Here is a 72,089-nt window from a genome sequence, read left to right as displayed (position 1 = left end):
ACTCTCTCATTATATAAGTTTATAATCAATCATTGTGCTGTGTTTAAACATTTAATGATTTCTCTGGAGCTCAGTTAAACAGGCACCTTCTCTTGCCAAGATTTGAATGAAAGGCAGTTTAGAATCCTATGCGAGATTCCAAACTACCTCATAATACCTGCTCAGCAAATACGCTCTTGAGAGCATCACCTCCATCTTGGACTGGGAACCCACCTGCATCCGGATGAATACTTGGTTAAGGAAAAAAGAAATGCAAGACTCAAGCCCAGAAACAATAGTTACATCCTGTCTTTGTACCTAGCACCCCTCCTAGTTCTCATACTGGACCTGTGTATCCAAAGTCATCTTTTAGCTTGAAAACTGAGGGGAGACCTGACATTATGCTTTCTCCAACTCTTACTGTGTGTATTTTAAAATGAACCCTCTTAACACTGCAATTATTGTGTGTGAGCCCTCCGTTGATACATTGTTAATGACTGACCAGAGTGCAGCTAAATGAAATTAAGCTCAGGGGGAGTCCAATCTGCTCCCTACCTGAAGGCATACAGTCAAATCCTCCAATTCACTATCAGGATTACATGTGCATGGTAATGTCAATGTCATCTTAACACCCCCCTGCTGTTCTCCCAAAAGGTAGACAGCCTCAGACTGCCATCAGCAACGTTGCACTCAAACTGAGACGAGGTCAGCTGCGAAAAAAGATCTCCCAGCATCTCGGATCAATAATAGTATCAGTTTGTGTTTGCTGTCGCTATCAGGATCAGACTCAGAGTTGAGTTCAAGGGAACCCTACACCCCAGCACGGGCCGCTTGTGAGGTCAAAGGTGGTGTGGCAAGTTGAGATCCATAGTTGTGGTGATCCAAAGACTGCTCTGAAGTATCCAATGAAGGAGCAGTGGGAGACACAGCAGCAGGCCCTAGAGCAATCTGCTGGAAGGTGGCAAACGGGTTACCTGAAAGTCTCCAGGTCAACTAGGGAAGAAATCCTGGAAAGCAAGGGTACCTCCAGCAGCATCTTTTTGGGAGTGGAACAGTTCCTCTTCAACTTATGGGCAGACATGAAGTCTGGTGGTGTCAGGTGAAAAGTAGCATCAGAAACAGGTAGATTCAATTCTGGACATAGAGATCTTGTGCTTTTCTCTGGGTTATTTTGTCCAGCCCTGAAAAGAAAGGCTATATATAGGCCATTGTATTGGAGGGGACAACTAGCAGTGTAACAAAGGAAACAGAGCAGCTCACCCCGACCATACAATGCATGAACCACAGGCATCTTTGTAGGGATCCACTCCCACTTACCAAACAGTGACATGCAAAGAATTCCAATGCATAGCTCCTGGAGTAGCATCTATAGCATATAGCAACTAAGATATGGTGAATGTGCAGTTCTCATTTACATCACATCTAACCTAAGCAGTGCCCAGAACACCCTGATGAAGCCTATGATGGACTTACTCCTACACCCCCTGTTGGATGTTTGAAGGAGAACAATCTATGAGCGGAAAATGTTGTAACAAGTTATATGCATCTGCAATTTAGAAAAATGTTCTCCCAATCTGAATCCTTTTCTTGTTTCCATCTCATTCATCCTCTTGGACATTGAACATGATAAAGCAAACAGTAATCCAAAAATAGCTGCTCATTGGGCAAAAATAGAATATATTTTATTTACAAATACAACAATTTCTACAAAACAATCTGCGGTTTTATACATGCAAAGAACTAGCCAAAATGTGTGGTAGGCACTGTGTCTTTCAGTTTGAGTACACTAAATCCAATTTTGCATGCACATATACAGTACAAGATTTGCACCATTGTCTATTATCCTGGTAATTCAGACCTCCAGACAGACTCCTGGCATATCCATATCGATCATACCAAGAATCCTGCATTTCTTGCATAGCAGAAGAAAATATTAAAAATTCGGTGCGTAGAACTGGTTCAGCCCACGTGAAGGCACAGCCTCGCCTCAGCACACACCCACTTCAAAACTTCAGTCAAGCGCTCTCTGAACGCCTCGACAACAGAATGATGGGTGGATGGATAGGCCATCTGGTGAAAAGGGGGCATGGACTAGCAATAAAAGATTCACTACAGTAAGAAACATGTACTTAACAGTATGTTCAGTACCTGTTCTAAATACTTGGGTCAGATCAAAAAGCATTCAAAAGTTAGCCTTGGGGTAGGGGAGGGAGGGTTGGCAGCAACACTATACTATTATGCCAATAAAGTCCTCGAGTAATGCCCGATCAGAAAAAACATCACACCTGGAACAGGAATTGAGACAGTAATGCTCACATAAAGTATATGGCATACCCCAAGTCGCAGCTTTGCGGGTGGCCCTTAGAGGGATGCCTTGTTGGAAACCATTGCCATTGTCTTAGCCATTATAGTATTTTCATGAATGCCTGCTCGATAAGGGCTCTTCTAAATGTGTGAATTCAGGATACAAGAGACTACCCCGCAGGTCAGCTTGCTTCCTTATGGCACAAGTTATGTCCTAAAACTCTGATGCCTTTGGTTGGGTCAGGATTGAAATTCAGAGCCCTCCCCATATTAAGGCACAACAAAATCCTCTTTGCCTCCTAGAATAATTTAAGAAAAAGAAGATGGATGAAAGATTACTCGATTAATGTGGAAATCAGACTAATTTGGTCAGGAAGGACGGTGGGTCTAAGGAGCCACCTCGTTGTTGATAAAGACTATGGGCTTCATTACAAGTGTGCCGGTCCGGTAAGCTTACCGGCACCGTTGTGACCGGACCGGCACACTACAAGTATGCGGGCGGGTGCCGTCCCGCCCGCCAGGCTCAGACCTGGCACGTGGAACGGCACCCGCCAGCAGACTTTCACAGAAGCACCGGCACTGTTGCACACAGTGCCGTTGATTCCGTGCTCCCCATTCCCATTGAGTCCTAAGGGACTCAAATGGGAATGGGGATTTCCATTTTGCGGCGCCTGACTACACGGACCGCCGGGGCTGTAATGCCTCAGGGTTTCCGTGAATTCAGGCGCCGGACAAATGTGCAAGTCCGGCAGCAACCTGCCGGTTTTACCGGCACGGTTACTGCCAGACTTGTAATGAGGCCCTATGTGTCGCTCTACCTCAGGGGGCCTCAACCCGCTCATGGGCCTTGTCAATATGAACCAGTAATACTGTTTTTCAAGTGAGGAGGTTGACATTGCAGTTGGCCACAGGACTGTGCAATAATGCTAACAAGATATTAAAATCCCACAAAGCATGAGGTTTTTTTTTTCACCAGAGGGAATAGTTTCAGCAAAACATTGAAATGTTGCTTGGCCATCAAGTTCTTTAAGTGGAAACATCCCATAGTGAAATTCATTCTGGTGTCAACGGCAACCACATATAATCTAAAGAACTTCAATACCCTTTTGTTGCCGAAGAGAGAGAGAGAAAACCTCAACTATCTGCTCCTGTAATGAAGTGTTGATGACTCATGAGAAATCTTCGTTATTTGAGGTTGTCATACAATCTCCAATGTCCATAAACCAATTGTCCTGGAAGCAGACTAGCAAGCAGATATACCGGGGATGGAGGGCCAGGTGTAGAAATTGGCCTAGTTGTTGTGATACAAGTGCCAGTCTCTGCCATAGCAGAAATTAGTGTTCTATGGACAGGCCATAACCAAATTACCAGCTCTTGTTCAGCCAGATACGTGCTACAAAAAACATCACGTTCTTGGCTTGAATTTGCATGAGGGGGGGAAGAGGAGGACATTGCATTGGTGAACAGTTCAATTGAAAGCCATCTCCCATCACAAGAAGGTCCATGGCCATCCATGAGGAGTGGAGAATCTTTTTGGTATTGTAGTATGTCATAAGCAGACCTGAAGAGGAGACTCTTGACAACTGCATCCATAAACTGGCTGTGGGGTTGCTGGCCTGATCCTGATAGTTGGGTGTGGGCCAGTCCACTCAAGCCATCTGCTATGTAGTTTGCCACACCTGCTAGGTCAATCGCAGAGATGACTATCCCCTGTCATGCAGCCCAATTCCGGAGCACAAGCGCACAGTTGTGGGGAATGTGTCCTCCCTGCTTATGGACATGAAATATCAATGATGTTATCTATGAATATCAGCAATCTTTGCCCTGAAAAAGACATTTAGGCCAAATAATTGCTGTCAGTTTGAGAGTGTGTTTATATGGAGCAACCTGCCCTGATGGGACCACGAGTCATCAATCTCTGTGTGTATCGGGTATCATCTACAGTGCACTCCATTAAGCCCGTGGTTACAAGCGGAGTCAAGGGGCCACAGCATGGACACAGAATTACATGGTGCCCAAAGCGCACCTGGACTGTTCCTTGACTGATCCTTGGACTAACTAGAGGTAGAAAATTATTTTGAAGGCACCTTTGAAAAGAAGCACTGGGATCCTTCGTGGTGACATCAGTCTCACTTGCCAACCTTGCTGTCGAACTGCACATCTAGGACTTTTTTGTGAGCCTCTTGAAAGAGCCAGGTGGACTTCAGTCGTCGCACGTCCACATTTCAAGCATCATGCCCTTCAGCATATGTCCATATAGTCCAGGGCAATCGCCACAATGCAATCTGGTCACCACTAACTGAATTCTGGCACAATAGTCTTCAGATTCTACCTGGGATGGCCAGCTGCAAAGTGTATGAGGCACTTTCACATTCAGGTCTTATATCCCACTAGCAGTGTGTTCGTATTTGCCTGCTGCAAATAGAGCAAGAAGTTATTTATTGACCAATTTTGAACATCTGCTTGCATTTCCTTTACATGGACTCAGTACATTCACAACAGCCAAGCTCCTTCCCATTGGGGAAGGCTTTTAGTGAAGAGTGCAGAAACTGCATCTTCCAGCATATTTCATTAGTCACAATCTACACATCTTGTTGAATACGGGGATTGCCACCATTTTCAATTAGATGCAGAATCAGCCAGAATAAATGTTGTGACCAAAGGGTGCTCCGGATTTAGGGCCAATCAGACCATTGTGTTGTCCATTAAGGTGTGGAAAAAATGTTTCGTTCGACAAGTCCTCCTAATAATTCCCCCTCTGACAGAGGGTAGGAATTAGTATGTGGCTCAGATGCCACCCATGGAAGATGAGGGCTAGCAGAGGCTGAGCCCTAAGCTAAGAAACAATGTTGTGCCAAATGTCACACCAGTCTCATCAGTATTGGAGATGTATTGGTGATACCCTCAGATGGGGGCCTTCAAGTAGTCTTTCCTTCTGTCCAAAGTCAATAGCTTCAACAAGGTGCCTTCCAAAATGTTCTCTTATGAGGCAGAAGTTAACAACATGGCATGGAGGGGTTAAAGGCATTTGTGTACCCAACTGGTCTGTGGCAGCAAGTACAGACAGTGCATTAGGCTACAGAGGAGTGAGCCCACCAGGGAGAACATCAGGACTCCACCCAGTGACTCAGTAAACCAAGCCTGGTAAGGACTGTGGAAAGACCTCTGGTCCTAGTGAGGTTGTCTGTTTGACCAGCATTACCAGAGGAACCACACAGGGTTAGGTACAAGCAATAAAAGGGCCTTCCCAAAGGATGGATTGAAGATCTAGGGAATTGTGGAAAGGGAATATGTGTCCTGTAGATTCCATTCCAGAGAATCCAGCTCGGATGCCATTTACTCAAAATGGCAAATTCCAGAAGGAAGTAGCTGGGTGCCAAAAACCCAGAGTCCATTAATATCGGGAATATGGCTGGTTCCTACCACTGCACACCTAAAGATGGAACTGTGCTTTTGAATGCTCCTCCCACTGAAGAGTAGACAAAATCAGTAAGTGGCCTTGAAGCAGATTTATTTTTTGGAAGCTGTACTATATTCTTGAAGTCTGGGTGTTTTTCTTCACATTGATGCAGCGAGGAGACAACATCCCAGAATCCGACATGCGTTAAGTATAGGCTTACTGGTGCTTGTTGGGAGTAGTTACAGGACTTACGCCTCATGTCCTTCCCCTGCTTCTGCACCATCATTTTCTCTCTTGGAGAGCCAACGGTACCCCTTGGCATTGGAGCTGGAACTGCGATAAGAAGGTGGTTTATTCTGCACATGACTGGATCTAAACAGTGTTTTCTGATGACAACTGGTTGGTGTGCCGGGAGGAGAAAGAAGGTCTCTTGGCCTCAGGTTAACATGTGGATGAGGAGTCTTTCCTGACCTTAGTACCAGGGCTGGTAAACATAGCACCAGAGTACACTATGGTGGAGACTTAGGTTATGTGTTTGGACACCTGAACATTTGCGGCCTTTAAGAATCCTGGTACGAACACCAACAAAGACATTGGGGCAAGTCCCAGTAATTGGCCCAAACTGGGTGCTTGAAGATAACTCTGCAAGAATAAAGCCAGCCTAGGATCCAAAGGAACCTCCTGAGCAAGGCAGCATGTGTACCCAGAAGCAAACTCTGGAGCAGGAGGTGTCTGGGCTAGTGGCCATCGTAACTGACCTTAATGTTCTGTCTGAAAAGTACTGGGAGCCAAAAGAGTAGAAAATATAGGTAATTCACTTTTAGTTAACTTACCACCAGTCCAAAGTTAGAGGAGCTAAGCTTCATTGTTAAACATGTCCAAATAAGGGTGACCCCTGTTCTTGAAGGTCTAAACAAAAAAAAGAATCCCAGAGGGACATGACAAATGATTGCAAAGTATCAAACACTGGAAACGAAAGTTGTGTTGATCCACCTCAGAAAAGTGAGCAGGACTGTAACATGTATTTTCATCACTGGGCAGACTGTGTGAAGTCTTTGTAAATTTATCAGTGAGTATTATCTTTTAGAATGGGGAGAGGCAGTCTTTCCCCATAACTTCCCTATACCTTTTGCCATTTCTCTGAGCCCATATTCCTCCATTTGATTTATGCACCTTTTTCATACATATAGTTTTTCACCAATGCAAAGATATACCAACATTTTGGAACCAACGTAAACACATTTGACCAATGAGGGGAACCCTTACATTCTTAATAGAAGATGTGGCAGGCATATTATGACCACAAAAAGAACAATTAGGAAGCCAATGGCATGGAGGCAAAATAGACAATGCCGCTAGCTCACCCAAAACAACTATCAAAAAAATGTAACTAGAGACATGGAAAGCATATTACAGCCCTGCAAGATGTGTATGGTACATCTAAGTGGAGAGAAAAGACTACTTTATGAAAGCTGGAGCGTCCACAAGGGAGAAGAAAAGCTTGCACCTGGAGCAAGCTATCCCATCACACATTGTTCTGAATCTGTACTTATGCTTTACAAGAAAGACTTTGTTTGAAGTACTGGATGTACTGCTATCCCAGGAGCCAAAGAACAAGTTTGGGAGGGTGTGGTGGGGGAGGAGGGAGAGTAGATGTACGAGTAAATATTGTTCACTGTAAAAAATGATGGGTGTTCTGGGGAACAGTTCTCGGCAGATAATTGCACACGTCGAAGAGACCATCGCGAATGATGACAGTCTTCATGATCTCTGTTGGTATCTAGCTGCAGCTCTCATCACCAGCTTATGCAAACACTAACCAAGGTATTCAACCAGCTGTTCTAGCGCCTCACACCCAGTCACCACTTCTGGGATCGACAAGAGAGCCTGAGTAAAAATCAAGAAAAGAAAAACATTACTTTGCATTTCTGAAGGCACCACAGGAACTTAAAAGTACATGCTACTTAGTATAGAGGCTATTCAGCCCATAGCCGTCCTTCCTCAATTCTAATATACCTCTTAGCTTGGGAGGTCGGGTTACGTTTACAGTTGCAAAGCACAAATCTAACCCTAGAAAATGTGAAAACCGGGAGCACCTGCAGCTAGAAGCCATCTCCAAGTCCACCTGGCTCCGAGAGTGGCAATCCTTTCCTGTATTGCTGATTAATACTAAAAGGTTTAGAGCGTGAGGAAGATAGGAGAGTCCCTGAAGGAAGGCGTTCATGGACTACGAGTACAACAGCAGCTAAAGGGAGTAAAGAACAAATTACTTACCCCTTGTAATGTACTTTCAACTGGATGTGCCGCCCACGTAGCCCTCATATTTGAGATATTCCATCCAGGGTCAGCTGCTGTGGAGGGTTTTGACCCATGTGGAATCATTAGACGGGGTAAATGTGGGGCTTAAGCTGTCGCTGCCCATCATTTTACCCCAGAACAAAAATAAATCATTGGAGTGGGTAAAGATGGGGATGCGCTGTCGCCGCCCATCATTTCATCCCAGAATCCAGGAGAGCTGCGCAGTTGTGCGCACACCAAAATGGGTTGCCAAAGGAAAAACAGTAGCGCCGGTTAGCTCAAAACAGCGCTTCAAAAACCACCCTGGTTTCCCTGAATGCAAGCTTCAAATGCCCATTTTAAACATTGCACATATGCAAAATGCTCACTGAACACCAGCAGACATTTGGCAGAAGGACATTTTGTGTGCATACTAAATCTGGGAAGATGAAGAGCCCAAAACAATGTTTATAACAAGACTGGCTGAGCTGTGGATTTCAGCAGTTTAAGTAAATGTGGACTGAAAGACACTAAAAATCTAAATGTTTAAAAGAAATGAGTGACCTATTTCTGAGTGTCACATAGGTTGCAATTGTTTAAATGTCATAGTTTTAAACTTAGAATCAGCATTCTAGCTGCATATGTAAAATTGTTAGTTGTATTTGAATGCAGAAAACTGGGGAACAGAAATGACATGTAGCTAAAAACTGGCTTAAAGAGATTCCAATTTTGCCTGGCAACTACCCCCCATCAGGAGTGAAACTTGAGTCACAGCTGTATTCCCAGGCCTATCTGCCTTTTGCTGGCCACACGAAGGATATGCCATCTCTCTGATAATTGAATTAAGGGGAGCCCCCACAGAATACAGGAGCTCTGAACAAAGCCCTGTCCTGACTCAGGCAAATGTTTTATTGGCGGGAGTCGTAAATGGAGCTTCCTCCTGGAAGGAAAGGGGAGGGGCACTGCCTGTGAGAGCAAGCTGGCTTGGCAGAACTGGAAAAACCAGAAATTCAACCTTGTGCTGGGGGAAACCATACCCCTTTGGGGCCAGAACATAACTCTAAAAAGATGGATCATTCATAGAGCGAACATGTGAAAATTTTTATAAATGATACCATAATTCTTGTGATTTTTCTGCCCACATTTTAAGAGGTTTTTAGAACCGGTGGTATGTTCAGGGGGGTTTTAGCGGAAAAGAGGATATTACTCTAAATGTATGCATGTTAAAAATCTGACACTTCATCAATTAATGTCCATACTCCTTGCGCACATGTGTCTAAATTTGGGTTAATGTCCGATATTGCAAAATCAGTTAAAAAGTGAAATATGCGCCATTTCTGAATGCAAGCCCCCAGGAAGAGCAGAGTTTGAACAGGGGATACCTCCTGTGATATGTGAGGGGTGCATGTAATTTTAAACAAATGTGTACCTGTACAAATATGTTTTTTTTTTATCAAATATAGATTGTGTGCAATTTGACAGGGGAGTGTCCTCTCTGCAAGCCATAAAATGACATCGCTCTGACTCACAGTTCTCTCCCCAATCATGGGAGAGGGGAGAATTGGGCCAATGGCAAGTGTAGAGGGGTAGGGTCTAGTGATGCTGCACACACACCCATTTTAAAAACAGATAAAAGCAGACAGACAGGACAGATAGGGACCTTCTTTTCCATTTGCTGCGGGACGCTCTGCCGGAAAAATCCATACTTTACCTCCATCAAACCTCCAGAGAGCCAACATAGAGACTTCAATCTATCCACCTTCAGGGACCCAGAACCGACCAGCAGAGTAGAGCTGACCCAGACCGCTCTTAGCAGAACCAGAGAGCTGAACCGGAGTCCAGTCCAAAACCTGACCAGATCCGTGGCGAGGCCCATTCTATTTCTAAATATATTGTGAGTACATAGCAGAACTGTGTAGAACCAATCTCTTAGTTAAAATAATATAATTCAATCTATTTTAATCTAAGTAGAACTGCCTCCTAACTGTCACCTGTCATTTTCTAGTTGCTAGCTGTCACTTGTCTTTTTGAACTTTAAAATTTCAAATCTGAAAAACAACCTTTGTTTAATCGCTCATATCTCCGTGACCGTTTGTCCTAGAGTAACTTTCCTCTGAAAGCTGGGAATCGTGGCTTTTCTACGAACCTAGAACCGCATTTCTACCCCCTATAGTTTTGCAGCAATCGCGAAAAACGCGCTTGCGAATTTTGCCGCGATTTGCAAATTTCTCCACGTGTGAAAATAGAAGTTTTCTTGCTTTCAGTTGCCAAAAATTCGTTTAACCTGCTAGCTACTCCTAGATCCTTGCTAAAGTGAGCCTGGACTAATATTAACTAGATACCACTCACCCTGAACCTCTAGAGGGAATTAAAAGCATTTTAGCATATTTTTCACTTCATTGCCAGCACATATAAAAGCATTTTGGGCCTGTGTTTCAAACTTCTGTAGTGTGAGCTTGCTGGGGTGAACTGAATCACATTTGATTGCATTTCTGAGAACTGTGTGCCTTCCTTCCATTTCCTTGCATTGCATAAAAGGGGGGGGGGGGGGTGAATTGTCCAAGAAAGTGATTACATTGTCTTTTGCTGAAATCCTATCAAGTTATTTTCTGTACTGCATTTCATTCCACATTGCATCCATTTGAAACCATAAAAGTATTGTTGCTATCTTATCCATCCTATAACCACTCATCATTGATTATAAAGAAGTGTGCTAGTGCCAGACTATCCATTATTGATTACTGATCAGATTAAGTGTGATATTCAATTATTAATTTATTATAAAGCGTGATATATATATATACATTGTTTAAATTCTCAAATAAACCTTTAACTTGCAAAACAGAACTACTTCTTGGCTCAGTGGGGTCAGGAGGATTCCAAGAGAGGGGTGTTATATAGGGGTAGTCATCCAGAACGCATGAACTGGACATAAAGATATATCAATAAGGGTTTTCATTCAGTATTATAGACTAGGCGTTGACTTAGCTGTAGTGTTGAATTGAATCCTCTTACAAATTGGGGGCTCGTGCCGGACGTTTGGGTTAGATCTATCACTTGTGTAGCTTAATACAGTGTGCTAACTGACGGGATACACATATCCGGTCGGATCACCACGCTGTGTTACGCTGTAAAGCACTCCTCAAAGGAACGCTCTTAGGAAAAGGTCTGTTTTGCAAAAATAAAATACAAACTTCTGTAAGTCAGGACAGAGACCAATCTCTAGAATGACGACCTTAGTAGACATGAAAATAGCCAGAGAGCACTTCTTACATAAGTTATTTGTGAGAGGTGAGTGGACTCACCAGGACCAAACAGTCTGGTTGCAGGCCATCACGCAACAGGTCACGGAAACAGGGTCAGATATATGGAGAGATCAGGGTCCCTTACATGTGGCCCTGAGTGAACTATGCATGGCCTCTAAGGCCAAAGATGAACACGACAAGATTGTTAGGATAGCGGCATACCTGTACCTATATATGGGAGACATGCAGGATAGATGTGCTGAAAGCCAAAATCTGGCAAATAGGCAACAGATGGCGTTAGAGAAGGTCAAATCTGACCTGGTCTCTTCTGAGCAGAGGCTGCAGAGGAGCCAGGAGTCAGAAGATGATAGTAGGCAGTACATCATTAAAATAAAAGAGGATATGGACATCCTGCAACAGGAAAAGGCAGAACAGGATACCAGATTTCTGGCCTTGCAGAAGGAATATCAAGAAGGTTTGGACTCCCTACTGCAAAACCAGAAAAAGCTGGAGCAACAACTGGACTTCAACAGGGTATGTGCTGAGCAGGTAGTCACCCTGCAAGGCCACCTAGATAGAGTGAAGGCAGAGAGCAACAAACTAATTCTGAAAGACCTGGATACCCAGGCAGAGTTTGATCAGGAGCGCCAGAAAGCTGGTGCCTTCCAACGGCAGAGGGACGACCTGGCAGCACAGATGCAGGCTCTCAGTCAGGAAAGAGACACTTTAGGCCAGGAAGTCTGCCACTTAAAAAAGGAAATTGAAGAAAATCACCTGGCCCTCCAGGGGCTGGGTGACCTCCAAAAAGAAAACCAGAACTTGGTAGAGCACACCAGAAGGGTGGAAGAGGCTCTGGCAAGAAAGGAGCAGGCCAGTAGGGATGGGACTCAGGAGGTAAACCTCCTGCAGCAAAGACTGGCCCAGTTCTCCAGGACCAACCAGGAAGCACAAAGGGAAAATGAGGCCCTCTGTCAACACAATGATAGGCTCCAACAACAGGTAGCGATGCAGGAGAGACTGATAGAGTCTAGTAAGGCTTTAACTGAGGAACTGAAGGCACAAATGCATGCTCTTGCATTGCAACAGGGAGCAGGGGTGGATGGAGACCAGGTTCGCTGGGAAAGGGAAACTCCTGAGCATAACCTCAGGAGCCCTAGTACCAGAGGCCTTTATCTCTCTCTGTCCCTGGACTCTGCCACCCCCATGTCCCCTGGCGCACATGAGCACAGGGCCACAGGGATGGCAGATTACTATCCAGCCAGAAGCATGGGGCTCATAGGCCAGTACCACCCAGGAATGGAGGGGCGGGCATCCGGGTATGGGCACCCAAGCACAGTGCAATTTGATGGGGAACCCCAGGTGAGTAGGCCCATTAAGGGCATCCTGAAAACCTCTGCCCAGTTAGGTCAGTGGGAGGGGTACCCATCAAATCCTGGCAGCAAGGAGGGATCTGAAGACTCCTCTGAGCACCACAGGAAACAGGAGACCAGGTCCCCACATTCTGCCAGCCATTCCCAGGCTCGCAGAATCTGGGAAAACCCGGAAGATCTGACGGGAATCTCTGGGAGCAGTGCCTCTGAGTCAGAAGATGAATGGACCAGGGTTACCCGAACCAAAAGGGCCAGTAAGGCAAAAAGGGCCTTGCTTAAGGACCCCTTAAAGCAGATTAAGGCGATCAGGAGCGTCATCACGCCTTACCATAAGAACGCTAAGTATTCTGTTTGGGAGCACTTAGAGTTGTTTGAGCAAATGATGGAGACTTTCCATTTGAAGGACAGCCAAAGCTGTATTCAATATGTAAAGTGGACCTTCTCCCCGGAATACTCCAGTTTCTTTGCGGGGCTGGAGGACCAAAATCATTTAAGATGGTCCACCTATAAGGCGGCCATCTTGAAACATTTTTATGTTCACAGAAATCCTCCAGAGGCTCGCAAGGCAGCCTACAATTTGCAATGTGGGGAGGATCAGGCCCCACAAGAATTTGTGCAAGAACTGAAACGTGCTTTTGCGCAGACCACCAGAAGGGTGCGCACAGACAGTAGAGAATTCATTAATACATTTTTTCATGCCTTGCCCAAATACATAATGACCCAGCTCGTGAGGGATTTTCACGAGAAAAGATCTTTAGACTGGGTCATTGAACAGGCTACCCGGATCTATGAGGTGCAGAAACCGGTAGATAGCAAAAGTAATGCCCAGAAAAACCCCAAAGCCAACAGCACCCCTGCTGCTGCCAAGGTGGCAGAGGTAAAGGTCACCCCCGTTTTAGATTTGGAGATGGGGGGGCCTAAAAACCTACCTGCACCTAATAATGCTAGGCCCAGAAGGTCCTCGGGCCAGTCACAGACAGGGAGCCAGGGAGGCAGCCCCACAAATGGGGTCCCTCGCTCTCCTGATTATGTAAGTCCCCGTTACAAGGGAAATCGACCCATCCTGGGTTATGTGTGGACTCCTCCAGCCCAAGGGGGGGATCCAGCCAAGCACCTAACCCAGGGAACTTCCCTCCTAACTTCCCACAGGAGGGCAGAAATTCTCCAAATCCTGGGCAGAACTTTTTCCCCAGGTATCCACCCAACTTTCAGCCCCAAAACCATCCATCCTTCTTTCCCCAATTCCCTGAGCCCAGACCACTGAATCCGGGAGAGGGGAGGCCAAGGGTGGAGGGGTACCCAAATCTTCCCAACCCGGGGTATTACCAGAGGAGGGACAGCTACCCTTCCCGGGATCAGCCCAGGGGAGAAAACAGGGCCCCGTATCAGCCTGAGCGGGTTTCCCAGTTAGAGCGCCAGGTTCAAAACATGGCGCGGGATCTGGGTCACATACTGAGGGCTCAGCAGAACCCTCAGATCGGCATGCCGGCGCAGAACGCACCCAACTCTGGACCTGGTGCTCCAGAACAATGACGGGGGCAGCACCCCGATAACACACCGGTTCCCAGGGAGGAGGCACAAAGGGAAGGGGGGTGTAAAGCCTTGGAGGAAGCTTCCTTCCTCACTTGTAAACAGCCCCTGGAAACCCAGGAACCGGAAACAAAATCTCTTGCCCCTGAAAGTCTGCCTCCTAAGGAGCAGAGGGGGGGTAGGAGAAACAAAAGACCCAAACAGACTCAGTTTGAGGAGGAGGTACAGGTCTTCCAATTTGAGGGAGAGGGATCCTCAGAGGATCCTGGGAAAAGGATCTTCTCCTTCAGAGAGGGGGGAACTCCTCCCAAAGAAAAATGGGTCCCTAGGGATGCAAATCCAGACTGGGAAGATGGGGAGACTGAGCTACCGCCGCCCACCATCTCATCCCAGAACCAACAGCAAGAAAATCCCCTGGTTCAAACCCATCCTGGTGACTGCCTCCAAAAAGGGGGGGGGCGGCCCGGAACCGGAGCCAGGGGAACCCACAATGGCTCTGATCTCCAGTTGCCAACTTTTTCTTTCAGTCACCCAAGGCTCTCCACAGAATTCTGCCCAAATCTCTTTGCTAGCGATGTCCAAAACCAGAAAGTTAGCCCACCAGTTGTCCAAAAATGTACATTATCTGTGCCCCCTTGAGGAGAAGGAGGGAAGATATTATGCCCCGGTACAAGTACAGGGGCAGGGTACAATCTCAGCGCTGGTGGACACTGGATCTCAAGCTACCCTTCTGTCCAGAAGGGCCTTTGATGAACTGAATGCAGGAAGGGGAGAGAATTACCAAATTCCTCTCACCTCTCTTCCTGGACAACTGCAGAATTTTGACGGGAAGGAAATTCCCGTCGAGGGGACGGCCGATTTGGACATTAAGATCGGGCGACACAAGTTGAAACACCCGGTCATAGTAGTGACTCCAGAGGGCACCCCTTGTTTACTAGGGAATGACCTCCTGAGAAGGTTGTCACCCCTAATAGATTGTGTAAACAAGGTCCTCTGGACCCAGACTAGCCGACCAATAAAATTAAAACAGAGTGTCAACCATGTTAGTTTAAACGGCACCTGCCACATGGTTGAACAAAAATCTGACCAAGTAGAATTCCACTTCTAGAATAACCAAATTCCAGAGTGACAGTAATAGCAGTAGGACAACAGACTGGTGATGGGGGGTCCTCTCTATTTCTGAAAATCAACCTTCCTTCAGGTTTAAGGTGGTATTCCACGCTGGAAGGAAACACTCTGAAATTCTTTACTAATCCACAATCAGAAACTCCCACTCCTATAGTCCAGAAAGATGTGAAATCAGCTCAGAGCCTGGCTGATATTCAGCAAATTGGAGAGCAGTTGTTCATCCCTGTTCAGTTAAATGATGGGAAGGACTCTGTTCTCGCTCGAGTGTGCGTGAACAACGGTAAGAGCTTCATCAGCGAAGCCATGTTCCGCCAACTCCCAAAAGATCCAGCCATTCCCACATTCAAACTGATAGACAAATGGGAAATGGACCTGGAAGCACCCAATTCCAAACATCTCCTGCCAAGCAGGTGTATGCTCAAAATCTCCATTGGCAACAAGAGCATAGTCCATAATTGTTGGGGCGGGCGAGACGTCACTGCCGCCTTTTACTTAGGCAGTGACATTCTCAATCGCTTTGCCATTAGTTTGGACCTAATAAACTTCAAAGCTTGGTCCCGATTAGCGGATAATCCCATGGGCTTTGATGATCCAGAAAAAGCATTTAGGTCAGCTCAATTGCTACCTTATGCAGTTGAAATTCAGATCAAAGAGGAAGTCACCATCCCAGAAAGGACCCGACAATTCTCCCTGGAAGTGAAAGCTAAAAGAGGACAATATTTGCAAAACCCTGATGCTTACATACATCTAAATGCTTCTCTCCAACTGCAAGGGTTAGGGGTAAACCCAACTCCATTAGTCAACATAGAACATGACACCATTCCAATAGAGGTGGATAACAGCGACTTAAAGAGTATTACTCTAGCCGCAGGCACCATTATTGGAATGGCGGTTGATGACCGACATTTTTCCATTGATTTAGGAAATTAACTGTTAGGACCAATCCCCAAGGACTGTTTTGACAGTGACAGTGATGACTATGCAACACCAGACAGGATCTTTACCCGGCATGGGGGGAACTTCCTGGTGTACACTTCCTGCCCCTATGGTAAGGAAGATGTGACTTGTGACTTCAGGAGGGATGAGGTGATTTTCCAGGTCCATGAGGGCTGCCCTTCCCACCTGAAGCCTCCAGTCCAAATTAGCACTCTGACCAGGGACTTCTCCACCCAGCTGGAGGAGGCCGCGGAGATAGCCAAACCAGAAGTCTTTCCAGGCTTCAGGCAGATGGTGGAAGAGAGAGTCAACCTAGCTGATGCCTGTGTGACTCTGGAACAAAAGCAAAAGTTGAAACAAGTTTTCTTGGATTTCCAAGATCTCTTTGCGGTAGACTCATATGACTGTGGTCGCACCGACATCCACACAACAACAATCCCCACGGACCCTGGCATGACTTCAGTGTTTGTGAAGCAATATCGTTTGCCCCTCGTATCCATGGAGTCCCTTACTGAAATAATTAAGAACCTTAAGTCCCGGGGAATAATCCGTCCAGTCCACAGCACCTTCAATAATCCGGTGCTGGGAATATTGAAGCAAAACGGCCAGTGGAGACTCTGTGCCGACCTCAGGGAGCTCAACAAACGGGTCCATACTTCCCGATGGCCTCTTCCCTACATTGACCAAGGGCTGGCCCAGATTCAGGGGTCACAGGTATTCACTGCAATAGACCTGACCAATGGATACTGGACAGTGCCGGTCAGTAGGGAGGACCAATACAAACTGGCTTTTACCTTTGGGGGCCAGCAGTACACATGGACCCGGACTCCCTTCGGATACCTCAACTCCGGCAATGAATTCAACATTTTTCTACACAAGGCCATGCCCGACTTGGGTGCGAGGGGTAACCTGGCTTATGTAGATGATGTCCTCATCAAAAGCTCAACTGTGGAGGAACACATAGCGGAGATCCGTTATGTTCCGACACAGTTGAGGGCCGCCGGAGCAAAACTTTCCTTTCAGAAAGCACAGTGGTGTAGAACCCGTGTTAATTTCTTGGGGCATGAGATTACTCCTCAGGGTCTCTGTCCCCAGGAAAAGAAAGTGGAAGCACTTCAGAAACTTAAAGACCCCACAACTCTGCGAGAACTAAGGAGCCTCCTTGGACTGACTAATTACAGCAGATAGTTCATTGAGGGCTACGCAGAGATCACCAGACCCCTGATTCATCTCCTGAAGGGGGGGGGGGTCCAGTGGGAATGGGGTCCAGAACAAGCCGAGGCAGTAAGACAACTCAAGAGAAGCCTCTCACAAGCGCCTTGCCTAGCTTACCCTGTCAGAAACAAGGAGTTCTTCCTGGAGACGGGGTTCTCTAATACGTGCTTGACGGCAGTATTATACCAAAAGCATGACAAGGTCAATAAAGTAATCTCCTATGCGAGCAAAACTTTATCCTCTGTGGAGGAAAAATTCAACGATTGTGAGAAGGCACTCCTGGCAACGGTGTGGGCATTGAAGAATTACCGCCCGTTTATCCAGGGGGGAACACATCATAGTGGAGACTCGACACCAGCCTCTGCAATATCTCCAAAGTGACAGAATCCGGGCCGGAAATGTGAGTAATTCCCGAATTACTTCCTGGATTCTGTCAATGCAAGGCTTTCCTGTGGAGGTCAGATATGGCCAAAACAAGAAGAGTCCCCTCGCGCAAGGTCTGGCTGACTTGCATGATTGTGCCAGAGAAAACTGTCTCGAGGACGAAAGTCTAAAAATCAAGGACAACACGGAGGCATACCTTAATTCCCCACACAAAGTCTTTGAAGAGGACAAGTGTGAGGGAATGCCCACTGTCTATGTGGATGGATGCTCGTACCATGTTGACAACAATGGGGAGAAAGAACTGGTGGCTGGCGTAGGGAATGCATGGGTGAATGAGTCCCCAGAACCCTCCGCTGGATACAAAATTGGTCCCCGAAGTAGTCAGGTGGCAGAATTGAGGGCTGTGCATCAGGCCATCCTCACTGCTGTCCAGCATCAACTCCACAAACTGGTCATAATCACAGATTCGGATTATGTACGGAACGGGTTCGTGGAGCACCTGGTTAATTGGAAAACCAGAGGCATGTTATGTGCTAACAACAAACCCTTGAAACATGGGAAGTTGATCCAAAACATTGATGATCTGGTCACCTCGAATGGGATGACCATCTATTGGAAAAAGATCAAGGGTCATTCCAAAGTAGAGGGACCAGACAAAACTGGAAACGACTTAGCTGATCAGCTGGCCAAAACCGGGGCCATCCAAGGGGATCTAATTGAGATTGAGTCCCTGTTGGGGGAAATCCAGGTCACTGCTATCACTAGGTCCCAGACAAATGCTCACAACGACCTTCAAATTGCACAATGGAGTAAGGAGACCCCTGATGCTGATTTGATTACAGCTCAGAAGGGGGATCCAATTATTGGTAAGTTTTACCAACACCTTGAGGACCCTGAGAACTTTCCCCTGACGGATACCGATTACACTGGGAAAGAGGATCTAAGAGTGTTGATGAAATGTCCAAAAATGTTCCGGATCCAAGACGGTTTGTTGGTAAGGAAATCCAAAGCTGGCCACGATCAGTGGGTGGTTCCTACCTCATTATGAAGCCTGATGTTAAGTCACGCCCATGATGCGGCCACCGCCGGTCATAGGGGGTTTCACACAACATTGGAAATCTTAAGAGAGGTTGCATACTGGCCACACATGGGGCAGGACCTTGACCAATACTTGAAGGGGTGTCTTGTGTGTGCACAATTTCAGCCATCATCCCTCACGCACCGTGCGCCTCTCCAAAAGCGGGGGATGACACTGCCATGGTCAGATTTGCAAATCGACTTTGTAGGCCCTGTGATTCGCTCATCTAGGGGGAATAAGTACATGTTGACTGTGACATGCTTGTTTACCAAGTGGGTGGAATGTCTCCCAGCCCCAAATTGCAAGGCAGAAACTGCAGCTGCCCTGATGATTAACCACATCTTTTCCCGTTTCGGCCTACCTCAAAGGATTGAGTCAGACAGGGGTAGCCACTTCACCAGTGAAGTAATGACAAAGATGTGGGAGATACTGGGGGTCAAAAGGAAGTTGCATATTGCTTACCGGCCAGCTTCTTCTGGGGCAGTAGAGAGATATAACCGAACCATTGTGAGCATATTAAAGAAGTTTGTGGCAGATTCTGGGCCAAGTTGGGATATCCGATTACCTCTGGTCCTAATGGCCATCAGATCTACCCCTTCATCTGCAACCAAAATGTCACCATTTGAGTTGATGACTGGGCGCAAGATGGTGCTTCCTCAGCATTTGCTCTACAGGACCCAAGAGCAGACACTGATAAATGCCTCCACAACTCATGAGTATGTGGAGAATTTAAGGAAACACCTTCAACATGCTTTTGCTTATGCTCAGCGGAATCTAGAAAGATCAGCTGATAGCATGAAGACCCACTATGACCTGAAAACTTCCAGGAAGGAATATCAGGTGGGGGACCGGGTCTATCTATACAACTTCCAAAGAAACCAGGCAAAACAGCGGAAATTCTTGCCTACATGGAAGGGACCCTTTGAGATCATCGACAAGATCTCCACTGTGGCCTACAAAATCCACATCCCCAAAGGTCCTTTGGCAGCGGGGGAAGACAAGTGGGTCCACATAAACCAGTTGAAATGTTGCCATCCCAGGCACACTCTGCAACAACTGGAGGAATCCTCTGGAATCCTAGCGGGTACTGTCTCAGACTAATTCAGTTCCAACCATAAAACATACCACATCTAGTCTCTAAAATATTGTGATTTGCATGAAACTGTCTCTTAGTTATACTGTTATTTTTGTTCAAAATAAGAATGTAATGTTTCGTTAGGATGAAATGCATATGCTGCCCCACTATCTCAACAGTGGTGGAAAAACGTCTATGAGTAGGTATTGCCGCTTTTGCTTTATCATCCTAGGAGAGATGAAACCATGGAGAATGACCAAGGAGAACGACCCAGGGACCGGGAACGAATATCCAAGGGGCCCAGGGTACCGCCCAATATTCCCATCAGGACCGGCGAGGAGAACCGATCGATCCGACCGGATGGAGAGGAAGATGCTGAACTGTGCCATCTACAGAATTGGAAGAAGATAATGTGGACACACCAGCGCCAGGGTTCAAAACCTCCCTTGCAACCGACTTCCCCTCGACTCAAGTCAAAGCGCAGTCGGGCGGGGGGGTTTGTGGAGGGTTTTGACCCATGTGGAATCATTAGACGGGGTAAATGTGGGGATTAAGCTGTCGCTGCCCATCATTTTACCCCAGAACAAAAATAAATCATTGGAGTGGGTAAAGATGGGGATGCGCTGTCGCCGCCCATCATTTCATCCCAGAATCCAGGAGAGCTGCGCAGTTGTGCGCACACCAAAATGGGTTGCCAAAGGAAAAACAGTAGCGCCGGTTAGCTCAAAACAGCGCTTCAAAAACCACCCTGGTTTCCCTGAATGCAAGCTTCAAATGCCCATTTTAAACATTGCACATATGCAAAATGTTCACTGAACACCAGCAGACATTTGGCAGAAGGAAATTTTGTGTGCATACTAAATCTGGGAAAATGAAGAGCCCAAAACAATGTTTATAACAAGACTGGCTGAGCTGTGGATTTCAGCAGTTTAAGTAAATGTGGACTGAAATACACTAAAAATCTAAATGTTTAAAAGAAATGAGTGACCTATTTCTGAGTGTCATATAGGTTGCAATTGTTTAAATGTCATAGTTTTAAACTTAGAATCAGCATTCTAGCTGCATATGTAAAATTGTTAGTTGTATTTGAATGCAGAAAACTGGGGAATAGAAATGACATGTAGCTAAAAACTGGCTTAAAGAGATTCCAATTTTGCCTGGCAACTACCCCCCATCAGGAGTGAAACTTGAGTCACAGCTGTATTCCCAAGCCTATCTGCCTTTTGCTGGCCACACTAAGGATATGCCATCTCTCTGATAATTGAATTAAGGGGAGCCCCCACAGAATACAGGAGCTCTGAACAAAGCCCTGTCCTGACTCAGGCAAATGTTTTATTGGCGGGAGTCGTAAATGGAGCTTCCTCCTGGAAGGAAAGGGGAGGGGCACTGCCTGTGAGAGCAAGCTGGCTTGGCAGAACTGGAAAAACCAGAAATTCAACCTTGTGCTGGGGGGAAACCACACCCCTTTGGGGCCAGAACATAACTCTAAAAAGATGGATCATTCATAGAGCGGACATGTGAAAATTTCATAAATGATACCATAATTCTTGTGATTTTTCTGCCCACATTTTAAGAGGTTTTTAGAACCGGTGGTATGTTCAGGGGGGTTTTAGCGGAAAAGAGGATATTACTCTAAATGTATGCATGTTAAAAATCTGACACTTCATCAATTAATGTCCATACTCCTTGCGCACATGTGTGTAAATTTGGGTTAATGTCCGATATTGCAAAATCAGTTAAAAAGTGAAATATGTGCCATTTCTGAATGCAAGCCCCCAGGAAGAGCAGAGTTTGAACAGGGGATACCTCCTGTGATATGTGAGGGGTGCATGTAATTTTAAACAAATGTGTACCTGTACAAATATGTTTTTTTTTATCAAATATAGATTGTGTGCAATTTGACAGGGGAGTGTCCTCTCTGCAAGCCATAAAATGACATCGCTCTGACTCACAGTTCTCTCCCCAATCATGGGAGAGGGGAGAATTGGGCCAATGGCAAGTGTAGAGGGGTAGGGTCTAGTGATGCTGCACACACACCCATTTTAAAAACAGATAAAAGCAGACAGACAGGACAGATAGGGACCTTCTTTTCCATTTGCTGCGGGACGCTTTGCCGGAAAAATCCATACTTTACCTCCATCAAACCTCCAGAGAGCCAACATAGAGACTTCAATCTATCCACCTTCAGGGACCCAGACCAGACCAGCAGAGTAGAGCTGACCCAGACCGCTGTTAGCAGAACCAGAGAGCTGAACCGGAGTCCAGTCCAAAACCTGACCAGATCCGTGGCGAGGCCCATTCTATTTCTAAATATATTGTGAGTACATAGCAGAACTGTGTAGAACCAATCTCTTAGTTAAAATAATATAATTCAATATATTTTAATCTAAGTAGAACTGCCTCCTAACTGTCACCTGTCATTTTCTAGTTGCTAGCTGTCACTTGTCTTTTTGAACTTTAAAATTTCAAATCTGAAAAACGACCTTTGTTTAATCGCTCATATCTCCGTGACCGTTTGTCCTAGAGACTTGCAGTAACTTTCCTCTGAAAGCTGGGAATCGTGGCTTTTCTACGAACCTAGAAAATAGAAGTTTTCTTGCTTTCAGTTGCCAAAAATTCGTTTAACCTGCTAGCTACTCCTAGATCCTTGCTAAAGTGAGCCTGGACTAATATTAACTAGATACCACTCACCCTGAACCTCTAGAGGGAATTAAAAGCATTTTAGCATATTTTTCACTTCATTGCCAGCACATATAAAAGCATTTTGGGCCTGTGTTTCAAACTTCTGTAGTCTGAGCTTGCTGGGGTGAACTGAATCACATTTGATTGCATTTCTGAGAACTGTGTGCCTTCCTTCCATTTCCTTGCATTGCATAAAAGGGGGGGGGGGGGGTGAATTGTCCAAGAAAGTGATTACATTGTCTTTTGCTGAAATCCTATCAAGTTATTTTCTGTACTGCATTTCATTCCACATTGCATCTATTTGAAACCATAAAAGTATTGTTGCTATCGTATCCATCCTATAACCACTCATCATTGATTATAAAGAAGTGTGCTAGTGCCAGACTATCCATTATTGATTACTGATCAGATTAAGTGTGATATTCAATTATTAATTTATTATAAAGCGTGATATATATATACATTGTTTAAATTCTCAAATAAACCTTTAACTTGCAAAACAGAACTACTTCTTGGCTCAGTGGGGTCAGGAGGATTCCAAGAGAGGGGTGTTATATAGGGGTAGTCATCCAGAACGCATGAACTGGACATAAAGATATATCAATAAGGGTTTTCATTCAGTATTATAGACTAGGCGTTGACTTAGCTGTAGTGTTGAATTGAATCCTCTTACACTGCTTCTGAAATCCTTTCACAGGACAGGGTGCACTGTGTCTGGTCGTGGATTGCATGTCCCTCGGCAGCCTCAGTCTGCTCCAATGTCGACATCAGTATGTATAGCACGCACCGTGCCCGTTAGCTCAGTTCTTTGTTTTTCCTCTCTCGTATGCACAGAAGTCTCTGAGGCCAGAATATGACCTGATGTTGGAAGAGAGGAAGCAGTAAACACAGAAATTCTCCCGAAAGTAGAGGAACAGGTTGGGAGGGCGATGAGGAATACGTGGGAAGAACATCCAGTCAAAAGAACATTACCAGGGACCACATCCCTCCAGCCTTAAACTCTCTTAACTGGCTTCCTGGTGACTGCAAGAAACACATTCAAAACCCTTTGCATCATACTCAAGGCTGCCTGGGGCCTCTACATCCAGATCTCCCTCCTACACACCTCACAGCCAGAATCCTTCAGTCTTCTGGCTCCAACTCTCTGCAGGTTAAACGTTTCTCCAAACAGAGAGTGGGAGGTAGATCCCTCTCCTCAGCTGACGCCTCCATCTGGAACAGCCTCCCGCTCCCCATCAGACTTGAGCCGGATCTTCTTAAGTTGCCGAAACTTCTCAAGACCTTCCTTTTCTCCTCTTCCTTCCCTCTCCCCCTCCCTTGCTAAACTCCCCACCTGCCGCTGCGACTGGGGTCTGGTCCCTTCAGAGTCATAGAGGGACCAGACCACCCTCCCCAACAGTCCCTCCCAGCATCCTTTGACAGCACTTGCCCTCGGGCTCCCTTTCCCAGATAATCCCAACCCAGTCCTGTACACTGCACTCTTTCTCCCCCTTCTCTGCCCCCTTCTTTCCCCTGGCACACGCCGCCTTGGCATGAATAGCACTTGTCCCCCAAACCCCACTATTGCACTTCTCCCTCTGCCCCCCGACACCCTAGCACTTATCACCTTGTCAAGCACTTGCATGGTAGGATTGTCACAAGGCCAATATAACAGTATGTTTTTGTTGCAGTTTTTCTTATGCTATCCCATGCCCGCCCCCCCCTCTTGTCTTGTGGTGCCTGGAAACACTTGTGTATAGGCGCCATACAAATGTCCAATGAAATAAAATAAATACCTGGGGTAAGTAATTTATTATTCGAATGGATTATGTCCTCCCACATATTCCTCCTCTTTGATAGACTCCCATAGCGGTGTGTTGTTGGAGGTGGGAACTGATCATTTACATTTTATTGATGCTGTGCAAAACAGCTTTCCCAAACTTCACCTCTTGACCCGATGCAGAATCCAGGCAATAATGCTTTGTGAAGGTATGAAGAGACCACAAGGTTGCAGCACTACATATGTCCTGCACTGGTACAGCCCCGTTGCAATGCCGAAGAAGCAGCCACATCGCTAGTAGAGTGAGCTCGTAAGTCAACAGGGGCATCCTTGCCCGCCATCTTATAGCATTCAGATATGCATAGAATATTCCAATGGGATAAAGTTTGCTTGGTCACAGGTTGACCCAGCTTGTGACCAGCATATGCCACAAAAAGCGAATAGTTCCGTCTGTTTTGCTAGTCTGTTGATGGAGAAACTCAACGTCCTTTTTGGACCAAGGCGATGAAGACACTATTCCTCTTTGGAAAAATGGAGAGGCAGGTAAAAAGTAGGAAGCACAATCTTCGGTTTAGGTTGAAATGCTCTATTAAAAAAAAAAAAAAAAAAAAAAAAAAAAAAAAAGGGCGAAATGACCAAAAGTTCAAAAAAATGCAACCACCAAAGGATCGAACACCAGTTCGATCCTTTGGTGGTAGCATTTAATAAAAAACGGGGGGTGCGGGACACCCCCGCAGCCTTCTGTTAAAAAAAAAAAAAGAGAAGAAAAGGACCCTGCAGCGCTGGTTCCCTTTCACAGAAGTGAAAGGGAACTGGCGCTGTGGGAACCAGCGTGAAGATGAAGGTAAGTGGGGTTTGTGTGTGTATGTGTATATGTATTTGTATATGTGTATATGTATATGTTGCGTGTGTGTGTTGCGTGTGTGTGTGTTGCGTGTGTGTGTGTATGTTGCGTGTGTGTGTGTATGTTGCGTGTGTGTGTGTATGTTGCGTGTGTGTGTGTGTTGCATGTGTGTGTTGCGTGTGTGTGTGTTGCGTGTGTGTGTGTGTGTTGCGTGTGTGTGTGTGTGTTGCGTGTGTGTGTGTGTTGCGTGTGTGTGTGTGTTGCGTGTGTGTGTGTGTTGCGTGTGTGTGTGTGTTGCGTGTGTGTGTGTGTTGCGTGTGTGTGTGTTGCGTGTGTGTGTGTGTGTGTTGTGTGTGTTGCGTGTGTGTATGTGTTGCAAATTATCGCGGCTGTAATGTCCGAAAACAAAGTGGTTGAACTTTTGGTTATTCAAACACTTTGGTTTCGGTCATTTCAGCCGCGATAATTTTGGCTTCGGCCAAATCACTGGGATTCCAATCTTCGGTGCCAAATGAAATTCAGAAATCACCTTCGGCAGAAAGGAAGGGCAGACTCTCAATACAGCTTTTTCCATGTAAACGGTAGTAAACTGAGGATTACAAGATAAGGCTTGCAACTCACTGACTCTATGAGCCGAGGTAAAAGCCGTTAAAAAGACAGTTTTAAATGGTCAGCATCTTTAAAGAGACATGAATGGAGAGGTTCAAATGGAGATCCCATGAGAAACTTTAGCACACAATTTAAATCCCAGACTAGTACTATGAAAAGGACTGGGGCGGGGGGACATTAGTGTACCCCTTTAGAAACTGGATTATGATAGGGTCCGAGCGATTAAAGACAACGCAGTGAATATCCCTTTGCAGTTGAAACTTGCAGCCCCTGATGGGCTAAATTGTCACACGCTTCATGCACCTGCCATCCTGGAGGCTATGGAATACGGCGGCTTCACTGCCATTAAAATGTTTCATTTGTTTTCTTTCCATTTCCTGGTTCCACGCTCTAGTCTTTCTTTCGGTCTGTCTCTTTGTTCTTTCCTTTTTAACCATGCCCCTTCTTTGGCGCTGCGTGTTGCAACCCTACTGCTTTCGCTTCCGGGTTTACGCGCTAGTACTCTTGCTTACTTTCGTACTTCTGTTCGATTTTTTTCTTCTACTTTTGTTTACCCTCATTATTTCCATTTGTAGTCTCGCCCCGTACTATCTTTGTGACTCTCCTTCCGTCTATTTTCGTACGGGCAACTCCCCGTCCTCTCTCGATGCCGCGCTGTCTTGCGGTCCTTGCTCTGCCTTTTTTTCTTACTCTGGTTCCACCTCTACCCTTCTTTTCCTACCTGTACCTTCCCTCACAGGCGGTTCCGCCTTTCTTTCCTCGTTTGCTTTCTTTATTTATCCATTCTCTGGTTTACCTGCATTTTGGATATCCACTGCTTTCAGTTTCCACCGCCTTGGATTGCCATCAGTTGTGTCCTGCTATCCTCCATTGCTACCATCCTGTGACAGACTCTAAACATTTCTTCAGGATATCGGGACTCTTCGCTTCTCAGCTTACAACCCTTGTGACCGACAGCCCCTGTGCAGTCTTACCTCTGGAACACACCAGCGTTAGGCTACCACGTTCCACGAACTACAAGAGTTTTTTTCCACCGTTATGGCTTTTTCCTCTCTGAGGCTCTCTCGGAACGAGGTCCTCTGTTGAACTTATCTATTAAGGTGTCAGAGTGGCTTCACTCCGAGGGAGGCTGTATCTCTTCAGGAAAAAACGGAGAGACCGGAGAAAGAAGGGACACCAACAAGACAGTTTGTCTGAAGACGCAGGTGAGGAGGAGGGGGAGATTGAAATAAGTGATACTCAAGGAGTGGAAGACAAACTTGACATAAATGAAGCAAAAAGGACAATACCACAGATGTGCCACAAGAGAAAGGATCAATATGCTAATCTCTGCACCAGCTACAAAACTTGTTCCAATGGCAGCAGTGCAGAGACTTTTTTGCCAGTCTTCTGGCTGAAAGCAACACCTCCATTACGTCTTCTGGGAGGTCCCAATCTTTGCATCGTAACCTCTCAGAAACCAGGCTTGAAGGTTCAGGGTACCGATTTCTGGGTGACGAATGCGACGTCCCTCTTGCAAGAGAAGATCTTCTCTTTGGGGGAAGACGAACTGGAGGGCAGATTGACATGTCCAAAAGGTCCAGGAACCACCTTTTTCTCGCACAATCCGGGGCAATGAGGATCATGGCCTTCCTGAACTTCCTCCACCTCCAGATGACACGAGGAATGACAGGGACTGGTGGAAACTCATACAGGAGTGGAAATTCCCAGACCAATACAAATGAGTCTCAGAGAGCTCGTCTCTGAGGAAATTCCGTGTGGAAGAACAGGTTACATGTCCTGTTGACACTGAATGCGAACAGATCCACTTGAGGGGTTCCCCCAAAGACTTCCTGAGCTAGCTTCCACTCATGGGAGACTGTGCTCTGCCTGCTCAGAGCATTCACCGCTGTGTTTTCTTCTCAGAGCTAGGTGAATAGCCGAAAGAGAGATTCCTTCTTGCAGTGCCCAAAACCAGAGCAGTATTTTCCCTCTCTGCACAGTGGTAGTGACCATACACCTTCTCTCTTGTTGAGGTAATGGATTGCCACTGTGTTGTCCGCCGTTATCAGGATATTCTTTCCCTGTACAGAGGGACAAAGGCCACCAGCGCTAGTCCAATTTCCCTCCGCTCCAAAAGGTTGTGTAGTTTGGACTCTGATGGAAACCAGTGACCGCTGATTGCCAGAACGTTGGCATGAGCTCGCCAACCTGTAAGGGAGGCGTCCATAATTACGGTTATCCCCGGTCATGGTTGCCAAAAGAGTTCCCCCTTCAACACATTCTCCTCGCAGGCCCACCACAGGAAATCCTGTGTGACCTTGTTAAGAACCTGAAGAAGATCTGTCATTCTGCAGAGAACTATGACCACTGGGATTTGAGGGGCCACTGGAGGGAGGTTGAAAACCCCAAGAGTTCCCTACCGGAGGTAGTTTTCTCCACAAGGCTGCGAAAGACATGTGGAGAAGGCCAAATCCCAATATTGAAGACTTCATTGTGTTTCAAGGACGCCAGCGACCCACCCGGTTGATCCCTCCCACGTTTAGACAGCATGGAATAAGGCAGTCTCTATAGGCAAGATGACACACCCTGGCTCGGACTTTAACACAAACAGTTTGTAATGTGGATCGCGGCCTGCCTGGTTCCACATTAAAGGCTCTTGTTCCAGTTTTCCCCAAATAATTAAACAAAATGTTCACAATGGTCCACCTCTGTCGTGCTCAGACCTCTTCAAAAGAAAACAAAAGTTCAATGTTGGTCCCCCTCTGCCGGGTTCAGACCTTGCACAGTTCAGCAACACTTGCCAGGGCTCCCTTCCCAAAGCTTTTTACACTTCGGTTCTGCCTCAGTCAGGCTCAGACCGCTTTTCGAAATGTCAAAGACTTTCAAATGTGCGGGCTTCCTTTGCAGACCACAGCAGGACCACTTTGACGCAGAATTCAATGTTCAACTTTTCCTCTCACCATCTCTCAGGGTTAACTTCGTTCACTTTCGCTTTTACAGTTCATTCACTTTCATCACCTCAAACAAATGCAACTTTCACAGAGACTTTCGAGTGGGCTACTCCTTTTCGCATGACCACTCTGTTGCTCAGTATCGCCGATTCCACAACTGTCTTCATCTTAAAGTTCATTCACAGGTCTGTCTTTCCTCGAGTCTCATCCACACGCGTGCAACCTTCACTTGCAATAGATTGGTGCAAACCTCAGCCTTTCTTGGCACACACCGGTCTCTCAGGTCGCTTGTCAACTCACCTTTTGTGTGCGGTTCTTTCTTGCTTTTTCAATTTCCAATTCACGAGTCAAGGTTAGTATCACAGGCTTGGCCTCGCCTCCTCAACTCTGTCGTTCAACCGGGAGGGTCGCTGGCGTCCTTGAAACACAAGGCAGTCTTCAATATTGGGATCTGGCCTTTTCCACATGGCTTTTGCAGCCTTGTGGAGAAAACTATCTCTTGTAGGGAACTCTTGGGGTTTTCGACCCACTGCTCTTGTCCCTTGGTCTGTCGCTCTGCTGCAGTAGGTTCGCCTTTGCCCCGGACGTTCTGCTTGTACTCGTGATTCAACTTGCTCAGAGTGTGTCTCTAGTTTCCGGCTTTTATCCATGTGAGGCAAGCCAATCGGAATCGGGTGTATGCACTTGAAGTCAAGTGCCTGACTTTACCTAACTCGGGTAGCGGGACATGTCCAGTACGATGTATAAGAGATAGTATTGTTACTCTCAGTCGCCCTCTTCCTTTGCCTAGTGTTTGTGCAGAAAGGCGGTGTGGCCGTGGGGGGAGGGAGGATGGGGTCAGGGGAGGAGTTGAGACATCGGATCCTAAAAAATAGGATGGGTTGGATGTACAAAAAAAGGGGGGAATTCCCACATCTCACCATCGGCTGCCTCACCCCCAATCCCCGAAAACCCCTCAACCAGGTGATGCTCCCACACTGGTCCACCCACAGAAAGTGGATCCAAAAGCGATGGCCATATCCTGGCCACCTGAATGACCCCTTTTGGTTTCTCACACTACCCAGGGAGAGTTTCCCCTTCCTCTACTTCAAGGCCTTTCCAGTCATAGACTGACAGCAACCTCTGCCTTAGACCTTGCGATCAATTCCAAGGCAACTGAGGCAGATGCGGTGAGGGGCTGTGATAGACATCTTCGACCCACAATCTGTACGCCTCTTGAAGCCAGTTTGAGGTGTCGGCATTTTCAAAGAAGAAAAATGTTAGACAACAGTAATGAACCGCCCGAAGCGTGTTGTGCATGCGGAAAAACAGAACCGATGGAATGGGCGCGGTGCGTGCAATATATATATATATATATATATACGGACATCAACACCATACTCTAGTAGAGCAGATGGAGGCCGCCAAGGGACACGAGATCCATGATGTGACGACGGACGGTGGCCTGTGCTGTGAAAACATTTCCGAAGCAGCTAACGCTGGATGGAATATATCAATCCATTCGAAATTAAGTTACTTATGAGTAAATGGGGCTCATTGGCATTTCTTTCTTTTATAGATTAACTTGCTTGTTTGAATATTCCGACTTCAGTAACAATCCCTGGTAAATACAGTACATATCATTTAACACAAAACCCTAGATAAGAGATTTTTGAAAGTCAGGGGCTTGACTCCCTCTACCTGCCTGTGTCCTACTGACCCTGTAGCTCCACCTCCAAAAAAATATAATTCTGAGCATATATTGCAATACAATATTGTGATCCGGCCCACGGATAAGTCAAATATGAGTCTACATCAATGCTACAGAACTACATTCATAGAAAGTAACTACGTCACAACCTTGAGTACCGCAGTCGACACCATCGCCCCACTAGCACCTAAAAAGCCAAACCTGCAGGACACAGCAACTCTTGGTTCACCACTTGTGGGATGTATTGACCCACTCTGCTATGCTATGCGGCACCACTCTGATAGTTATGGAGCAAGAAAAAGCAACAATGGCGGCAAAACTCTTGTGTGCGCCAAAAACCTACAAAAACTGCGTCCTACAACACACAAAAAGATGGATGCACAACCTGCCACCCATGGTGCATATGTGGTGGGATAGAGCACACATTGCAGAAAATGTGCCAGTGGGCTCCATGACCAGCAAAGAGAGTGCAGAAAGAGAAGCAAATGAAACGCCAAAATGCCTATACACAACACTTCTCAACATTTAACATCTTGCTTGGTGCTCAAATTCATGTAATCTTATGAAGTATGGCGGATATATAAAATCCTAAAGTGTAAAAAGTAAAACATTTCCTCAGACAAACTGGATTGTCTGTAAACTGGCAGCCCCTGTCAAAATCTGTGTGCAGTACCCTGGGCTACCTGTGAATGACAGCTGTCAGATAAGCTCCCTAGGAAACTTCAAAGTATTTAAACTAAAAGTTTGCCAGATTAGCAAACATAAAAGGGTTGTTGCTAAAAGGAATATAGGTCTTAGTTGTGTTTTTTGTTCCCACAGATTTAAAGCTAAGAAAGTAATGTATTTATGTGATTTGATTTGGTTTTTGCTGGATTTTTAATTAGGAATAAATTAGCCTGGCTGAGCTACAACCCTTTGGAAGTGGAAAAACAGGTTTCTTCCAAGGGGAGGGGAAATCCTCTCAGCAGAAACTCACTGGTAGATGATAATTGTGGGTTAGACCAGACTCTTGTCTACAGAAACAGAATGAACAATAGCAGACCCTTCAGCCCAGGAAACGGAGGTGAGAAAGGGGTCGTAAATTGCTCCTGCAAGGAACTTCCCAAGGGAGGTGGTTGCTCCTGGACTGCAGGAAGAGACAAAGGGCAGGGCCATTTGCTGTTAAGCATGAACAATTTTTAAAGACTCATAACTTGTGATTCAAAGTGGTGAAAAATATACAAAGGACAGATCTGTTAGTCTAATGTTTGGCTGCACGTTTCAAGAGGCGGCAGAACTGTGTAACATATTCTTGACAGGAATGGCAATATATGTGGTTTTATGTGAACTGTGTTAATGCTAAAATTGTGAAACTTTACACACACATCCCTATGGTAAACACACACATTTGTGGACATTTCCAGAAAGTTTGGAAAATGTGTTCATGGTGAAAAGGACAAAATTCTGTAGAAAGATGAAACAAGATCCCATAGCTGTGGGATTTTGAGGACAGCTACTACATAAAATATGGAATCTTTGTGTGTAATTTGTGTAGAGGGGAGGTGACCAATGTAGAAGAACAAGTTACTTCTTACCTGGTAACGTTCTTTCGATGGGATGTTCCTCCGACGTATTCCTTATCTTAGAAAAGTCATCTCCAGCTTGCTGGCCTCGGAAACTTTTTCTCTGTAGAGGGCGCTGCACGGTGACGTCCGCCGAGTTGGTGTCCCTCGACAGCCACCGTATCGGCGCCGACGTCACCATGCCCTTAAATAGCCACGCGCGGCGTCCGTTGCTCAGTTCCGTTTTGTAGCATAAGGTAAGTCTTGCATGAATTGGCTATTGACCCTGAAGGAGCGTGAGCTGCAACCACAAGGGAAGTATTACTGCGGGGATGGATGGGAGGGGGGTATCAGGTCCCAGTGAGGATTTCCTGCAGGAGCAAATGAGTAGCCCACCCAGTCCCTCAAACTAGTATAACCAACAATCAAGTTTACAATTATTGGATTGACCAGAACAGGGGAAAGGGGGAAATTGGAGAAAATAATAAATGGTCAGGATCACACTGGTGCCCTCATTGCTTAACACCATGGAACTCTGGATACCTGTAAAGATATAACAACAAATTGCTCTGCGTTAACTTCACTAACCTTTTCTTAAGGAAATATATATATATATATATAACTTCCCAAAACCCCTTAATTACCTGACAGTCTCTGTTTCTTTACTGAGAGACTTTAGGAAAGTATCTTCTTTTAAACTTTACTCTTTTCTCTAAAGAATGACCTCAACTTAAACCACTTTTGTATAAAATGGATTCCTTAGTATTGAGTTTACTTGCAGATGCTTAATTCAAATCTGTGCACATTGAATTCTTTCTTTGTTTACTGGTGCTTTTTAAAAAATACTACATCCAGTTGAAAATATTTATTTTACTGTAGATTCATTCAGTTTGAAAGTTCATGCCTTTACTAGAAACACCCCAGTAAACGATGACTAATTTAAGAACTGCTTACTGAAAAATCCGTAGTTTCGTCTGCTGCGATTTCGTACTTCATGCGATCGTAATTCACAATTATTTAAATAAATGCAGGCTGAGCGCGGCTTGCAGGAGCTGAATTATGCGCACACAGATAGCAATATTCTTTTTCTGTAGACACTAAGCAGATTGCTTACGCTTGTAACGCTTGTAATGCGTGCGCCCACTCAAACAGTATGATTTCACGGCACGTCTTCACTTTCAAACGAGATTCCATTAATGGAAGAAACTATTACGCGACGACAGCCTTCACTTCCTGGACATGTCGCGTTACGCTTTAATGAGCATTCCTCTAACTTCCAACTCGCGACGCAGGCACGCAAACTCGAACATTGCTATATTCAATGATCTGCTTTTAAAGACACGCGGATGCATTGCAATGCTTAAATATTTCACGTGCGAGCCGGCAAAACGTTATAAACACACTTTATTGTTTACAATCCAATGTTAAACTTAAATCTGGAACTTTATATGCAACAACTTCTTTAATTAAAAAAAAAAGTTTTTATCTTCTACAATTCTGTAAATACTGTCCTTTTTAAAACTATACGGTCTTTCTTTAAAGTTCTCAGGAACACTTATCTAAAATACTGTCTCAGGCAATTCTTAGAAACTTCTTCAAGGAGTCTTTATGTAGTTTTCTTGAGTTTTCCTCTGGAGCTCAGTTTCTCTGTGACCACTCCCAAGCAAATCTTGAACGAAAGGCAGTTTAGAACCTTTCTTAAGATTCCAAACTGCATCACAGTAGACTTTATCCAATCACTGCTGATCAGGAAGTTCACCACCATCTTGAGCTGGCATCGAAGTTGTTGGCTGAATAATGATGATTAGATTAAGGAAATATCTTTTGTTCAGTTTAACCAACCAACCCATTATAGTCTAACCTAAAGCCATCTGTTGCCCAGGCGACCAAACAGTACCTAATGCCTTCTGTTACCCCGGGACCTGACAGTACCCCCCCCCGACAAAGACCTGCCCCAGGGCCTGGTTTCTCTGGACTTCGTAAATGAAATCTCTTAACCAACATTGGCGAATGAACATCTTGTTTAAAAATCCATGATCTTTCTTCGGGACATACCCCTTCCAATCAACCAAATACTGAAGTCTACCTCGAACCACTCTAGAATCCAGAATGTCCTGAACCTCATACTCCTCTCCAGAATTTTCTACACAAACTGGACCTGGTGCCTGAGTTAATCTAGTTCCGTTGACAGATGGTTTCAAAAGATTAACATGAAAAGTGGGGTAAATCTTTAAATTAGTTGGTAATTTCAATTTGATAGTGACTGGAGAAAGAACCTTATCAATTTCAAATGGACCCAAAAAGCGTGGACTAAACTTGTCTTTACCTTTCAAAGATATATTCTTACTTGAAAGCCAAACCATATCACCAGGTTGATATTTTAGAGCTACCCTACGCTTACGATCAGCAAATCTCTTGTAGTTAGACTTACTCTTTTTTAAAGCATCAACAGCCCTTTTAACATTCTCAATCATAGCTCTCAATCTCCCTTCAACATCTGGAACCTCAACTTCATCAAGATTCACATCTCTAAGAAACCTTGGAGGAAATCCCTGATTTAAATAAAATGGTGACATAATTCGTTGAATCATTAGTGGTATTATTGTAACAAAATTCTGCCAACCAAATTAACTCCACCCAACGTTTATCTGTCTTAAGGTAACATTGCAAGTATTTTTCTAACTCTTGGTTCACCCTTTCGGTTTGACCATTTCCCTCTGGATGAAAACTAGTAGTTAGACAAATCTCCATATTCAATTCTTTGCAAAATGCCTGCCAGAATCTTGACACAAATTGAGAACCTCTGTCAGAAATTACTTGGGTAGGAAGTCCGTGTAATCTTACTACATGTTGTAAAAATGCTTGCGCTAAATTAGTAGCTGAACCCTTGATTGGAATAAAATGACTTGCCTTAGAAAGTACATCTACTACTACCAGAATTGTGGTACAACCTTGATCTAAAGGTAACTCTACAATATAATCTAGAGAGATAGTGTGCCATGGACGAGGAGGAATGGGTAAAGGGTTCAGCAGTCCCACTGGTTTCTGATTCACCGACTTCACTCGTGCACAGGTTTCACACGTTCTAACATAGTTTAAAGTGTCTTTACGCATTCCTTCCCACCAATACTCTCTACGTAATAACTCCAAGGTTTTCCTAAAACCTGGATGTCCCGCCAAAACAGAATCATGACACTGTCGAAGAGCTTCCTCCTGAATCCTTCCAACAGGCAAAAACAACCTAGTATCAACAAAAGATAAACCATGTTTAATCACTCGTGCTGGATCCTTTCTTGCCCATTCACTCATTTGTTCTTTAGACATTACCTCAATCACTTGTTCACCCAAACTCACAATCTTTTGTATCCCAGCAGTCATAAAATTATTGTCTTGAAGCAATGGTACTGGAGACAAAGAATCTTCCTTAGAACTTCCAGGATTACATCTGGATAAAGCATCCGCTTTGCCATTTTGTCCTCCGGGCTTAAAGGTGATCACAAAGTCGAAATTTGCAAAAAATAGAGACCATCTTAATTGACGCGGCGTTAACCCTATAGCTGAACGCAAGAAAGTTAAATTCCGATGATCTGTAACTTTATGGCGAGCTCCTAGCAAATAATGTCTCCATTCTCCAAATGCTGCTTTAATAGCCAAAAGTTCTCTATCAGAAATGGTGTAATTTCTTTCGGCACTTGAAAACTTTTTAGAATAAAAGGCAACTGGATGTAATTGTCCAGTACTAGGATTTCTCTGAGAAAGCACTGCTCCTAGGGCCAAATCCGAAGCATCTGCTTCAACAAAAGATGGTTGTTCTACATCGGGATGCAATAATATTGGCCCAGAAGTAAACTTCTCCTTCAAAAATCGGAATGCTTCCGCCGCTTCTCTCTCTCCCAAAAAAAATGTGCACCCTTTTTTAACAGTCGAGTCAAAGGTGACACAACTGACGAGAAGTCTTGAATGAACCGCCGGTAAAAATTAGCAAAACCAATAAAACTCTGTATATCCTTCACACAGGTAGGTGTTGGCCAATCTAAAACTGCCTTTATCTTACTGGTATCCATTTCCAATCCAGCTGGTGAAATTACAAAACCCAAAAATTCCACTCTAGTCGTGTGAAATTGGCTCTTTTCTAACTTGGCAAATAAATGATTTTCCCGCAACTTCAAAAGTACTTTTCACACATGTTCTTGATGTTGGTCCTCTTTTCGAGAAAAAATTAAAATATCATCGATGTAGACTACTCCAAAAACATCTAGATATTCCCGCAAAACTTCATTGATAAAATATTGAAAAGCTGCAGGCGCATTACAAAGTCCAAACGGCATCACTTGATACTCGAATAAACCAAAGCGAGATTGAAACGCTGTCTTCCATTCATCACCTTCTCTGATCCTTAAAAGGTGATAAGCTCCACGAAGATCTAACTTAGTGAACACCTTAGCCCCTTGAATGGCATCTAACATGACTGAGATCAATGGAAGTGGATAACGATTCTTGATTGTGCTCTTATTGAGTGCCCTATAATCTATGCAAGTTCTCAAACTCTTATCCTTTTTGGGCACAAAAAATAATGGCGATGCTGCTGGTGATTGAGAATGACGAATAAATCCTTTCTCAAGATTTTCTTGTAAATAATTCTTCAAATGTTCATTCTCTCTCTCGGTTAATGCATAGATTCTGCCACAAGGAATTGGAGCCCCATCTTCCAAATCAATTTTGCAATCATAAGGACGATGCAGTGGTAATTCATTTGCCTCACTCTCACTAAACACATCCTCAAACTCACAATAACATTCAGGTAAAATTTCTACCACAGCCCCTATGAATTGTTCTTCTGCTACCCCGTTAGCCAAAAACTCTCCCAGACTCTCATTATTTCCGTCATCACACTCTTTCAAATCAGCAACACAATGTTCTGAACAATACTCAGATCTAAATTCCACTGTCCTTTTTGCCCAATCTATAAATGGATTATGCAAGGTCAACCAAGGCATGCCTAAAATAATTTGCAATTGAGGAGCATCTATTAATTCAAAAACAATATTCTCCCTATGATCTTCAGCTATCTTCAATCCAATAACTTCTGTAGTCTCTGTTATGAGTCCAGAGCTGAGTTCCATCCACTGCTCTAACATGTACAGGAACATCTTTAGTCACTACTGGCACTCCCAAACGGATGGCTAGATTCTTATCCATAAAATTGCCTGTTGCCCCTGAATCTAAAACACAAGGACCCCCACATTTCAAACCTCCCTTCCAAAATAAGGATACATTAATAGTAATGTGTGGGACCGATGCTTGAATTGTGTTTGCCACCATCTGACCTCTTCCTGATGATGTGAAGTTTCTTCGAGGGGTTCTAGGACAATTCCCAACGAAATGACCACTGTCTCCACAGTAGAGACAAAGATTTCCTTTTCATCTCTTTTCTTTCTCTTCCCTAGTTAATGGTGGTCTAAACTGTCTTTCCCTTCCAGACACCTTAATATCCTTTTGAATAAAATCTATCTTTGTTCTCTCACTGCGAGCCCAAGGTCTACCCTCACTACCTGACCTTCTACGCTCTAAACGTCTCTCACTTAATCTAGCTTCAAGTTTTAACACAAGAGTAATTAACTCCTCACAAGAAGCTGGTCTGTCAACAATTGTCATCAAAGCATCTTTTAATTCATCTCGCAAACCTCTATAAAAGAGCGAAGATCTTTTCTGGCCACGAACATTCTAGCACTAAAGCTCTAAACTGCGTAATATAAACTGATAAGTCCTTATTACCTTGTTTCAATTCTAATAACTCACTATCAACACTCTGAATTAAAGTACGTCTGTCAAACATCTTTTTAAATTCGGCTTTAAATAACTCCCAACTCTCCAATTCTCTGACTCCACCTCCAACCAAAGGAACTGACCAGGCTGCCGCCTCACCAGTCAAATATGAAATTAAAAATGCCACTTTTGCTCTCTCATTGGGAAAAGACTCTGGTCTACACATAAAATGCAATTCACATTGCATAAGAAATGACAAACTTTTGTTGATCCCCGGCGAATCTCTCTGGTGGAGCCAATGCAGAAGTAACCACATTTATTGCTGGAACTCCCCCTTCACGCCTTTCTTCTCCTCTAATTCTTCCTATAGTTCCTCTCTCCACTTCTGGATATAACACTGGTGGTTCCCTTTCTGGATTCCAACTTGAAACACCTGGTTTATCTGCCTCAACTCCTCCCTTATTCACCAAAACATTTAATTCCTTTAATCTGTCACTCAACTCTGTGGTCTCTTTCTTTGACTTGGACATTTCTCCTTTCAAATCAAAAAGCATCCTAGCTAATGAGCCTAACAACACCTCTATGTCAGGCTCCATATCTGCTCAGGCAGGTTATTTAACGTGCGCCTTTCATTCTATCAGGTCCCAGTGAGGATTTCCTGCAGGAGCAGATGAGTAGCCCACCCAGTCCCTCAAACTAGTATAACCAACAATCAAGTTTACAATTATTGGATTGACCAGAATGGGGGAAAGGGGGAAATTGGAGAAAATAATAAATGGTCAGGATCACACTGGAGCCCTCATTGCTTAACACCATGGAACTCTGGATACCTGTAAAGATATACCAACAAATTGCTCTGAGTTAACTTCACTAACCTTCTCTTAAGGAAATATATATATATATATCTTCCCAAAACCCCTTAAAATTACCTGACAGTCTCTGTTTCTTTACTGAGAGACTTTAGGAAAGTATCTTCTTTTAAACTTTACTCTTTTCTCTAAAGAATGACCTTAACTTAAACCACTTTTGTATAAAATGGATTCCTTAGTATTGAGTTTACTTGCAGATGCTTAATTCAAATCTGTGCACATTGAATTCTTTCTTTGTTTACTGGTGCTTTTTAAAAAATACTACATCCAGTTGAAAATATTTATTTTACTGTAGATTCACTCAGTCTGAAAGTTCATGCCTTTACTAGAAAAACCCCAGTAAACGATGACTAATTTAAGAACTGCTTACTGAAAAATCCGTAGTTTCCTCTGCTGCGATTTCGCACTTAATGCAATCGTAATTCACGATTATTTAAATAAATGCAGGCTGAGCGCGGCTTGCAGGAGCTGAATTACGCGCACACAGATAGCAATATTCGTTTTCTGTAGACACTAAGCAGATTGCTTACGCTTGTAACGCTTGTAATGCGTGCGCCCACTCGAACAGTATGATTTCACGGCACGTCTTCACTTTCAAACGAGATTCCATTAACGGAAGAAACTATTACGCGACGACAGCCTTCACTTCCTGGACACGTCGCGTTATGCTTTAATGTGCATTCCTCTAACTTCCAACTCGCGACGCAGGCACGCAAACTCAAACATTGCTATATTCAATGATGTGCTTTTAAAGACACGCGGAGGCATTGCAATGCTTAAATATTTCACGCGCGAGCCGGCAAAACGTTATAAACATACTTTACTGTTTACAATCCAATGTTAAACTTAAATCTGTAACTTTATATGCAACTTCTTCTTTAATTAAAAAAACACGTTTTTATCTTCTACAATTCTGTAAATACTGTCCTTTTTAAAACTATCCAGTCTTTCTTTAAAGTTCTCAGGAACACTTAACTGAAATACTGTCTCAGGCAATTCTTAGAAACTTCTTCAAGGAGTCTTTATGTAGTTTTCTTGAGTTTTCCTCTGGGGCCCAGTTTCTCTGTGACCACTTCCAAGCAGATCTTGAATGAATGGCAGTTTAGAACCTTTCTTAAGATTCCAAACTGCATCACAGTAGACTTTATCCAATCACTGCTGATCAGGAAGTTTACCACCATCTTGAGCAGGCATAGAAGTTGTTGGCTGAATAATGATGATTAGATTAAGGAAATATCTTTTGTTCAGTTTAACCAACCAACCCATTATAGTCTAACCTAAAGCCATCTGTTTCCCAGGGGACCAAACAGTACCTAATGCCTTCTGTTACCCCGGGACCTGACAGGGCGATAAGGAATACGTCGGAGGAACATCCCATCAAAAGAACGTTACCAGGTAAGAAGTAACTTGTTCTTCGAAGGGATTGTGTCCTCCGACGTATTCCTTATCTTAGATAGACTCCCATAGCAGTGGCATGTAATCGGAGGTGGGAGTAACAATGTCATGTATCCCTTTTAGGAATGAACCAAATGTAATACGGCTTTGCCAAATCTGGTCTCTTGACTAGCGGAGGAATCCAGGTTGTAAAATCTTGTGAATGTATGTGCGGACGACCATGTGGCAGCCGCACATATGTCTCGGACCGGTACCCCTTTTGGAGGGCCGAAGAGGCTGCGATACCCCTGGTTGAATGATCCCTAAGATTTTGAGGAGGCTCTTTCCCTGCCAGTTTGTAACTTTCAGAATGGCCAAAATAATCCACCTGGAAATGGTCTGTTTTGTTATGGGTAGTCCCAACTTGTGACCTGAGTAGCCTACAAACAGTTGTTCTGCTTGCCTACTCCTAGCCTGTCGTCTGATGTAAAAGCTTAGAGCTCACCTTGGGTCCAGCCTATATAGCCTTTCTTCCTCTTTCCCCGGATGGGAGGAGGGTAGAACGAAGGTAAGGTAATTTTCTGAGTGATGTGAAATTCAGAAACCACCTTTGGGAGGAAATTAGGCTTCACCTGTAGGACAACTTTGTCCTTATGGAAAATTGTATGGGGGGGGGTTTACAAGATAGAGCCTGTAATTTGCTCACCCTCCTAGCAGATGTTAGTGCTACTAATAGGACAGTTTTAAGAGTGAGAAATCTCAGCGAACAAGAGTGGAGTGGTTCGAAGGGAGTACCTATTAGGAAATTTAAGACTAAATTTAAGTCCCATAAGGGAACTTGGAATGGTCTTGGAGGAAAAACATAAGTTAATCCCTTGAGAAATTGTATTACTATGGGTAGTTTGAAATACGATGGTTCCTCCGCAGTGCGCTTGAAGATTGATAGCGCCGCGAGATAGCCTTTTACAATGCCAACTTGAAGGCCTGAGTTTGCCAAGTAGAGTAGAAACGATAACACTGTTGGTGTACCGCATGAAAAAGGGTTGATATTGTCCTCTCTACATCAGCTGCAAAATTTGTTCCAACGGCAGCCGTATAAAGACTTTGTTGCTGGCCTTCTGGCCGAAAGCAACATCTCCATGACATCATCAGGAAGGTCCCAATCCTTGTACCTCAACCTTTCAGAAGCCAAACGTGAAGGTTGAGGGTTCTTATGTCTGGATGGAGAACCTGACCTCCCTTCTGCGAGAGAAGATTCTCTTTGAGTGGAAGACGGATTGGAGGGCAGATGGACATATCCAGACGGTCCGGGTACCACGTTCTCCTGGCCCAGTCCGGGGCAATTAGGATCATGGTTTTCTGGAATCTTCTCAACCGCCTGATCATTTGAGGAATAACAGGAACTGGTGGAAACGCGTAAAAGAAGTGGAAACTCCCAGTCCACTACGAACGCGTCCCCTAGAGCTCCTCTCGGGGGAAATTCCCTTGAACAGAACAGATCGCACTTCCTGTTGGTACTGGTGGCGAGCAGATCCACCTGAGGGGTTCCCCAAAGGTCGAAGATCTCTTGAAGGACTTCTTGAGCTAGCTCCCACTCGTGGGAGACTTTGCTCTGCCTGCTCAGAGCGTCCGCTGTCAAGTTCTTCTCACCGGCTAGGTGGACTGCCGATAGAGAGATTCCTTCCTGAATTGCCCAAAACCAGATCTGCATTGCCTCTCTGCACAGTGGCAGTGACCCTACGCCTCCTCTTTTGTTGAGGTAGTGCATGGCCACCGTGTTGTCTGTCATTATCAGGACATTTCTCCCCTGTACTGATGGCAGGAAAGCTTTCAGCGCTAGTCTGATCGCTCTCAGCTCTAATAGGTTGATGTGTAGTCTGGTCTCCGATGGAGCCCAACGACCGCTGATGGTCAAGTCATTGGCATGGGTTCCCCACCCAGTGAGTGAGGCGTCTGTGACTACTGTTATCTCCAGCCATGGTTGCCAAAACAGTTCTCCTTTCAAGATGTTCTCTGGATAGGCCCACCATTGAAGGTCGTGGGCTACCTTGTCCGGTATCCGGAGGAGATCTGTCATTCTTCCTGAGTATTGCGACCACTGGGTTCTTAGTGCCCACTGGAGAGATCTCATTCTAAGGCGAGCCTCTGGCACAAGGAAGATGCAGGATGCCATGAGGCCTAGCAATCTCAAAAAGTCGAAGGCTAGGAGATGTTGGGCATTTTGAAACTTGTTGACCATCTGCAGAATATCTTGAGCCCTCACCTCTGGTGGCGAGGCTTTTCCCAGGAAAGTGTCCAGGACCGCTCCGATGAACTGGAGTCTCGGTGATGGTATCATCTGTGACTTCTTTAAATTGAGGGAGAAGCCCAGTTTGTGAAGGAAGTGGCAGACATAATCTAGCTGGATCTGAGCTTGTTCCGAAGATATAGCTCTGATCAGCCAATCGTCCAGGTAGGGGTAGACGTGGATCCCTTCCCTCCTTAGACTTGCAGCCACTACCAACATTAGCTTGGTGAAGATCCTTGGGGCACAGGTCAGCCCAAATGGCAGAACTCGAAATTGATAATGAGAGCCACCAATTGCGAACCTCAGGTATTTCCTGTGTTTGAGATGGATTGGCACATGGAAATAAGCATCCTGGAGGTCCAGAAATATCAGGCAGTCCTGGATCTGGAGGGCCTGAAGGATCTGAGAGAGAGTTACCATCTTGAACTTGTCCTTCCTGAGGAACTTGTTCAAGATGGGTCTCAGTCCTCCGTCCTTCTTCGGTATGAGAAAGTAGGAGGTGGGGGGGGGGTGTGGGGGAGTACCAGCCCTTGTTCCTCTCCGCTACAGGTACCGGTTCTATGGCACCTTTCTCTATCAGGTCTACAATTTCCTGCAAGAGGAGCGGATCTGGAACTTTTAGAGAGCTGTGCCCCGGTGGATGACTCTGAGGGATGCGCAGAAAGGGTAGGCAGTAACCTTGGGCAACTGTCTCCAATGCCCAAGCATCTGACGTAATAGCCTGCCACTCTGTCAGATGGTGAGTTAACCTGCCCCCTACCAGTGTTATGTGTGGAAAGACCTCAGAGTGGTTTGGGGGCGGCTGATGCAGATGCCAAGGGTAAAGAGGCACCTGCTGCTGCTGCGGCCTTAGTACTTTTGACCCGTCCACCTCGGGTGGATCTCCTTTGGCCTCATTGAGCCGGCTGTCCTCTGCCTTTCCCGAATGCGGAATAATAGCGCAAGGACTTTCCTCTCCCAGAGGTTCCTGAGGGGCGAAAAGGAGTTTGGCGGATTGCAGCTCCTAAAGATTTTGCTGCTGCTTTAGATGTTTGCAACTGTTCCAGACTGTCATCAGCCTTTTTACCGAATAAAGAAGAGCCGTCAAAGGGCATATTCAAAAGTCTGGCCTGTACATCTGGAGCAAAGCCAGATTTCAGTAACCACGCATGCCTGCAGATTTTATTACTTGCCGCCATGGCCCTGCTGATACTGTCAGCGGAATCGATGCCAGTTTGAAGAGATTCGCACATGGTATCTTTGCCATCTTTAATGATGTTAAGGAAGGCTTCCCTTTCATCTCCTTCCGGTATGCAGTCAGCCGCTGATGAAGCACACTCCCACAGTGTGTGACTGAACCTGGCGAGGGTACAAGTGGCGTTGATGGACTTTAACGCTATACTACAAGCAGAAAAGACTTTTTGCCATAGCATCGTACCTTTTGTCATCTCTGTCCTGTGGGACAGTAGGATAAGCGGATCTGCTGCTTGATGAAGTTGCCGCTTGAACCACCAGGCTCTCTGGAGTCGGGTATTTTGATAAATATCCAGGGTCAGCCGCAGCTACCCTATACTTGGCTGACAATTTTTTTTTGACTGCAGGGATAACCTCGGGAGTTTCCCAATTAGATGACATTTTCCTTTGTAAGGCTGTATGGAAAGGGACCACAGGATCTTCCTGTGGACCTTTATCTAGTATGTCTGTAAGGTCATCCTGTTGAAAAACAGGTGAAGGCACAGACCAACCCATGAATTCAATTATTCTTGCCATCAGGGTTCTATAGGTGGTTTCGGCATGTTCCCCTGGGTCTGGTTTGACAAATTCCACTTCTGGGGAAGTGTCCCACACACTTGCCTCATGTAAGGATTCCTGTAGGTCTTTCAACCTTCTTTCCCCAGAGGTAAAATCCTCTGAAACAGGTGGTGTGGTCCTCTGCAGCCCGAAGGGTCTTTCTTGATCAGAATCCTCCCCTTCTTCATAGATTGAAGATAATCTGGGGTACTCTGACCTCAGAAATGGTGTAAAACCCATTTCTAAAGCAGAAGGAGCCAGACTTGTCATTATTGGCCGAGAAAAAGTCGATGTCGTCAACGCCGATGTGAAAGGCTTCGAAGGCGCCGAGAAAGGCGTCGAGAAAACTGGAAGAGGCCTCGAGGAACTCAAGAGGATCGGGATCCTGCTCGAGGACGTTGACGACGTTCTCAGCGTCGTGCTGGAGGCTCTGCGTATAACCGTTGGCTGTGAAGTAGCCGTGGTTTTCTCTTTTATCGGCGTCCATGTCGACGATGGCGTCGATTCGATCGACCGATGCGTCGAAGAACCCTTCGATAACGGCGCCGATCGATGAGTCACAGGGACTTTCGACGACGAAGATGATGCCTTCTTACCTGATGGCCTGTGGCGCTCTCGGGTGGACTCTTTCGCCGGGTGCAACGACTCGCAGCGTTTCAATTTTTGGGGTTTTTCACCCAGGGTATCACCCTCAGCTGTCTTCGAGGGGTCGAGGCCGATTTCTCGAAGACGCTTAGCATCTTTTTCCTGAATTCCTCCCACTCAGCCCGAGAGCTGTGTTTTGTAGGACAGGAGACCCTTTCTGGGGAAACAGAAGATGACGAGGAAGGGGATCTTCGACATCTCTTTTTTGAGTGTCTAGATCTCGACGAGTGGTGGGAGCTACTTCAAGACTTAGAATGGGAATGCTTTCGACGGCGAGGAGACGAATGCCTCGACTCGGCCGAAGAAACTTTCGAGGAGGTTTTGACTGACTTACCTCTCTCGAGCTTCCCCTTGCGCTTCTTCAAGGCTTTCACCGTCATGGACATGCAGTCCTCACACTCCAAACAATGGTGCTCGACTCCCAAGCACCACAAACAGATCCTGTGAGGATCCGTTAGCGACATTTTCTTTCCGCAGTCTCGACATTTTTTTTAAACCGGATAAAGGAAATATAAGAGGTTATCTGACTGAACTGAGCAACGATATTCCGAGGCCCCACGAAGTGCAGAAAAACAGAACTGAGCAACGGACGCAGCGCATGGCCATTTATGGGCATGGTGACGTTGGCGCCGATAAGGTGGCTGTCGAGGGACACCAACTCGGCGGACGTCGACGCGCATCGCCGTCTACAGAGAAAATAAGCTTAGTTTAGCCGGCCCATACACCCATTTTGTGATGTATTTTGAGAGGATAAATAGAGACAGCTGAAAACACATAGGGACTCCCTGATTCCCTCACAAGTTTATTGAACTTCAATTGGGTTTGAAAAACGCCTATCTAAACGTAAATCTAAAGATGGGAGCAAGCTACAACCATGAACTAATAACGCAGTCCTAGTGGTTTTTTGTCAAAATAAAAGGGCCTATATTAATAAACCTACTGCCAAACCTTACTTCTAAATACAAATAGTGTGGGAAACAATGTTATGCAAAAGAAAAGTGTTCAAGAAATGATATGTCAGGATATTCAAGCCATTGGCTTCCCTTCCCTAGGTTTTCAGCACGGGACAAGGCTGCACGCTCAAGCTTAGCACAGTGTCTGGCTTCTCTAGCACGAGGGTGTAGTTCAAAACTTAAACATCAAGGCCTTCTGTGCCAAAGTGTCTTTGCCATTCAAACTCTCTTTTTCAGAGGGCCTGATGCAATATGACAAACAACAAAGTTCCTTTCTCCTTAGGGTTTCACACGTACACATTCTAATGTGATTTTTGCTTCGCCTCAGATCCCCCTCCGGCGGGCTCATTGATCTCCCTCTGACTGCTCGGCCCAACAGTATCAACTTTGCCACAAATATTTGTTACTGTATCAACATCAAAGCCTTTCGATTGTGCGCAGGTTTTGCTTGAGCCGTCGCAAGACCACTTCGATTTACAATTCTCTACCACTCTTTCACTTTTCAGCTGGATACCTTACAGAGACCTTCAATTGTGCACCCACGCGGTGCCGGACCACTCTGTCAAAGGTATTGTATCTTCTGTTTCAAAGTTCAATCATTCATCGGCAATTCAACTTTACTTGCGTCTTTTATCACACGTATTTCAAACAATGTTCGTTCCAGTGCTTGCCATACAATGTTGCCACTTGCAACCTTGGCTTCAACACAGAGCGGTCTTGTATCAATCTCCCCAACTCACCGGCTGTGTTTATTTCACTGATGCTACTTTGTTCTTGGAGCAAAGGACAGTACCACGTGAGTAATTCTCGCCTTGATTCTTGACGCGGGAGGCCCACAGGTTTCTCCGACACACAATGCACGACTCTTCAGCCTGTTTTCCTGGTCTTATGCTTACCAATCTCAAGGGCTCATGAAAGCAACGGCTCGTTGTTGAAAAGGTCAAGGGAACTTCCCTCCTTGCATTCCCCTTCTGTTTCGCAGTCTTTCTCTTCTTGTTAAACTGGCATCTTGGAACAGCTGTATCCTTAAGTGCTTTGCCTCGCTCAGAGTGCTTAATAGAAGTCGGGTGTGTGTGTGATGGTCAGTAATTACCGGACCATTGTATTGGGACATGTCAGGTATACGGCTCAGGTGTTAGTTTGTTTTCTCTCATACCGGGCTGTCTGTGCGAAAGTGTTTGTGCTGTAAAGTGGGGAGGGGGTGGATGTCCTAAATATTCTACTTGGTAGGATGGGGTAAAGGTGTTATAAGGAAGGGGATACCACGTCTTACCATCCGGAATCCCACTCCCACTACCCAAAGACCCATCATCCAGGTGATCCTCCTGCACTGGTTCACCCCCAGGAACTGGATCCAAAAGAGATGGCCTTGTCCTGGCCACCTGGATGATGACAGATCCCTGGTGACTAGTGGGTGAGACACCTTCTGCTTTCTCACAACTGGCTCACGATTCGAGAAAGGATCAATTTGAAAACCCTCTCGATCACTCACAGGTGCATCTCCAAGTCTTCCCCACCTTACCTGTCCCAGAAAATCTCACTAGACTAGGACCACCAGAACACCAGACTCCAATCGGCTGGTTCAACCGAAGATCAAACGCTTGAGCTGTCCATCCATAGCAGCTAAACAATGGAACCCCTGTCACCTCCTCTGAGGGATGAAGTGTCTTACTGGGTATTCCACAGAGCCCTCAAAACCTGGCTGTTTGCATAATTTGGTGAGCCTAGGGCCGATTCTCCTGCCTGAAACATTACTCTCTGTATGTAACCTCAAATGTGTTCCTCACCTCTGTTCTGTATGTAACTGGTAATCTACCCTGTACATTACAACTTATTGCCAACAGGCTACATGTAACTGGTACTTGTAATAGCGCCTCAATGGCTGCAGGTTTCTGTGTGCTTTAGAAATAAAAACATTTACTTATTTTCCCATTTCTGGGATCTTTAGAGATTCACATGTTTTGAATAGAATATGCAGTAGTAAATGCCTGGGAAGCCTGATGAGCACATTCTTCAAGCCTGCCAGTTTGGAACCCACACTAGTATAACTGCCCAAACAACAGTACTTGCAGAAAATGGTTCAATGGAATATATGTCAGGAATGCATCTGATACCTTTCCGCTTGCCACATTTGCAGATACATGGCCAGGTAACTATATGCTAGCTTTCCTACAACAGAACATTAAGCAGAACACCAACCACCTGGCAATCGTGCATTTTTATAACTGTGGCCTTTGATGGGGTTGCCACTAGTAAATAGTGGCAGCGTTCATATGAAGTCTTGCGTTTTATATATGTAATAGTGGAGGACCCTTTTAATATCCAATGTGTGCAGAGTTATCCCAATCTTTGTAGATAGATTTTTTAAAAACAAAATCGAAAATATTTTCTAGAAGAGGAATAGTGAGCATATAGTATGTGCAAACCTTGAACAAGTTCATCGTACCACCTAGAATTCAACGTAAGGCTCTCCAAATGAGAAGGCATGTCTCTCGCTCGGCCTCCTGGGAGTGTCAATCAAAAGCAAAATGCATTTTTCCAAGCAAGAAACAGAAGATGAGTGGACTGCATAAGTTAGAAATTGGCAGCCATTAAGCCTAAAAAAGACTTCTCTCCAAATAAGGATCTTCCGGTTGCATGTAACTGTGCCAAGCGGTCCACTTGAGACTTTAGTGTTGAGATCAGAACATAAAAGATTTTTGTTGGGCCTCCTCCTTGGATAGCAGTATATTGCAGCCAAATTAACCTGGATCAATGTAGTTTACAAGCCTGAGGAGGGCAGGTCAAACAGATAGGGGAATGATACATGCGGTTAACAGATATCAACCCTGAAATATTGGCACCAAACGCACAATCTTCCAATTCTTTTAATATGTTGGGTTGGTGAACGAAAGTAAATTAAAACTGTATTTCCAGACAATAATTTATTTAATGTGATACAGTTTACATAATAAACTTTACACATATTCTAGACGTGGACATATACTAATACATAATATACAATAAAAATGAAATCTACAAAAATAACAAAAAATGAATATGAAGCATAGAATACCTGTAAAATACATAAAGGAGAAATGTTCATAATAAAGAAGGAGAGAGAAAGACAGTAAGAAACCCAAAGCAGCCTTCGACTTTGTTTATACAAATGGGCACAGATTAAACGGTCACCAACAAAATCGCGAGATCTTGCAATAGTGGCACATCAAACGGGATCAGATCAGTGGTCTGTCTTGCCTTCAGACAATTAAATATATGTAATCCTCAGTATGCCACTTCAGATAAGCACCAACAGAGTCTTTCACATGATATTTCAATCGCTGCACTCTGCTTGCTATTCAAATCTTGATAACCAGTATTTCTTCAATCTTTAGCCAAATATTGTAGAGGGCAGCAACTGCATACTTTTGGAGTTGATGCAATGGTGCCAAAAGGATGGATCTTTAATTGTTGCCAGGTCATGGACATACTTCCCAATGTGCTAGTGAATTATATTTGTCATGTTATCACATTGCGTCAGCAAATGTCTAGCTGTCTCTAATGCATAACTCGCATTACATGACCAACAGATGCGTTGTTCCATTGGGATATGCTCTCTTCTACCCATGACCATCATGGTCGGGAGCTGTTCCATTTTGAGTAGAAGTATAAAGCGTCAAAGCCTTTTAGAAGGGGTGAGATTGAGATAGGCCTGTGGTTTCATAAAAGGGTATAGCCTATATTGAACAAATTGATAGCTTTTTAGCGTGTTGAGGTGAGCAAAGTTCTCCAGCCAATCCCACAACTCAACACGCTTATCGAGCGCGTTCTGCACCAGCTTTGAGTACACCACTCCTCACCAAGTCCAGCCTATTTCAGCTAAATATTTTGTCATTCCTACAGATGGTGAACAGGGGTTATGCTTCTTACATAGTTCCTGATGGACTACTGTTAACAGCAAGTTGTTTATTCCACTGCTCATCTTCAGGAAAAACCCTGATATCTTTTTCATGATAATGGCTTTAAGCGAAGGCACTCCCAGTTCCATTCGTATAAGGGCCATAGGTACTCCTGATACTTAACCAAGGATACGTCGCCAGAATTTCCCTTCCATGACCTGAAGCCAATTGAGATCTAAATCAAAAAGAGCTTCTAGACCATAGGTCATCATCGGGATAAATACTTGCAAATAAAGTTGGCGCGTGCCACATAGCGTGAAGCCTCCCTGCTTGTTAGTAAAACTGGCAATTAGTGCTTTTACTTGTGCTGCTAGAGTAATACGGGATAGTTTGCATGCTACAGTCACCACGGAGCTCAAAGTCAATACCGAGATAGCGATATTGCGGCGCATATGAGATCTTGACATTGTCCACTATGAGACTGACACGAGAGACTCTTACTAGTAAATCTCAAAACCTTGGTTTTGTCAAGGTTAATGGTGAGTCCATTACTAGTGGCATACTCCCAGAGCGCTGCAGCAGAGCTAGGCAGTCCACTGATGGTGTGATCGAAGACGACTAAATCGTCTGCATACGCCAGAACAGGGCAAGCGGCCTCACCGATTTTTGGAGGGCAGTTACTAGCAGCAGTTATAGCCAACGGAATATCATGGACATATAGGTTATACAAGTGGGGCAGTGATGCAGCCCTGTTTCACCCCCCTATTCTGCCACACTTTTTCAGTCAAATGGCCCTCTTGATCTAATTTCAACCTGACTGAGGTATTATGGTGCTGCAATCTGAGGTAGTACAGCATACCAGCAGGGCAGCCCAGGGCAGCTAATGTTAACCATAACCGTTCTCTAAGGACCGAATCAAAGGCAGCTTTGAAATCAATGTAAAGTGCATATAACGGTGGCTCTCCCCTTCTACGTGCCCTGGATCGCAATAGATCCATAACCATAAGATTATGGCTAGTAGAATAGCCTCTTCTAAATCCACATTGGAATTTAGACAAAATATTTGCCTCATAGACCCATACCTGCAGCTCTTTGAGTAATAAAGACGCAAACAATTTGCCTGTCGTATCCAACATAGAAAGTAGTCTGTAGTTGTTCAGGTCGAGCCGGTTACTTTTTTTAAATACAGGAATCAGCACGGCAGACTGCCAAGAGCTAGGTATCCTCCCCTGCACCATTATCTTCTCAAATAATATAGCCAACAAACTAGCCCAAAACACAGGCTGACTTTTGATGACTATATTAGCCAGTCCGTTGGGTCCCAGAGCTCTAGATGATTTTAGAGACTTTATCTTACTGATTATGGCCGTATATGATATATCAAAAGGTACAATTGGCATTGCAGCTTTCAATGGGCAGGTCTCCTCTAGCTGTATGATGGAATTATGGTTCTCCAGAAATATTTCCCATTCAGCAGCACTTATTGGGTTTGCCAATTGTCCCTTTACAGCCACCCTTGCTTCACCTAAGAGTGACCAGATACTTCATGAGTTTTTAGAGCACATGGTCTGTACTAATTTCTGGTATGCCTAAGTTCTTTCGGCATATCTTATGTTCTTAATGATGGCTCTATATTTATTTTTAAATTTTCCTCACCACAGCCTTGAGTTCTTCTGCAAGGCCTATCTTTTTCTTGCTGACAAGCAGGTCCCTTCTAAAGTCTCGCTTAGCATCTCTAATCCTCTTGTTAAACGGGAGTGTACTACCCTCCAATCTAATCATCCACCGTATGGGGGAGCAGATGCGCGAGTATCAGAAAAATCAGAGATCCAATCTTCGATTGAATCAATGGACATACCATTAAAGTCTGGTAAATTCGACCATCTCTTAATCGCAAGGGCTTCTGCAGCATGATTTATATTCTTAGTAGACCACCTTATTCTTGTACCCGCTTTATCTCTGCATACTTTACCCATACTGCTCTTCTCAGGGCCTCCTTACAGGACATTTAGTACACACCGGAGCGCTGAATGATCGCTCCATTTGTTCGAAATGACTACCATGTCTTCTACACCTAATAACATTTTAGGAGCACGGGAATATATAATCAAGTGCACTACAAGATGACCCATTGGACCAAGTGTGCTTCCCAGGATGGTCACTCAAGGTATAACCATTCAGCATTTCTAAGTCCCAATGGTCAAGCAATGGGAGCCATCCTGACCCCTCAAGATCAATTTTAGTCTGAGCCAATAGACGTTTCTCCCTCAACTTGGTATTCGGGCGGGGAAGGGGAGGTCTCCCTCCCTCCCCAGCCATATGGCAGTTAAAATCACCCACAATTGCCACTGTATTTCCAGATATTACTGACCAGGACGCTAATAGCTTGTGAAGGGCTTCTTGCAGTAGGGCTCTTATCACGGCATGGGGAGGATTATATAAATTTACCAACAGTAATATTTCCCCTTTCCCCTTCGGCCCGTACTCAACCTCCATTGCCATCAGATTGTTCTCTTGATTCCAAATGATCCGCCTCGAGGCCAAAGACTGACAACCCCTATAAGCAGGCCTCCAAACGGTCTCCCTTTTTCACCCCTTTTGGCAAAAGATTGATAATTCACATATCCATCTGAGATTAGGGTGTCCATCGCCCAAGTCTCTTGAGACATACGCAACTATGTTTTGCAACAAGGTCAACTGAACCCTTTGAAGACAGTAAGTGCACAAAACCTCTACAGTTCTAAGATAATAGAGTTAAATTTCAGTGTTTAGTTAACACGTCGGATAGGGATTCCGTCAGCCATTTTAGGACTAATTGGACATCTGCAACTTCCACATTCTTGCCCTTCGGTACAATGGGGCAGTCCATTGTCCTTGCAGGACCAACCAATTCCTCATATTAGAAACTAGGGTCAATTTCGTCCAAATCTGCATCCATCTCTACATCTGCTGCCCACAACTCTTCACAATCTTTCCTAATCATCTGTGCAGTGGAGATGTATTTGCAGTGTAAGGCGGAGACACAAGGATTTGGGCCTTTCTTTGGCTCACAAACTGAAAATCGTTGGACTTCAAGACACGTAGTTCCGGCACTGAGTGCAGTCAGATCAAAAACTCGGATCAGGGCAGCCACCTGCGTTCACCATTTTTATATAAGTTCTTAATCAAACAGATCCTGTTGGCTGACACGTCTATCTGAACATTTCCCGACTTTATTGGTAGATTGTTAGCTTTGGCAGTATCTTGTAGGATTTGGGAAGATTTATCCGGGATCCAGGGACGTCTTTCCTCCTCCAGTTGATCTTCAATCTCTAGTCATTCCCACTCTTCTACCTGTTCTTCCATCTTTTCTGAGGTCGGCAACCACCTTTCCTCTTCCACCTGCTCTTCAATCACTGATCATTCCTCCTCTTCTGGCCACTCTTTCTTCTCATCTTGTTCAGTTAACAACCAGCTGGTCAGGCAACCATCACCAGTGCCATTCTTTTTCTTGGCTCTGGCTGCCCTTTTTTTAGCTTTTTTTGAGCGAACACCCGCTGTCACTGATTCTCCCACTAAGGAGACCAACATGATAGTTTTCCTATTCATTTGCACCTTCTTCGCCATTTTACGCTGCTTACGTGAGAAAAAGACCACCTTACTCTGATCCATAATTACAGAAGGTTCTTTGTCTTGCTTGTCATTTATCTCTTCAGCAATGATAATGGCTTTTACTTCTGCCTCCTCATCCTCATTACTTTCAAATACCAGGGCCGTTGTCAGTGAATTCGTATTTGCTAATATTCGCCCCATCATTTGTAACAATATCTTAAGAGCAAATTGTAGACAAGCTACTGATGTCTGCTATTTCATTGGTTCAGGGAAATGGAGAGGTGAGATATTCTTCCTCCGTATTCGGGGCATCCTCCATTGAGACCATTACCATATTTGGGGAGGCTGACAGCCTACTCAGAGAAACTGGATGACCCAAAGCACTCCTGGGGATCTGTGGAGTCATTCCCTTCTGTATACTCAAACAGAGTTCCAACAATGAGTTATCAATGTCGGCAAAGTTCGTTGAACTCATTAGGATGCCCCCACTAGCATCAGGCTCCTCAATGATCATAGAATTAATTTCTGGGATGGGGTTCGGTGGAAAGAAACTTGTAATCACCCCTTGGCCAGGAGGGATGGGCTTTTTTGCATTCTTCTTTATATTTTCTTTTGGACTTCCCGTCTCCTTACTTTGTAGAGCATCTGTATCAAGTTGTTTCCTCGTCTTTCGGAGATTGTATTTATTTTGCGCAGGCTTTTTCCCCCGGGGGCATTTTCAATCGTATGATTGACCATTACAAATCGGGGTTTGTTTGTGCTTACTTTATTTGGCAAATGTACCCTCCAGCACACCCCGCTAAAACACTTGTGCTCAGCACAGTAGAAAAGCAGGAGCACACCCTACCCAAGGCCCTGGTAGAACCCTTTCACCCGATGTTACTACCAAGAGCAAACCACAGGAGGGCACCCAGCTAAGACGAATGGACCCCACTCAGTGCTCGTCCGTAAACAGCGGTAACAATCAATATTGCTGTCAGCTGGACAAGTCTCACGCCAGTACGCCGGGGAAACCCACAGCAACAACGAAAAAGCAGGCCAAAAAGAGTCAACAAATTGGTGATAGAATTGTCATTCAGGCCGACCCCTGTACATGACAGACTCACCGCCAGCCACAAAGGCGCTGCTCACTCATCCCCTGTGCGGGGTGGCTGGAACACCAGTCCTGTACCGGCAGACAACAGATCCCCGTGAGATACAAAGTCAGGGCAAAGCGCCATCCACGGTCCACGGCTCAGAGCACCGTACACCCGCGGTAGCAGCCTTAGTCGTCCACACACAGAATTGCAGACACGGTTACAAAAAGGCCTCCACACACTAGAGGAAAGGACCTTGCTACCAAAGAGTCAAGCCACACTGCGAGAGACTGTAGAACACAAATCTACACACAGTCGCTTCCGACTCAAACTAATGAAAACTAATTACCACACAATCATGGGGGACCTGTAGATGGGAAAGTGGTAGGATTTCAGCCGCCGAGTAGCCGGGTGCAGGAATCTTGAGTTATGCTGGAGAAATGCGTGGTTAAGTCTTGGATGGGCCCCCCAGTAGAATGTGGTTATTGATCAATAGGTACTATGATACAAATGAGTTTTTAGCCTATTGGAGCTGTAAGATCAGAGGTCAATGGAAGCAGAGGTAGATGCAATCCGTGAATCCTGAGGTGTTGATGCAGGTCTGTGTCCTGAGAATATTCTAAGAGATGGGTTGGAACATGTGGTGTTTATGTTGCAATATAGGTCCAGGTTTTGGGTACTAACAAGATTTATTAAATGAGCACGTGTAGGTATGGGAATGTCACAAGCTGGATGAGAGAATAGTGTTTGGTCAGAATTATATTTTTGGGGTCTCTTATGCTGATTTGAGAAGTCCCCTAAACATTTTTCTGGCTTATTTGGTTTCTAGGATTTCTTTTTGCTTTGGTAGGGAATTCTGCAGACATTCCCCTGTAGCTGCAACATACTTAAGTTAAGGCTACCTGGTGCAGGAGAGCTCCCAGAACACCCAATTTTATACTGGAGTGAGTTTTCACTCAATCTGTGTTGGAGAGTATGCTGCTGGCAGCCAGTTAATGTTGGCTACACCACTAAGTAGCTTTTGTACTGTTTTGGTAGTGTGACAGGGCTGAGAAACAGGCTGTGTCAGGGGAAGGAGGGACCTCGACCCGAGACACGACCGAGGGTGCCGGAGTGCTTCTGGGTAGGCCCTCTCCCGACCCCATCTTACCTGCGCCGAAGACGGCGGCACGACCTCCCCAACACAACGAGCTGTGGAGACTGCACAAGCCAACCCTAGTGCTGCACTATCAGCAGCAGACGAGGCAGACCAGCAAGAGAGAGGAGGAGGTGGCGCCAGAAGAGTGGAGGATGCCACGCATCAACACGGCTTCAGGAAGAGGAGTGCAGCTTCAGGAGCAGGCTGCTGCTGGAGCCCACGCACATAGAACCACTACACCTGTCAGTCCAGAAAGAATAGACACCCCCTCGATCGTAAGGCACTATACTTTGTTGGCTGTAAACCAACCGCCTCATGTGTTTAGTAATAGAAATGTGTAGCAAAAGCTTAACCATGGTGCGGCCATTTTAAGGTGACTGAAATCGCCATTTTGTTTTCTTCTTGTTTTCTCTAACGTTGCCTTTTTGCCTCATGTAAAACTGCTTTGCTGAAATATTATTCTGCTTCACTGGTGCACAATGCAAGGCCGCGAGTGGCATGTTGAAACATAACGCAGTAACCCAGACAGAAATGCCCGGTCCCCTCCCTTGCATATCCTTGGAGAGTGAGCAGCAAGGCATTTTAATCAGTACAGCAGGTGCCAGCTAGTCTCGGTAAGCACAGTAGAAATGCTAGAGCGAACATTAAATTACTTGAATTATGCTCTTCTTTGCGGCCCCCCTTTCCTGAGCCCGGTAGAGCCCTGGAGAGCAAGCTGACCCCCAGTACACTAATAGAAACGAGGAGATAGCAAGGCCTGGAATGTGTCTCTCCCTACGCACAGCTTCCTTGTAGAAACAGAAGCATTGTGTTCTTTAAAACAAAGACTTATGTCTGTGAGCTTACAAAATTGGAAACTGTAACTAAATTAATGTTTGAAGGTGTCATACTCGTCACCATTGTCAATCATCGTGCCTAGTTCAAAGGAAATACAGTAGGGGCGGTATAGGTTGTGACACTACTGATTACTAGATGCTTGTTTTGTATATATGTAACTGTTGTACGAATTTCTCTCTCTTGCGTCCCCCAAGGTCTGGTAGACACATGTCGCAGGGCGTGGGACCAGTTGGCAAACTGAGACTATTTGCTTTGCAATAAACCCTAGATTTTGGGAATACAACCTCGTTTCTGGCGTATCAGTTCGTGTGTGGTGATTGTGCCTTGTTTCCACAAACGGGGGTCCCTCAGGTGCCCCTTCACACCATCAGGGAATGTCTATAGATAAAGGTCTCCAGGAAGGCCATAACAATCCAATTAGCCCACCAGGGATTGTATTAATAAACGCCTACCAATGGGCTGTAATAAAAGAGAACAGCAGTTCTCTATGGGCCATCATACTGCCCATGGGGGCAGGGCTTACACACCACTAAGAAGCCTCACATAGACCTTCCCCTCCCACACCCATTGGAGTAAGGCAAGTGAATGGTCAGTGCAAGTTGTCCAACCGTGGGCGTGGGGTGGGATATTTAAAAGGTACCCTGGGGAGGGGTTAGTGTGGTTTGTAGCTAGTTAGGACAGGAGGTGGAGGACAACATCCGAGAGACCAGGGAAGCAGTGTGTGGAAGGTGTGTGGAGGATATTGGAATGAGAAGTGCAATAGGCGTAATAGAAGGTGGTATTCGTTGTAGTGGGAGGAAGTGGTGGGAGGAGTCAGAGGTAGTACTAGTAGTAGGTGGTAGTAGAGGTGTTTGCGAGAGTAGAAAGAGGAGAAGCAGTAGTAGATAAGTGGTAGTAGCAGTGGATCGGGAGTGGTAGTAGAGGGAAGTGGTAGCAGAGTAAGGATAGTGGGGAGAGATAGTTGCAGGTAGTGGTAGTAGGGAGTGGAGAAGTAGGAAGAAGGGAAGAAGTGAGAACAGGAGACAACATTAATGGGTGAGGAGGTGGGAAAACCAGAGCATTAGTTTTAGGGAACAAACTGCAGCCATTAGTAAGAACCAGACAGCATGGTCACCTGGCGCTATTATTAACATCCGTTACGGACATTGAGGCTAGGTAGGAGGGAAAGACTGGGGAAGTCAAGAGAAAGAGAGAGACATCCCTAGTGCCAACCTCCACACCACCCACAAGACCTTTGCTTGGCCGTAAATCCCCAAGAACCCCTGAACCAATTGGTTTGTAAGAACTCCATTAAACACCCTTGGAATTATGAAAAGCCTTAAGAGTTATTTGTGGTGGGCCACGTCACAGTAGCCACTTGGCCCGGAGCAATTGCAAAGTAACAAGTAAGCTATTTCAAATATTCCACACCACAGCCATTTAGTTGTTGGTCTTTATTTCTTAGTGTCTCGATAAATGGCCAACAGTCATTGTGCTCATATAGGCTCTTTGAAGATCCAACAAAAGGCAATGGAGTGAATGGAATCTAGTTTAAACTGGATGAGGATTTTCTAGACACCTCAACCCACACCATGTGTGTGTGCATAACACGAAAGTAAGCTTGGCTAGCTCATTTGAATTCCATAGCTGTGAACTGACGGGCAGGGTTAAGCCCCTACACCCTTTGTGTGCATTTCTAGGGAGACCCCAGCCATTCTACAGACCCTTCTTTCATTGTACCCCGAAACGTGCAGGAAGCTGCTGGAGAGAGGGGCAGTCCTTGACGATATTGGGGATGGCCGCTATGTTGTACCGTTGATCCTCAAGACAGTGAAAATCTACCTCTCCGGACTGTGGAATCTTGCTTTAAGCTCTTCCACACCTTCAATCCTTTAAATGCTTGCTGGAAGATCTGTGCCTGCAGCCTTATTGTGCTTGGGAGTCCCTGCGGAAATACAAGAGGCATGCTGCTTCTCCAACAAACTCATGGAAAGTCCTTGTTTGGACATGAGCCGATACTTGCCCGGAAGCCCACTGTCACCAACTGTGCAGCCTGTGATACAAATTATGTGTGCTTCTTCGCTGCTGTCAAGCGTGCCACTTTCTGGGCTGCCTTAAAGGGGTCCTCCAATGTCACTGACTGATATATGTTTCCCAGCCATCCCCTAGGGCTCTGCCTGAAGGCCCTACAACTGGACAAATTAACAAGGGGGGTCCTGGGAGTCTCTCTGCCAGACATTAGTCCTGGTTGCGAGAGACTTACCCAGAGTCTTTAGCTCACTATCTTTCACAGAGAAGAAATATCCTAAACATATCAGTCTCTGTCCTGCCCTGGGGCAGTCCAGCACCGAAATGCTAGGCAATTCTCCTCTGAACAAGAGTACCAACAGCATCCCCATACACGTGTTTCGGTCAAAAATAACCCCTGCACCCACAGCTCCTTGTATTTCTTGATGTCACTCCTCTGTCTGGGTCTTCTGACCTCAAATCTTTTAATGGTCATCTTCAAGGTCCGCAGGGTTCATCAGCAGTTCTTCTTCAGGGCTCCCATGACACCCAGTTTTTCTGGCTCCTGCTCTGCAATCAATGCCAGCGGGCCTCAGATGGTCAGAACCTCAGCCTGGACATCTTCTGGTGGTATCCCAAAAATCTCCAGACTGATGGTTTCTACCTCTTCAGCTCCAGTGGCCTGGAAGCAACACTTGCCTATTTTTTCACAATAATCTTGTGCGAACCTCCATATTTAGTACCATTGAACTATATGGACACACTTTATACACCATTTTAAATGTCTTATTACTTGCAAACATGACTAGCCTTGTACATTGCTGTATATATATTTAGATAGGGGTTTGCTTTTTTTAAAATAACTTTTTGGATTTTTAACCCTTACTGTTATTAGATGTCTTAATTTTGTCAACTGTTTGAACACTTTAAAGACACCACAAATAGCTTGGGCATTTTCCCATAATATGAAAGTGTGTGCTAGTGATCTTAAATGCGTTTGGGTCTATTTCAGACATTTAGTAGTTTTATACAAGCAGTTTGTTTTTAATTTCTTCCTTTTCTGTCGATATTTCTTAATACATGATTAGATTATAAAGAGTATATTTTTCAGTAACTACACTGTACAGACTTCTCTTCATTTCTTGCTTGCATATCACTAGCTAAACCTTAGTAAAAAAAAAACTAAAAAAAACACTCCCCATCTAAGAATGAATAAAGTCTGGCTGTTCTGTCACATCTGGCATTGAGAGTAGATTCTAACTTGTTGGTAAACCTGCCTAACTCTATACAGGTTGGTTATTCTAAGCGCTAACTTGACAAATATTCTAGAAACAGCAAAGATTATCAAATGCATTGTTGGGTACTTTATCAAATGTTTATGTTTATTAGGTTTATATTGCGCTTTAATCCAAAGCACTTTACAATATAACAACAAGGTACAATAATGAAAGAAGCATATTTACAATCATGAAACAAACCAGTGATACAATATTTAGAACAATTTACATAGATGTAGGAGGAGAGGGAAGGGTGAGGAGGATGGGTGAGGAGGTAGTAAGGGGAGGGATGAACAATATTTCAAATATCAAACAAATTCGGGGGGAGTGAGAAGGAAGGGGAAGGGAGGGTAGAAAGGAGTTAGGAGGGGGACAGGGCAGCTGGAGAGAAGAGACTGTAAGGAAGGAAGTCAGGGGGAGTTGAGAAACAGGGCTTTCAAGGGGGTGCGGAAAGTGGAGTAGGTGGAGATGGAGCGGATTGAGAGAGAGGTAAAGAATTCCAATGAAGGGGGGCCAAGAGCTGAAAGGAACGGAAGCATGAGGAGGCACATGGGGAAGGGGGTACAGAGGGTAAGAAGAGGTCAGCCGAGCGGAGAGAACGGGAGGGCGTGTAAAATGAGAGGAGAGAAGAGAGATATGGGGGAGCAAGGTCATGGAGAGATTTGAAAACCAGACAGAGAAATTGAAATTTAAGTTGGGAGAGGAAGGGAAGCCAGCCAAGGTGGGAGAGTGAGGAGGAAATATAGTCGCGAGGACCGAGGAGACAGTGTACGGATAGGAGTGGTAGATGGATTTGAGGGGGGGCAGATAAGAGACAGGGAGTCCAAAGAGGAGAGAAAAGCAGTAGAAGAGAGATGGGAGAAAATGAGGGAGGAGTTTAAGAGTTTAGAAGCATGGAAGGTGAGGGAGGAGCAGATCTTGCGAATGTTGAAGAGATGGTGACGACAGGCACAAGAGGCGAGGGAGATATGGTGGGAGAGGGAGGAGTCGAGGTAGAGGCCAAGATTGCAAGCATGGGAAGAGATGGGGAGATTGGAAGGGGTGGCGGTGGATGAAAGGAGGGGGGTAGAGGAAAGTGAATTGGAAGGAAAGAAAAGGACTTCTGTCTTGTCAGTGTTGAGGGAAAGAAAGTGGGATGACATGTTGAACTGATGCTGGTTGTATTTTAGTAGTTTGATGTATGGAGTGAAAATGTGTAGGAGTGAGTGGGACAGTGGTGAAAATGAATACTCTAGCAGGTGTTAAGGTTACTTATTTGACTTCATATATCAGGTGGAGACTAATATTCACTGAACCACAGGTTCCTCCCTGCAGTTACCTGTTGATCTGCTTCCCATAGGCGCAGCTGTGGATTGCTGCAGGTCCAATTAAATAGGCAGTAACAAGATATTCATGATGTTTGTCTCCCCTTTTGGTTATCTGGAGTTTTCATTTTTGAGGAGGGTCAGGTGGGGCATTGCATTCATGACATATGGCATGGTGCATGTCCATGTTTTGGCATTTTATCCAAGGTGTCCAGTGGCATGTCTTCTTGCCCAACTTGTTGAATAAGCATAGCAATGTTCTCATGCTTATTTATCCGTAGTCTGCAGGTGACCGATGTTCCTGATTTCATGGACAGACAGGTGGCATACATGTTTGTGCCACTGCTAATATTAGATGTCAGCCATTGCTTGGTCAAGGACCATTCATGGGTTTCTGACATTGTTCTGGAATGTTGCTTTGCCTGACCGGTGTTTATCAGTGGAAGATGTCCTGCCATCAAGACAATGTATTTCTCAGTCCACGTTCACAGATTTTGGGGGAGGAGACTAAGCGGATGGATCTTGTACTCCTTGCTTCCTTGTAATGGATGTCCTGAAGGTGCGGTCAGTGTCCAACTGGGTTGTTCTGTTGACAATCTGACACAAGAATGCTACGAGAGCCCGCTTGGCAACTCTCACCTTGAAAGATGACGTGGCCTTTCCTGTTCTGTCCAGGGGCCTCTGGCTGAGAGGGACCTGAATAATCCACCTGACAGTTGGGGGGTAGAAGGGGATTGGGGGCAGGTAAGGCAGAGATGTCTAACAAATGACGAATGGCCCGTCACTTCAGTGTTCGCTTCATCTGCACGCCGATGATCATTTCTTCTCAGTCTCACACGGCTTATATTAAATGGACACTAGGATCTTATTCCTGTGATATGCCGGCCTTATTTTCTAGGCTACCGTTTCCAAGTATGCCCTTTGGCATTGAAGAAACTGGTTTAGAGTAGACAGATGCATTTTTACCATTACATCCAGTGGCAAAAACAAAGGTAGAAAGGTTTTGATTGTTTTCTGCACCTCCTGTTAAATTGGTGCTTTTCTTTCAAAAGAGCTTGTTGCGAAGATAGGTCGGAGACCGCCTTTCTTTTTAGGTATCAGGAAGTGGGGGAAATACCCGCCTTTCCAGACTTCCCCTGCTGGGACAAGCTCCACTAATCCCCTTCAGCAATAGCAGAGTGATCTCTTGAAAGAGGAGCTGAAAGCAAAGAGGGCCATTTTGAATTGTTTGTTGTAGGAAAGGCGGACAGTAACTTTAGTCTAGGATCTGAAGGACAACTGTCCGTAGTAAGATTCCTTCAATCTTTTGCAAGAGTCTCTGTCTGCTCCACATGGTTCGTGCTGTGAAATTAAAAGAGTAAATAAGGAATGTTTTGAAGAGGATGATGGAGCACTTCAAGGTACTAAAGCCGAAGTCTTAGGTTTGGATTAACTCCTTTTCCTAGCAGATCTGAAAGACCATCTGGACTGCTGGGTTTCAAGGGGTGTGTGCGGCCCTGTGTCTTAGAGAAAGATATACATCTTACTGCTTTTCTCATGAGTAGTATATGTATGTAGAAGACAGGGCTACTAAACTCCAAGACTTCTTTGTTTGCATGGAAATCAGTATTTTCAAGCCTTTCATCTGCCCTGATGCCAAATAAATTTGACGTATCGAAAGGCATGCCCAAATATTCTTAATGCCCATCGGTTGTTAAATTGGCAGGCATAGTCCAGGAATGCAGTCTCAAAACTGCAGCAGTTCCTATGCATCATCCGACGCAGCTTGCAGTGTCTAAATCTGTCTGCAAAAGACGTTTGACATTCTCACCATCAGTGACTAACTGCTTAAAAGCTCCATATGTCTCAAGAAGTAAATGCTTACCTTCCACCTCTTGAAAGTGTGCATGAAGCTTTCAATGTTCGCAGTACCAAGCAATCAGATGCGAGGACCTTTTCAGACCCATGCATCTGCCTTTTTGGATTACCATCCAGGAGAAGGCCTGGAACCTGGAGTACTACCAGACTTTCTTGAATAGGGTACGCAATAAGAAAAATAGGGTCAGGTGACTCAACCCTACGTATCTGTGCTAAGTCTTTATCAACACATGGCCAGTCTCTTCCAAAATCATGAAAGTTGATCTTTAGGTGCACCCTGGAGGGCAACAGGGATCCTTTGATGGTTTTGTGCCAAGAATGTCGAATTGTATGAGTCCTGACCCCTTCAGGCTACCAACCCTAGTGTCACAACAGGTCTTTTTACTACAGCTGTAGAATATCCAAAATCCAGCCCCAGAGCTTGACACGCTCCCCCCAGCAATGACAAAATCTGAGGAAGTATCCAAGACACTAGCTTTCTTCAAATCGCTATGAAGCTGTAGCATGGCTTCTTTTGAGTGATCGTCCGAAAGCTTTGAAAGATCAGGGTCTCAATGGGAGGTACCCATACGGATGGCGAATGGGAGGTCATCCTCACCACACATGTGAAAAATGTCTATAAAATGGAAATGTATGTGCATATAATGGCTCACATGGGGAGAATCACGAAGAGTATCTCATTCCTTTATCAGATTCCTTTGGAATTGCATAATAGATTGAAATGAGGTGAGCTCTGCTTGAATTGGTGCTAAGGTGCTTGACTCTGAGGGCTTAGATGGCATACGGGAGCGAGAATTTTGGTTCCCATCACTGTCAACAAGGGAAGCAGTAGGTATCACAGCAACTAGAGGTCTGCCATAATGATTCCTATTCCTCTAGAGGATTTCAGAAGAGAAAGATTTGTACCTTATGAGTGACATTGGTTCGGGTGGATACAACGTCTAAATAGCTGCAGGAGCCCTCCTTTTATCCACAATTTGGTCTGGGAGCATGCACAAGCCCACCAATGGTAAGGATCTGCAGCATTCCAAAAGTCAGTGGCTGTCCAATCATGGACACTGTGACGAATCAAGGGATTAAGTCACTTCTCCCAAGGGGGAGCCCTTTCCTGTGAGGCTAGGCAGGTGAGCCCACTATGAAACATTCCCACTAGGGGTTTGTGGTAACAAGGACCTCACAGGGACAGACTCCCTTCTTGGGGATAAGGACTTTTCTAGTGAGAAACACCCATGTCATTATCCTCAAACATCCAGTACAACCGTATCAGTTGACAGACAACTAGATGTTATTGTAATGTAACGACAGAAGGAAAGTATCAGCATGGTACTGTGAAAAGTAAGAACATAGGAGTGACTGAGACGAAGAAACCTAAAGGAGTAAAGTTCTAACACAAAACAAGGAATATCTTGAGAAGCTGGGGAAGCCCCAGAGTGGCATAATAAAAGTGGGAAGGCCAAGAGAACAAGGAAGAGGGACCCTGGCTGGCAGAGGGTAAATGGTAACTCGCAGAGAACAATTGTTTGCGCGTCGGCAAACAGGAGCGACGAAGTGCCAAAGTGCACTACCTGGAGAACAGACTGGAGAGAGTTTGTCCTTGGATGTACATTCAAACAGGACTAAAAATGAGCCCTAACCCTGACATGCCTAAGTGAAGCATGCAGAGGACGGACCGGGACAGGTTTGTCAACTAAACGAGAATCCCAGGAGGGAATAGAGCGCAAGAGGTGGTGTCCAGGAAGGGCAGAGAGTAAAGACCCCTTTCTTTGCCGATACCACAAACAGACACACGAAGCGTGTCAAACGAAAGAACAGAAGAAAACCAAGAAGACATCCTGTCTGAAAACAAAATAGAAATAAGGAAGAACGCCAACCCGGTGACTAAGCCCTATTACACCAAAGGTAAAGGGGAAAGTGGGAGATAGAAATGGGACAGTAATACACTTGTGCGGCGGAAAACCAAATATAAAGATTGGAGTAATCTTACTCGCCCCAGTGAATGGCAAGATCAAAAGAAAAGCAAGAATCAAACAAAGATTAAGGGTGCTTGTTTTAGTGAGAAGATAAATAACAGGAAAGAGGGTTCTTCCGAGAACAGATTTGTTTGTCCTAAATAAGAAGGAAGGGTTGTGAAGCACAACAAATAGTCAGAGACTCAGTCAAGAATCGGAGGAAGACTAGAGAGGAATCTGAAGAGTCAAGGGAACCAAAATACAAAGGCTTGGAAAAGCCCTTTGATAGAACTGAAGTACTCTTAATGAGAGATAGCAATAAACTATGTGAAGATCCTGCATCGAGGAGAACATTGCTGAAAAGTAATCCAGGAGAAGGGAGTCATTCTCCTGGTGTTTTGCTGTGTAGTAACAGGGATAGAGTCAGCCTAGGTTATTTTTGCAAGGGGCACAGACTTGATTGTGGACTTAATTGATCACGAGCCCCCAAGTTTAGTTGTGTTCGGGAGGGAAACCCTTACAATAGGGAAAGTTAAGCATTTTTTTATTATTTTCCTATAAACCTTTTGAAAAGGGCACATATTGGACTGTTGCCTCCTTCTGACCTACCACAATACCCACTGGCCACAATGTCTACCTAGCAACAGACATTCTGGTACCAGGAATGTGTAATGGACTAGACAGTGACAGTCCCAGCCTCTTCCAGTAACAGCAACGGCACCTTAGACTGCAGCCACAGCTGTACCCGGGAAAGGGATTTCCATACAAGGCATTTCTTGGCAGGAAGAAGGCCAAAGAAATAATAAGTTACTTACCTGTAACTTCTGTTCTCCATCATGAGTCTGGCATGGATTCACATGCTCATTAATATTCTCCATCGTCAGGCTGGGAATCCTCTATAAAAGAAAAAAGCAGTTTTGCTTTAGCCTGAAAACTGCATGTCTACTCTCTAACCAATCACTGTCCTTTGGGTCATAGGTCCGCCATCCAATTATAGTCGTCTCCCTAGAGCTCCATCCCTGGGGCCATCTTCAGATTTGGTAGAGCACATAAAGTGGCAGTATGAACTAAGAAGAGCCACAGAGGAGAAGGACGGAGGGTTTGCATGTGAATCCATGCCAGACCCATGCTGGAGAACAGGAATTACAGGTAAGTAATTAATTCCTTCTTCAGCATGGGCTCTGGCATGGATTCACATGCTCATGAATACGATTACACAGCAGTACATACACACCCACGGGAGGTGGCAAGGCTCAAAGAAGTAATACACTTTCCCCTGGAACAGACTCACCTCAAGCAAACCGGTTTCGTAGCGCTGCCTGGTTGACACAGGACTCCTCCCTGGAATGTCTGTCGACGCAGTAGAATCTTATGAAGGTGTGGGTGGACCTCCAGGTAGCCACCCTGCAGATGTCGAGTAGGGGAACACCAGAGAGAAACAAGGTCGTTGTTGTGATGGCTCTGGTGGAACGGGCTCTCAGGTGGCCTGGAAGAGGGCTGTTGGCCAGATGATGGCAGGGCATGGTGCAGCCAAAGAGCCACCTGGATATGGGAGGCCTTCGACAGGGCTTTCCTGTGATTCACAGGTTAAAATTCACAAAGAGTTGGGATGCCTTCTGAAAGTCCTTCGTGTGTGCCACATAAAACTTCAAGGCATGAGCAACATCCAGCGAATGCAACGCCCTTTCAGAAGGTGTAGAATGGTTCGGGAAGAATACTGGCAGAACCAAAGTTTCATTGAGGTGGAATTTGAAAGGAACCTTCAGCACAAGGGGGGTGTCTGCAACACCAACCTCGTAGCGTGGAAAGACAAGTACGGCTGCTTGCAAGAGAGGGCCTGGATCTCACCGACCTTCCTTGCCAAACTTCAAAAAGGGGCTTGATGCATTGGTTCAAAGAATGCCCTCCCATGAGGCCCCAAACTGGAGCAGGAGTCTTCACCGGTGGAAAAGTCCTGAAGAGGCCCTTGAGGAACTCCTTGACTAGCCTCTGCTACCATAGGGAGGGCTTATCACGTGCCCTGGTGTAATGGGATATGGCAGTCAGGTGCACCATGATAGAGGCTTGATTCAGGCTAGCCTTGGCCAAGGAAAGCAGACACAGAAGGAGCTGAGGGCCGTGACTCACAGCTGCATGATCTTCTGAGTCCTACACTACACTGAGAAGAGTTTCCACTTGTGGCTGTAGCACGACAACGTTGAGGAAGCCCTGGCCTAGAACAAGATCTTCTTGAATTCCAGAAGCAGGGAATAATGGCCAAACTCTAGCGCTGCAGAAGCCAGGCCGTGAGGCTCAGCAACTCTGGGTCGTGGTACAGTATTGCTCCGTTTTCTCTGGAGAGCAGATCGGAAAGTGGAGGCAGCCGGGTGAACAGAGCCACTGACAGATGGAGCAGGTCCGGATCTGCTGTGGCCTTGCCGGAGCAGTGAGTATCATACTGTAGTGACAGGAGCGGGATGGGGTGAAGGCGTACAGGAAGAGCCCACCCATGGGAATGAAAAGGCATCCCCCAGACCCCTGGGCTGAGGGAACCTGCTGGCGAACCTCTGGCACTCGTGAGTTGGCTGCCATTGCAAAGAGGTCGATTCAGGGTTGATGTAACTTGCTGAAGAGAAAAGACACTTGATCCTGACGAAGCTCCTACTTGTGGCAGGTCCGCAGCTCCCTGCCGAGAGTCGGCAATGGTGTTCTGGGTGCCTGCCAGGTGAAATGGGACGAGGAACACATCCTGAAGAATGGACCAGTGCCACAGGTACTGGGGCTCCCAGGAAGTCTGCCAGAGAGTGCGTCCCTCCCTTCTTCCGGATGTAGAACATGGTGGTGATGTTGTCTGAAGATCCTTACCACCTTCCCCCGCAGGTGAGGCAGGAATGATTTGAGAGCCCAGAAGACTGCCTGGAGTTCCAGGACATTAATGTGAAGGTTTTTCTCCTCTGGGAGCCAGAGGCCTCTGGCATGCGACTGCCGGTGTGGGCCTCCCATTGCTCCAGAGAGGCATATGTGGCGACTATGGCCTGATACAGTGGGATCTGAAAAGGAGCTCCTTGCCTCAGATGTGGGCGCGCACCCCACCACAGCAGCGCCTGTCAGAACTCCAGGCTGCGGGCGATCAGGTCTGTCCAAGCGTCTGTGACTTGTCTCCACCATGTATCCAGGAACACTATAAGAGGTCTCATCCGCAGCCTGCAGAAAGGAACAAGGTGGATGCAAGAGGACATCATCCCCAACAGCAATCTGATGGCTCGCAATGTTGTTGACTGCGCTGACGACAGGCACTGCACCTGCCCCAGGATGGCCGTCACCCTCTCCTCCGGGGGGCTAGCCAAGCACGCATTAGTGTTTGGACGGGTGTCCAGGTACAGAGCGTTCTGCGATGGCTCCATGCAGGACTTCGGATGGTTGGAGACTCCGAGTTCTGTCAGAAGGCGAGTGGTCTTTGCAGTGTGTTGGATTGCCAGCGCATGAGAGAGGGAGCAGATGAGCCAGTCATCCAGATAAGGGTAGACGCGGATGCCCTTGAGGTGTAGATGCGCTGCCACCAGAGCCAAGCAGTATGTCAACACCTTAAGTGCCAATTTCAGGCGGAAGGGCCCGGCCTTGAACTGAAAGTGCCGTGAATGGGTGTCCTACAGGTCCAAGGTCGCTGGGAAATCCCCTTCCTCTAGCTGGTTGAGCATGTGCTGCAACGTGACCACCCTGAACTTCTGGGATTTCAAGTACTTGTTGAAGTGTCTTAAGTGTAGGATCAGCAACCACCCTCGCGACTTCTTCGGTACCAGAAAGTATCTGCAGTACAAACCAGAGCCACTGAGGGGTGGGCTCTATCGCCCTCTTTCTTAACACAGCCTCAATCTCCTGCAGCAGTTGGGCCATGTGTAGTTCTCGACGCGCCACAGGAGTAACGCGAGAACACCTGTCTTGAAATTCCAAGGAGTGCCCCTGATGGAGAATGCCCAGCACCCATTTGTCCGTGGTGGTGGTTTTCCACTTGTCGACAAAGTCCACTAGCCAACCGGCCGCTAGGGTGCTAAAGTGGGGGCCCGCATCCACGGCCGGTTCAGGCCTGCTTGGGTGTCTGCGTCCTGGCCTGCGGGTGATGACAACGTTGCACACTGCTGCCAAAGGTTTGCGAGTGCCCCCTGTAGGCTTCCTGTGTGGTAGAGCGGTTGGCTGGCGATAGGGTGCAGAGCATTCCTCGGAGGACCTGCCAGACTTCCCTCTTGAGGAACAAAAGGACGATGATCTCCTCTGCCTCAGAGTCCCAAAGGACTGTGTTGGTCTTAATCGATTGGAGCGTCTCATCCACAGCCTTTCCAAACAAACTGTTCCCATGGAAAGGCATATCCACCACCTTGGACTGCAAGTCTGCTCTGAAGTCGTCTTTAGCCGACCTTGGCGCAGTGGGGCCACCCCGTTGCCCATCTGGCATCTGCAATATCCAACGTCACTGTGATGGCATGGTCCAATGCCATCTCGCCCTCCTGGGTACAGGGCCAGGGCATCAGCCTTTTGTTGTCCGGCACGAAATCCAGGATTGGCCAGAGCTTGTACCAGAGTACCTAGTCATACCTGGCCAGGGCATTGGTGGCTTTGATGGTGGTAGTCGCAATGTAAATGATGCGCTTCTCCACTGCATCCCGAGGCACCATGGAGGGGGATGATGGGTTTGCAGAGTGCTTACTGGCAGGGGCATACACCACAGAGTCTGGAGAAGGCTGTAATCTCAAGCACCTGAGGGCCAAGTCTGGGACCCTGTACTTCTTCTCCAGCCTGTCTCTTTTGGGAGGGGCGGTATTCAGCATTGATGAGTTCCAAACCTTCCTTCCAAAAATCATCCAGCAGAGGAATGGAGATGATCGTCTTCCGTGAAGACTCCCTCGGCGATGAAAAAGGAATCCCTCCTTCTCCTCCTGGACAAAGTTGAAAAGAGTGGAGGCCCTTGACAGCATGCCATGAAAAGAACACTTTAAGGGGAGAGGCCCTGGCGGGCTCATCAGCGCCCAGGGGCTCACCATCAGCCAGCACATAGTCCTCATACTCTGCCGGATGGGTTGCTGTAGTGTCCATGTCCATGCCTGTGTGTCAAGGCACCTCACCACCGGGGTCATCGGTCTCCGGGGTGGTGCTGGTTGCAGCATCTCCGGTTAGTGTTTTGGCCCCGAGGGGCTTGGCTTGACTGGCGCCTTGACCTTGATTAGGGCTCGGCCTAGGAGGACTCCTCACTAGAGGCCTCTTGAGCGGCCACGAACTGGGGCAGCCTCTGCTGTATCTCAGACACCGGGGTGTGAAGAGTCGTCAATGTCCAATGACATGTCTCAACGCTGGCTGAGGTGTGACTGGGACTACAGACGGTTCGAGAATATAGCGTGGTTCAACCGGCAGATCCAGCACCGCCCTCGAGACTAGGCCTTAGATGATAGAGCCATCGTTGACTGGGTCTTCGGCCTCGCCTTCACACCCTTGTCCTTGGAAGAGGAACGGTGCTTTCAAGGGGTCAGGGACTTCCTCACAAAAGCTATCCCCATACTGGCACGCTCACCGTAGATGGAGAGGAGAACGGGACCTTCCCGAACTTGGTCCCACGGCGACCGTGCTGGGAAACGAGCATGGTCCTTGGCCTTCTTCCGGATCCTTTGGGCAGAGTCATCCTCAAAGGATCTTGACATCTTTACATAGGGAGCACACTCATGGGACCAGCCGGTCCTGGACGAGGCATGACTGTGCCCGATGGCGGAGTCAGAGGCCCCACCCAATTTGAGCCTTGCTGCAGTAACAGTCCATCGTCGGGAATCCACAGCAAATCCTGTGTCCCTCCCCATCATGGTCCGGATGCAGGCAATAAGAGCAAAGGAGGTGCCAATCTTCAATTTAGACATTCTGTAGTCCTCACTTGGCCAGTGCTTGAAGACACTCCTCTTACTAGACATCGTCGAGGTGCAAACTAGGCCTGCATATTTGATCCAACTTTGGGTCTCACCCTAAGTTACTAGGGGAATCCAGACGTGAACCCCTTGCTCACTCTTCTTAGAGAGGCACAGCTCCACCCTACTGATGAGGTCCAACCAGACCGAAACACGTGTCTGGGGTTGCTGTTGGTACTCTTGTTCATAGGAGAATTGCCTAGCATTTTGGTGCTGGACTGCCCCAGGGCAGGACAAAGACCGATATGTTTTGGATATTTCTCCTCTGTGAAAGATAGTGAGCTAAAGACTCTGGGTAAGTCTCTCGTAACCAGGACTAATGTCTGGCAGAGAGACTCCCAGGACCCCCCTTGTTATTTGCATATTTGAAGTAACTTTGGGTCTCACCATAAGTTACTAGGGGAATACAGACGTGGACCCCTTGCTCACTATTCTTAGAGAGGCACAGCTCCACCCTACTGATGAGGTCCAACCCAGACAATGTTGCTGTAGGCAACAAAACACAACATGGTTCCCCTGGCACAACATGTCTTATAAGACAGCGTTTCTGGTGGCTATTCCATCTATTAGACGTGTTACAGGGACATTATTGGGGGGTCATAACTGCAACACCTGAGGTCTCCCTTGTGTCTGGAATGGCTGGCTTTCTTGTTCATGCATGTTAAAAAAACAAGGGGCTCCACAAGTGAGCCAAAATAAGAAAGAAAAGTCATAACAAATATTTGGTCTTTCTGGAATTCTATACAATAATTGCTAGACTCATTACAGGTGTATTTCAGGCACACTTCAGGGGGCTAAGCACTGACTCAGTCTGTTCTTAAACACCTAAAATTCACAATGCAGACAAAAACATCCAAAAAGCATTTAGAGTAAAATAAGCGCCCATTTCTGATTATGTATTTTGCTATTCGCAAGTTGCAGTTATAGGATTTCTTTTCAGCTATTGTCTTTGTTACGATCATCACAAGACATGTTTGACCATAGCACATAAAGTGGCCCTTGATTCCATTGTGCCACAATTAATGCATTGTTGTAATGTTTCCATCTTTCCTATCTACATGGCATTCAGTTCAGGATGTTTATTTTACATGTATGAGGTAACGAGTGCCCAGAGTACAGCATTTCATGTGAGTGCGCCTCTTTCCCTGCGCTACTCTAAATTCTTTAATCCACTTATGAAGCCTCCCAATGGTATGTATTTTGCGAACCTCTGAAGCCTGAAATGTAGATCCACCCAGGCTTGACATGTGGCCAACTTTGCACTAGACCTGCAGATTAATTGTCCTGCTATTAAATCTCATTTACCAGTTCAATGGTATCCACTACAGATATGATGTGGCATTTGTAACACACGCTTATACACAAGTGCCACACAGAGTGTAATTTGCCTTCTGACTTTGAGAATATTCAAACATGTAAAGAGAGAGAGGGAGAGGGAGAGATCTGCAGGTTGCGGTTTCAAATCCTGGCAAGGCCAACTCAGCCTTTCATCCTTCTGATGTTGCTAAATTAGTACCAACACAGGTTGGGTGATATTCTATGTATATTTGTTCTATATAAAGCGCTTAAGCACTATAAAAGAACACATTATCATTTGACCATGGACCTCTGCTTGCATTCACATTAATTTGG

Source organism: Ambystoma mexicanum, chromosome 9, assembly GCF_040938575.1.
Source record: "Ambystoma mexicanum isolate Mex_15411 chromosome 9, UKY_AmexF1_1, whole genome shotgun sequence".
Taxonomy (NCBI): Eukaryota; Metazoa; Chordata; class Amphibia; order Caudata; family Ambystomatidae; genus Ambystoma; species Ambystoma mexicanum.
The sequence above is the reverse complement of the archived record's forward strand: the minus strand, read 5'-3'. Positions refer to the sequence as shown.